The 69894-nt window shown below is 46.8% G+C and overlaps 1 long non-coding RNA gene across 1 annotated transcript; it reads right to left on the bottom strand.

Moving 5' to 3' along the window:
• Positions 1-9732: 9732 nt before the first annotated feature.
• On the bottom strand, positions 9733-45430 carry LOC115831546. The gene is made up of 4 exons (XR_004027061.1): positions 45180-45430; positions 23203-23341; positions 14358-14550; positions 9733-10138 (listed from the first exon to the last, which is right to left on the bottom strand). It is a non-coding gene; the product is annotated as an uncharacterized LOC115831546 (long non-coding RNA).
• Between the last annotated feature and the right edge of the window lie 24464 nt (positions 45431-69894).

The following is a 69894-nucleotide window of genomic DNA, read 5'->3' as shown; positions in this document are numbered from 1 at the left end:
AGAGATCGGGTTTCCACCATGTTAGCCAGCTGGTCTCAACCTCCTGGCCTCAAGTGATCTGCCTGCCTCAGCTTCCCAAAGTGCTGGGATTACAGGCGTGAGCCACTGTGCCCAGCCTATTTATTTGATCCTTTGTGTATACCTGCATTTCTAAAATTTCTGTAGGAAACACATATTACTTTAAAAAAATAGTTGTTTCTAAATTCCATTTTGTATTTCCATCTTCTCAAAGCATCACCAGGCTTTGGCTGAGATCTACATGGAATTCCAACAACCTGACTCTTTGCATAATTCAACAAAATAACTGTTTGCCTCAGAACCCTGACAAGCTTCTACTGGCAGGCAGATGCCAGGAGCCACTGCACACCTCAGTTGAGCTCAGAGGATCCAATGCTCAGATTTACCCATAATTAGAACCACCAGCCCAGCTGCCCCAGCCATGGAGCAAGCTTTCCTGAGCCCTAATGTCTGCTTTTCTACCACTGGAGAGTGAAATCTTGCATTTGTTCATTTCTTCCTTTGTTCGTTCATCAAATATTCATTGAGCCTTATGTGTGCCAGGCACAATACTAGGTGCTAGGGACACATGTGAGGGCCCATGAGAGGTCTCTGTCTTCGTGCAATGAAAAGTACAAATGAAGCCGTGACCTGAGAGTGGCATAAGCACTGTGGGAGGGGTGTTCCAAGAGCAGTGAGCAGATAGAGTGGAGGCACCCAGTCCAGAAGAGAGATTCAAGACACTTTGCAGATAACAGGATATGCTAGCTCAAGCGTGAAGGGGCGAAGCCTCATGCAGCCACAGGAGAAGAGGAGCTTTCAGGAAGAAGGGACAGCATGGGCCCAGGTGTTTCTCCAGAACCCAGAGGCTCTCCACTCTTCAGCACTGTTAGTGGTAACTCCAGGACGGCTTCCAAGCACTGGATGAAAATATCTAACTCATTGTCCCTGTTTCATTCCCAGCCATTTGGTCCTCAGACCCCAGAATCAGCCCAGGATGCATTCAAGGTGCCCTACCTTAGGGGGCCCTGCCCTCCTGGCATCAGGACTCAGGAGGACACTGGTGGGGAAGGAGACTCTGCCCACCAGCTCACACTACACGAAGCTCTGAGACGCCTCCATATCTAGTCAATTCGAGAGAGCACTGAAGTTAGAATCAGACTTTGGGTAAGTCCCTGCCCCTCCCTGGAACCTACAGGGTTTCCTTTTCTGTAAAATGGGGATAACGAGGAATCCCAGAGTCACAGGGTATTGTGAGGTCAAATGAGATCACACACACATGCACACTTAGCAACATGCAAATGCAAGATGTGGAGCTGCCCCGGCCCCGGCTCCAGCTCTGGCCCTGTGTGGCCTCCAACTGCTTATGTAAACCAGCCGCGATGCTGATGTAGCGTGAGGCTTCTGTTTTCCACATTAGTGAGCACAGAAAACCTCGAACCATGACCCTGACACAGGTCTTTGGTTGCCATAGAGTCTCTTGTACTCCTGTACATTGTTCACTAAACAGGCAGGGCAGAGAGAGCTTTTCGTGCTCTGAGGCCAATGGCCAAGGTCCAAGATGCTGCTGGTGACACATTTCCCCTGCCAGCCGGCCCCACGACGCTGCCGGCCAGGTGGGGCTTGTGAAACAAGTGCCCTTAATTTGTTCTGACGTCCAGCCAGGGGGAGCACCAAGCCTCCAGGGAGCACGAAGAGCTTGTCATGTCGCCCTATTATCCCACTGGAGCCGAGGGCCGAGGCTCTGCCGTGAGCCCCAAAGCTGCTGCCCTGGGTGGGTTCTCGTCTCTGTGGATCACAGTTTCAGCCTGCGGCTGGCATGCATCCTTCTACGCCACAGTCCGTCATCACCAGGAGGCTCTAACAGGAAAGCCCTGCCATGCCCCCCGGAGGTCCCTCGATGCCTTTCCTCAGGACCCTGGACAGGAAGCTCACCCTGGCTCCTGCGGGGCTGGCTTCCTCCTGCTCCCCAGCCTCACCCTCTGCCCCACCATTTGTTCTACCCAGAGTCAATTCTGACCATTTGTTCCATCCAGGCCTCAAATGCAACCCCACACCTCCTCTTCCATATAGCTTGTGTCAAACCTTTAAATCTCTGTTAAAGTGTCAACTCCTCCAGGAAGCCTGCTTACCTGGAAACACAGGGCTCTGTTTCTCCCAAGAGCCCAGAGATATCTGTATTTATCATGCTGTAATGTAATTGCCTGGTACCCGTGCAGTGGGACTACCCACCCCCATCCCAGAGCCCTTGGGTGCACTGGGAAGTCTTTGGTAAAATAGAATAAAAATTCGTTGGCATAGGTACTATGCAATGAGAGGGGATAAATATTAGAAATGAAAGATCCATTCATCTTGTGGGTGCTCGGTTTGGAAGGCTGTGCAAAGACCCCGAGGTCTTGCTCTGTCTCTCCAGGGTGCAGGTGCCCCAGATTAGAGCCCAGCTGGCTTCTAGCATTCTGGCTGAGTGGAGTCCAGCCCCTGAGGGAGGCAGAGGGTGGAAAATGGCAAGGGAGTCTTAGGTGCACCACCATAACTCTCCCAAAGGGATAGAACCTGTTTGGTATGTGTGTGTGGAAATTGGAACCAGAAAGAACGTGCCGCATTTCCCAGATAGCGCCCTGGGAAAACCAGTTTTGCCACATGAATTTAGAGATTTCTCCAAATTCTGGCTCTGTGATCAAAAGAGTTTGGAAAATGATTGTTTGAACAAAATTAAACAGGTATTTTTTTCTGCAGACTTCTCAGAGTCCTCAGTAGACTACATTGCAAATGTCGGAGAGGGGACTAGAGTGTCAGACTTGCCATGCATATCTGGCAACAGTGTCTGCTTTTGAGAAATACCTTTTAGTGTCTCACAGAATCAATGTTTCAGAAGACACAATTTAGAAAATGTTGTTTGGTCAGGCGCACTGGCTCACGCCTGTAATCCCAGCACTTTGGGAGGCCGATGCGGGCGGATCACTTGAGGTCAGGAGTTTGAGATCAGCCTGACCAACATGGAGCAACCCCATCTCTACTAAAAATACAAAAAATTAGCCAGGCATGGTGGTGCATGCCTGTAATTTCAGCTACTCGGGAGGCTGAGGCAGGAGAATCGCTTGAACTCAGGAGGCAGAGGTTATGGTGAGCTGAGATCATGCCATTGCACTCCAGCCTGGGCAACAAGAGCAAAACTCCGTCTTAAAAAAAAAAAAGAAAAAGAAAAAGAAAATGTTGTTCTAGGCCTGGCATGGTGGCTCACACCTGTAATCCCTGAACTTTGGGGGGCCAAGGTGAGCAACTGCTTGAGGTCAGGAGTTCGAGACCAGCCTGGCCAACATGGTGAAACTCCATCTCTACTAAAAATACAAAAAATTGGCCAGGCATGGAGGCAGGCACCTGTAATCCCAGCTACTCAGGAGAATCATTTGAACCCAGAAGGTGGAGGTTGCAGTGAGCTGAGATCACACCAATGCACTCCAGCCTGTGCGACAGAGACAGAGCAAGACTGTCTCAAAAAAAAAAAAAACAGAAAATGCTATTCTAGAGGTAGCTAGGAGTTCCCAAAGGGCCATACCTTCTAATATTCAAATCTATAGAGGGATTTATTGATAAGACATATTTTTGATACATCACACAGTGCTGTCTTTTACTGACACAGCTTGCTTCTTGCTGATGCTGTGAACCATGTGAGTGTTTCCCTCATTAATGTGGCTGCTGGGAAGCTCAGAACTGAGTCCTCGTCCACATCTGGTCATTCCCCAGGCCCTCAGAGGGGAAATGTTAACTTCTAACTTTTTACCTGTTATCATCTTAGTTCTTCTATCCTTATTTTCTCTTGACCATCATTCCTTTATTTAATCATTGTAAACCTGTTTTACTGGCATGTTAAAATCCTTTTGAAAAAGAGGTAGGAAGTCCATAAATAAATGTAAACAAGTATGATCATATTAGTAGCAATAATGATAACAAAATCACTTTCTTTCCAAAGAATAGGTGAATTTCCTGTAGGTCTGAGCATAAATTCTTTTCTGACAAGGTAGAGAGGATCCCAGATGCATCTTTTTCTGGGGCTTAATTTTCCTGCTTAACCCTTTCATTCTGCTCTTCAAAGTCAGAAGAAATGCCACCCTCTGTCCCCCTCACCCCTTGAAAGACTGAAACAAAACCACCCTCAAGATCAAATAGATTACGTTAATGACAAAGAGAAGAGAGGATGGCCTGTGTCCGCTCTCTGCACTCAGCCACACAAGAGGCTTTTGTGCTCAGGAGAGAGATGGGGGTCGGGCACTTGATAAGCCGTATCCACTGGGCGTGGCCTACCCCGCTGCTGCTTCAGCCCTTGAAGGCCCAAAAGGCTGGGTGGAGAGAAGGCCCCCGAATCCTGGCCACAGCCCCCACGGCTCACCTTGGTGGGGCCAGGACTGGCTGAGGACCCTGTCTGCCCAATACCTAGGTAGCCACTTCCGGGTTCCTCTAAAGACCCAAAGGAGGGGTTGAGGGTTCACCAGCACTAACCTGTTGGAACCTCCTTTCTGTATACAAACCCAGCTGAATGCTCTTCCCTTCGGATGCCTTGACCATGAAGTGACCCACACATCATAAGAACTCTCCTGCCTGCCTTTCTTCCCTGCACTGGAGTCCTGTGTTGTCACCACAAATGGCTCTTGACCTGCTCTCCGGACAACTGTCATGTGCTTCCAGGAGTGAAAGGACAGTGGCTGCCATGTCCTATTCCATTTCTCTTTGGAGCCCTGGGTGGTCAGGGAACAGAGGATTAGTGTCTCTCTCTCTCTCTCTCTTTCTCTCTCTCTCTCCGTCTCTTTGTGTACACACCCATTTTCCCCCAAACGCCTGCAGGATATTCCTTGCAAGACGGACAATAGGTATGAATAAAACTGTAGACACGAAGCTAGGAAAGGAGTCACTTAGGCCCAGAAGGACAGTGGGAACTACCAGGTTAGTTGGTCCTCCTCTGAGCTTGCGGACAGCCTGTGTACCCCATCCTTCCATTCACTTGTGCGTTTGCCCCAGGAGATGTTCTCCTTGAGGACTGGAACCTCATGGAATTCAACATGGTCCCCTCGTGTCTAGGGCTTTCCTCTGAGTGTGACTTCAATGAATTAAGAAGAAAGAAAAAGGCAGGAAAGATAATTAAAAAGAGGAAAAGGGGGTGAGGGATGAGGTCATCAGTGTTTGGGGGTAAGAGACATTTTATTCATTATCTCTTTTAATCTTCACAATAACTTTTAAGAGTTTGGATGTTAGCATTGGCCCCATCTCAGATATCAAGACCTTGAGCCTCCAGGAAGTGGGGCAACCTTCCTGGCTCACTGTTAGGGTGTACCTGGTCAAGGTTGGGACCAAATTCCAGCCACTTCCACAGCCTGGCTCTTCTGCCTATGGCCACGCTACGCTGCTGTCACTCAGACCTAGCCTAGGAGTTTCCATCTCATCCCAGAGGCAGCAGACCTTGAAATCTTTCCAAAAACGTGTGAGTTGAGTTTGCAAAGTAGTGTTAAAATTAAAATACAAGGCCAGGCATGGTGGCTCACGCCTGTAATCCCAGCACTTTGGGAGGCTGAGGGGGGCAGATCACCTGAGGTCAGTAGTTCAAGACCAGCCTGACCAACATGGAGAAACTCCGTCTCTACTAAAAACACAAAATTAGCCAGGCTTAGTGGTGCATGCCTGTAATCTCAGCTACTCAGGAGCCTGAGGCAGGAGAATCAATTGAACCTGGGAGGCGGAGGTTGTGGTGAGCCAAGATCACGCCATTGCACTCCAGCCTGGGCAACAAAAGTGAAACTCTGTCTCAAAAAAAAAAAAAAAAAAAAAAAATTAAAATAGAGGCCGGGCGCAGTGACGAACACCCGTAATCCAGCACTTTGGGAGGCTAAGGCAGGTGGATTGCTTGAGGCCAGGAGTTCAAGACCAGCCTGGGCAACATGGCAAAACCCCATCTCTACAAAAAATACAAAAAAAAAAAAAAAAAAAAATAGCCAGACCTGGTGGTGCACGCCCACTCTGGAGGCTGAGGTAAGAGGATCACCTAATCCTGCAAGGTGGAGGCTACAGTGAGCTGAGATTGCACCACAGCACTCCAGCCTGGGTGACAGGGCAAGACCTTGTCTTTTTTTTTTTTTTTTTTGAGACGGAGTCTTGCTCTGCCACCCAGGCTGGAGTGCAGTGGCAAGATCTTGGCTCATTACAACCTCTGCCTCCCCGGCTCAAGCGATTCTCCTGCCTCAGCCTCCTGAGTAGCTGGGATTACAGGTGCATGCCACCACACCCAGCTAATTTTTGTATTTTTAGTAAAGACGGAGTTTCACTGTGTTGGTCAGGCTGGGACTTTGTCTCTAAATAAAAAATAAAAATAAAAATAAATCGAATAGAGATTTTCTGCCAAGGAATTCCCAGTTTTCCGCTGCAGTCCAAGCTGGTGTAAAGACCTTTTTCCTTAAAAAGATCATATGTTGGCCACTTAAATTAGAAAAATCACAGGCCTAGAAAACAAAGATCTTCCCCCATCCTTCTCTGTGGACTATGTTTAGCTAAGCATCCTTCCAGCAAATCTAGACTCCACACTTGAGGAGTCTAACTTCTCCTGGGGAAAAAGGAAAGGGAACTTAGGCCTATCGGCCAGCTTGATTCACTTCATTGTAACAAACGAGGCCTTATTTGGCAGCCGCAGAGCATGGGGGGCCCTGCAGCCACAAACCCCTTCTCAGGCCCCCTGAATGCCAACATCCAGACAGGAAGTTATGAGCAGAAATGAAGTGTTCATAGGTTTCCCACGTGCAATGAAGAGCTTATGTGAGGTCTACAAAAGTGTGGCAAATCCTTGGCTTTTAAAATTGCAAGGAAACTTACTTGTGGCTGTCGGCTTGGTGGGTGTCTGCTCCAGAGGAAGAAGCAATATTTGTGAGGATCCTCTTGGTTCCTGTGTGTGGCTTGCTTTGCTTAAAGTATTTTTTATTTTGTTACATTTATTTTATATTATTTTTACTAATTTCTGCTTTTATTGTAGATTCTTAGGGTATACGTGCAGGTTTCTTACCTGGGTATATCGTGTGATGCTGAGGTTTGGGATACAATTGATCCTGCCACCCAGGTACTAAGCATAGTCTCCAATAGTTTCCCAGCCCTTGCCCCCTCCACCCCTCCTTTTCTTGCCGCTGTAGCAGTCCCCAGTGTCTACTGTTCCCATCTTTACGTCCATGAGTATCCAATGTTTAGCTCCCACTTATAAGTGAGAACATGTGGTATTTGGTTTTCTGTTCAAAAAGATTTCATTTTAAGATTTAAGATATTTGATTGAACTAATTTGTGTTGTTAAAAATGAAACTTAGGCCAGATGCGGTGGCTCACGCCTGTAATCCCACCACTTTGGGAGGCTGGGGCAGGCAGATCACTTGAGTTCAAGAGTTTGAGACCAGCCTGGGCAACATGGTGAAACCCCATCTCTACTAAAAGTACAAAACTTAGCTGAGCATGGTGGCGGGCACCTGTAATCCCAGCTACTCAGGGGGCTGAGGCGGGAAAATCACTTGAACCTGGGAGTCAGAGGTTGCAGTGAGCTGAGATCGTGCCACTACACTCCAGCCTGGGTGACAGAATGAGACTCTGTCTCAAAAAAAAAAAAAAAAAGAAAACAAAAGAAAAGAAAAGAAAATTTAAAAAAATACGATTTTATGGGTTGTGTTATGTTTTCAATGGACAAGTATCTCAGCTCCATACTTCTAACTGAAAAATGTCAAACGTCTCATTGTTCCAGGCTTCAAAATATAAGTAATACCTAGCATTTGCATGAGGTTCGTGATTTACAAAGTATTTTCTATCAGAGACTTACCTGCTGCTGTGTAAATCAAGGCTCATTTTGAGGTATTATCTTCTCCATACTTTGTTCAAAAACAGATTTGAGATAGCTAGTAGGTATGTTACCAGAAGACACAGGTGTAGAGCCTCTTAGAAACTGAGTTCTACTACAGATGAAACTGCTAAAAACTTGGAGCATTTCAATTTCTAAAGTAGCACTTGTGTATTCATCCTGCAGTTATCTTTTATTTTTTATTTTATTTTATTTTTTGAGATGGACTCTCGCTCTGTTGCCCAGGCTGGAGTGCAATGGCACGATCTTGGCTCTCTGCAACCTCCGCCTCCCGGGTTCAAGTGATTCTCCTGCCTCAGCCTCCTGAGTAGCTGGGATTACAGGCGCCCATCACCACACCTGGCTAATTTTTGTATTTTTAGTAGAGATGGGGTTTCACCATGTTGGTCAGGCTAGTCTCAAACTCCCGACCTCGTGATCCACCCTCCTCGGCCTCCCAAAGTGCTGGGATTACAGGCGTGAGCCACCACGCCTGGCCCATCCTGCAGTTATCTTTAACAAGACCTGGACATTCAGTATGTACCTACACCTCTCAGGCCATTGCTGGAGCATGTAGGACTGAAATAGTGAGCTCAGCTGAAGACTAATGTGTTGGAACAAGCTCTGAACGTGGGCAGGGCTGGGATATCCTAACGTCCTCTTTTCACTACTTCCCCACTCTATGCATTTGGACGGATCTTTAGAGTCTCTGAGCCTGTTTCCTCGTGGAGAGACTAATGCCTGCCATGCCCAGTTCTCAGCACTACTTTGTAGATGCAGTGTGATAAGGGGTGTGAAATTTACACGCATTGACACTGGTGGTGTTTTATTATGATTATAGATCCAGTGTTGTCAGGCCCTGGTACCAACTGCAGCTCTATTGCTTGCTGTGTAATCATGGACAAGTTACCTCTCTATCAGCCTCAAAGCCCACATCTGTCAAATGAAGAGGGTGAGGCTCTATGTTTTATTTCTGTTTTCTTTTTTAATTTTTTTGAGACAGAGTCTTGCTCTGTCACCCAGGCTGGAGTGCAGTGGTGCCATCTTGGCTCACTGCAATCTCCACCTTTCGGGTTCAAGCGATTCTCCTGCCTCAGCCTCCCGAGTACCTGGGACTACAGGCATGCATCACCAGGCCAGGCTAATTTTTGTATTTTTAGTAAAGACGGGGTTTCACCATGTTGGCCAAGCTGGTCTCAAACTCCTGACCTCAAGCGATCCACCTGCCTCAGCCTCCAAAAGTGCTGGGATTACAGAAGTGAGCCACGGCGCTGGCCTAGATGTTTCATTTCACTGCAGCTCCAAGTGTAACTACCAGTATGTCGTGAAATAAGGAGCCTGCATTAGAATATTAAACAATGCCCTGCTTCTTTCATAGAGACAGGCGTGTTATCAAAACAAAACCAAAAACCGCTGAGCTAAACAGTATGCTTAGTGAGTAGTAGTACACTGACTGTATTAGCCCTTCCATGACTACATGATAGGATTTCAATGACATTCTTATCCTACTTGCAAGATAAACAAGGATCCAGGAAATTGATTAAATTCAGGATTCACCCAGATGGGGCCACTCTCTCTTCTAATTACTCAACAGGTCTTTACAGGGGACCTACTATAGCCCAGCCCAGTGGTCCCTGCCCAGGACCCTCCAAATCAAATGGGGAGACAAGACATAAGCAAGGAACATCACAAGAAGGCTGGGCACTAGGCAGTCGTACACAGAACAGAACTGCAGAGAAGCCCATGGAGTCAAGTGTCTCTGAGACAGGGCAAATGGGGAAGGCTTCCTAGAGGAGGTGGCATTTTCACCAGGGCTGATGAAGTCAACCTGCATTAAGTAAAATTCAGAAAGGTCTAGGAACACAGTGCCTTATACACAGTGTTCTTGTGCTCATTTCTTAGTAATCTAGAAATGGGTTCTGGTGCTCACGGGTGAGATACTGGCCAGTTCTCTCAGGCAGATAATCCAGACTTCTTACATATAGCTAGATTCCTATGAACAGTTTGATGCATTTGTATTAGAAAGAAAACATCCAAGTCACAAATAGCATCTATGCAGGGAGAACTCTTACACCTTTTCCTTCCCCCGCAGAGACCAGTGACCTATTGAAGTGGCGCCTCTGGCTCAGTCGGCCTCACCTCAGTCTTCTGCTGGCACTCAGATCTGCTCTGGAAGTAAAGAATGTTCCTGGTATGTCATCAACTCTGTCCTCTTTGTGCTTAATGTGCGTTGACAACTGAAAAGTTAAGCAGTTGCATCATCGGGCCTCTTTGTTCATTTTTTGCACTTCACTGTAAAAAACAAGAAATGATTATTGAAAAATATATATACCTGCTGGAAAACTCCTTTCTCCCCTCTAGTTCAGAATCTTGCAATTGGGAATGTTCGTCATATTTTAAATCAGCAGATGATAGTTGGCTGCATCTGCCCGTGTGGTATTTTTTTTTTCTTCTGGGTTCACGCATAAACTTTCTTTCCTTCCCTCTAAATTTCTGTCTTGCTTTTTACCTCTCTGTCTTTTGGTAGATTGTCTTTCTTTTTTTCTTCCCATCTTTGTGGTTTTTCTACACAATCCTTTAGCCATGTTATTGTTCAGATTTAACTTCCAATTCTCAAGTTACTGTGTGTGTGGTTTTTTGTCTACAAAGGAAATATTCCCATGGGAAAAGATAAGTGTGAAACAAGGCCAGCTAGGGTCCTATCTTTGGGGTGTCCAGACTTATACAAAGAACTTTTTAATGAATTGGGTTTTTTTTTGTTTTTTTTTTTTGTTTTTCTCAAAAAAGGAAGACATGTGTAGCCTCTGCCCCAGAAGGGGAGAATTCTTGGCTGAGGAGGATAGATGGAGAGTGTTTCCAAACTCTCCACCTTCAAGTCCTAAGTCTTTGAAAGCTATCCTAAGATAAAGCAACATTCTCTTGTGAATTTTGTAATAAGAATTCTAGACTTGTTGGGTATGAGGCACATCTGAGCATGAATTGCCTTGGGTTTCCACAGGCCATCCTAGAATCCCTGGGAAGGGCTCCCTTTATTCCTGGACCGCCTTTGATGACACACAACCTTTGACCCTGATCAATGCATCCTCCTCCCAAGCAGTGCAGACAGGAGCAGCTCTCTCAGCACCCAGAGGAAGCGCAGGCATTCGGCCCTGACCTCTCACCCTGCCCCTAACCTCACTGATAATTGAGTTTTCCATTCGTACTCACCAGCAGCCTCTCTACACAAAGAAACAAGCCCCCCTTACTCTGTCTTTACCGAGATGAAACCATGAGCAGGGTCTGTTCAGCCAACACCAGCATCCGGTACCGGAACACACAAGAGGATCGGATCTAGGTCCCAGCTCCCCCATTCCATCCTGGGCCTCCCAGCACCTCCCATGCCCCTAGGACAGAGTACTTGACTCAGACAGCATTTGTTTCTCCTAGTGTGACACTTGAAGAGAGAACTGTGTCTCTTTGAAAAATGTTCATGTGGCAGAGCAATTTAAAACACACACCTCCTTCCAAGTGCCTTCCATAAAAGCCTGATTTTCAGAAGCTCCTGGAATCCTAAAAACTGAATCAAAGACAATTTAAAATGAACTTTCTCTACCTCCCTTTGAATCTTTGTAAAATCTCTTATTGTAGAATAAAGTAAGCTATCAACAAGCCCTTTCAAAACATTTCCACCCTAAGTTTGCCCTATGCGTGGAAAAAATGGATGGCTAGAATCACCCCCTCAACCTCCTGCTGAAGAGGACAAGGTGCTGGTTTGGGAGGCAAGTCCCCAGCCAGTGAGTTGGGGCTCACAGAACTGCCGTCCACGAGGAGGGGAAGATGGAGTCCTGAGATGCCCGCCCTGCCCTCGGCAAATGCTTGCGGGCCTCTAACTTAGGAATGGTAGTGACCTCATTGGCATCATGCACTTCCCCCTGCAAGTGACACCATCTCCTCCGGCTCTCACCCCCCCCCCCCCCCACTGAGGTAGCTAGATCTTGTGCCAAGAAACCAAAGGGCAGAGGATGTGTCCAAGGTCACCAGAAGAGGTGGAGCCAAGACTTCGAGCCGAGTTTTCAGAATCTGCAGCCACGAAATTTGGGGAGCGCCCTGCTGCTTCTAGAGGAGCACCCCTGGAAGGCAGAAGAACCAGAGGAAGCTTCGAGGGTAGGACAAAGACACAAGAACATGTGAAAGCAGAGACAGAACTGTTCTTGCCAGAGGGAGAGGTGGAGACTTCAGAAGACAGAACAGTCGCCATGGCAGTGCCATTCTGGGGGGTGGAGGGGCTTCCTGGGGAGGAAGGGCCCAGCTGAGCCTTAAGGACGGAGCAGCATTGATAGTGGTAGAGGGGAGATGGCGAGGTGCTTTAGCAGGGGGAACTGCCTGGGAAGAGGCTTCAAGCAGGAAGCCCTGATGGAGACAATGATGAGGCTCCTGGGCCGATAGCCTGTTGGAGAGAGAGGGAGGGCCACACGTGTAAGGCCTTGAAAGTTGGGCCAGGAGTTGGGGCTTTCTGTATCAGCAGTCTCTTAGAATACCTACTGTAGGGGTGTAGTGTGCAGTCTTTAACAACCGGGACATTTTCCCATTTGGAAATTGAAAAGTGGGAAAACTCAGCCACAATGGCACCCGTATCTGGGCCAACCAAAGCAAGACCCATTGGCCTAAAAGCCTCCTCTTCATTCCCCACTGCCTGCCCCATTGCCCAGACAGCGTGAAGCTCCCTAGGCTCGTGCTCAATCTCCAGCCTTCTGGGCTGCTTTACGGCAGATTCGGATGCAAAAGGTCCGGGAGCGACTCAAGAATCTCTGTTTTTTACTGAATGCCCACAGGTGGTTGTTAACCACGAACCAGTTTAGAAAGAAGAAACACTACCATGAGGATCACCCGGGGAAATAACAGGGCCTCTCCTCTGCAAAGCCTGAGTCAGCAGGTCCACGGGGAGAACCAGGAATCTGGGTCTTTAACAAAAGCAGGGCCAGGTTTAGGTTGAGATGACCAAGGTGAGTCATCCAAGTGCAGGGTCAACTCCTGTCCTCATTTCAAAGTTTCTTCGCTCCATTGCTCATCATGGACATTTTTGCACTGATTTCTGATATCATTTATCTTGATAACTGAGTTTTTTTGGCTTCTCCTTAAAATTTGCACCTAAAATGAGTGTCTCACTCGCCTCACCCTTATCTTGGCCCACAACAAAAGCCCCAGGTGATCCCTAGGATGATGGCTGAGTCCAGGACACTCAGCATAGCCTTCCAGCTCTCTCCTTTGCCTGCATTTCCAGCTTCATCCACCTCATCCCTGAGCACAGGCCCTGCACACCCACCCCAGCCCAGTGACCAGCTCTCCAAACAGCCTCTGCACATACTCTTCCCTCTTCTTGCAATGTCCTTGCTGCCTCTGGGGTCCCCACTCCACCTGGGCAGCCCCTCCTCCAATGCCACCAATGGCCCCCTGTATACATATAGGGCCGGGAGCTCTGCCACACTCTCCTGCTGAAACTACCAGCCTCCCGCAACAACCCCAGGAAAGAATAGTGTCTTCACTTCTACACTCATTTTGCCCACACCCCCAAGTCAGGACTGTTTCACCATCCCATTATTGTTCAATGTGCCTGTGAGCCTCTTGAAGAAAAAGGAAATACCTTATTCCAGATCCTCCCACTCCTAGAACATACCCTGGCACTGAAGAGAGAATGGATGGATGGGGTGGATGGATGGATGGATGAATGGATGATGGATGGACAGATGGCAGGTGGGTGGGGGTGGGTGGGTGGATAGATGGATGGATGAATGAATAAAAGTCAAGGCACAATGGGCTGATCACAGGCCTCACAACCCAAACCTGGGCTTGAATCCGCCTTCACTACCCACCTCTGAATGCTCCAAACAAGTGACTTAACAACACCGGCTCCATCTCCTCATCTATAAAATGGAACTAAGGGGGCTGCCTTTGCAAGGTTGTTGTGAAAATTAAAAGCAGTTTACTGAGTGCCTGGGACCCAGTAATAGGTGTCGCATAAATTGAAAAAATAACAGGGATCAGATGGCAGACTGCCTTTCCCCTTGGAACCATTGCATGGTGCTGTGGGCTCTGAGAGGCCATGCAATAAAGCACTATGTGGCTTGCTGCTGTGATCCTTGTAGGATGGCTAAGCTGAGTCTGACAAGTGGTTCATAATGATCAAGGCTTAAGTGAGGCTTGCTCCCTGAATCCATTGGAGGGATTTTACATTCTAAAGTCAGATGGAGGAAAGAAATGATGTGGGTCTTCATTGAGTTTAAAGCCCACTGATTCAACTCAGATTTGAGGAACATCAGCTGGGACTTCCCACGTCTGTGTAGGGTGGCACCTGCTGGGAGTCACTCCTAGATGCTGTCACAGACAGAGTCTCCTGATGTCCCTTTCAAGTCTTAAATATCATGAGAAAGATCTTACCCTGGAGTAGACTTATCTTGACCCTTCATGTATTAGTCAGGATTCTCCAGAGAAACCCAACCTATACATATCCAGAAAGAAACAGAGAAATATTCACTTTAAGGAATTGCTCATGACTATGGATACTGGCAAATCTGAGATTTGTGGGAGAGGTGGGCAGGCTGGAGACCCTGGGAAGTGTTGATGTTGCAGTCTTGAGTCCAAAGACAGCTGGAATTGAATCCACCTTTGGATTCATCTTCATGAGGATTTCTTCATCTTCGAGGGACCTCAGTCTTTTCTCTTAAGACCTGGAGGATAATATGTTTATTCAGAATCTACTGACTTCAATGTTAATCTAAAAAAAAAAAAAAAGCCTTACAGTGACGTCTAGACTGGCATTTGACCAAACAAATGGGCACCTTAGCCTAGCCACACTGACATACAAAATTAGCCATCATGCTCCCCAAGTTTGCAATATGAAAAAGAATCAGCCCACCTAACAGTCAGTTACTACATAAGAAGCAATAATGGGAAAGCGCCTTGCCAGGGAAAAGACGCCCCACAGAACAGGTGCTGCCACGGTGGGGGCTAAATCTGCTGTTTGGAGACAACCAGGACATACCAAGTGTTCTACTAGACTGTTTGACAGACAAAAAGGAAACTGGCAGAGTCCTTTCCAGGAAAACTAATTCATTCACCCGATACTATTGACTCTACTGAGCACCAGGCTTACCAGATCCTGTCCAGTGGACAAATGTTACAACCAGGAAGCATGCCAAGGGGGAAAGCCAGGGGTGTGCAGCATCCACACAGGAAACTCAGGAGGATGCTTGTAGTGAGCAGGAGTTGGGGGGAACTAGCAGCAAACTCAGTGGCCATCACCAGAGAAATGAGTAAGGAAAACTTAGTGATGTACGATGTGAAATGTTTTGCAGCATTTGGAAACAATTAACTAGATGTACACACAGCTTAGATTTTTAAAACACAATGCTGAATGGGAAAAAGTAAGAAACAGAACAGTTGATAGCACAATATCATTTATATAAGTTTAGAATACATCACACAAGGCAACGTGCTTTAGAGAGATGCATGTAATTTCAAGGATACAAAGCAGATGCGTTGGAGCAGTTGCCTGTGAGAAGAGGGGGATGGGATGGGAATTTAAACTAAGTGGATAAATGAGAAGAGGAGCCTGGCATGAATCAATGAGGTAATGTTTCATGAACTGCAGAGTAACTCAACCCTCTGCACTGTGGTCCAGAAAGTGGAAGAAAAATCATTGCTGAGAGCTGCCACCAGGTTATCAAGATTTGTTCAAGGTCTGTCTTTTCTTCTAGATCAGAAGTCATAGCCCAGGAGCCAAATCCAACCCACCACCAGGTTCTGTAAATAAAGTTTTACTGGCACACAGCTGCACTTATTCATTTACATATTGCCTGTGGCTGTTTTTACAGGACAATGGGAGAGTTGAGGAGTTGCAACAGAGACTATATGGCCTGCGAAGCTTAAGACTGTTATGACCTGGCCCTTTACAAAAAAGGTTTGCCAACCCCTGCTCCAGACTAAAAGCTCCCTCATGGTAAGGGCCATAGGTAAAGAGAAAAGAGAGAGCTCCATGGATAGTGATGTATCAACACTAGCCGAACACAAAACAAGCCCACGGGCTTCCCACAGCTCTAGGGTATGACTCAGACTGCAAGTGGTGGCCACTCAGTTCTTCAACTGCACCAAGGGCCCTCTGACCCTTGGCCTTTGTGTGTGCTGATCTTCTCTGTGGAATGTTCTCTCTCTACTTCTTCCTCTGATCAACTCCACCATATGTCTTCCAGGAGTCTTCTCTGGTGCCCTGCCTCTAGCCTGGGAAGCCATTTAGACCCTTTCATAGCCTCAGCACTTTCTGATAAAACACAGCACCCTAGTATTGTGTGCTCAACAGGGTGAACACACAGATCTGCCTTCCTTTCTAGAACAAAACCTACACAAGGGCATGGGTCAAGTCCTGCTCGATTCTGAGTTCCCAGCTCCTCTAGCACAGCACATAGTAGGTGCTCAATAAAAGAAATTTTTTAAATAAATCAATGAATTCAAGAATGAGTAAATGAAAAGGTGTGATGGAGGGATGGTAAGCAGGACAATGTGGCAGGAGCAGAGGACATGCAGGGAAAGGGGAAAGAGTAAGATTAGGAAAGATTAGGGGAAATGACAAAAGGCCTGAAATGCCAAGTAGATGCTTTCTTCCAAAGGGCATGTGCTGAAGCCTGACTTCCCAACACAGAGACTGTCTACTGCATGAATAACTGACTTGGAGCTGGAAGGAGTCAGAATCCAGGTCATCCCCCGTTCCCCCATGGAGATGGTGCAGCCCCATTTCCATCCTGGTTCCTCAGCTGACCTGCTTGCTTCCAGCCTCTATTCATCCTCTGGTGGATGCAGGCATGACCTATTCCACACACAGTGAGGGCTCAGGATGGAGCCGCACACTGGGGTCTGCCCTGGCTTTGCCAAGACACAGCATGTGCAGCTTCTCCCTGGTCCTGGAAGACAGGAGTGCCAGATGGAGTCTTTAGGTTCTATTCTCTGCAGTCCTCTGAGCCCATGGCCTTCTGGCTTGTGAGCATATGATAAACAAAGCACCTTTCCCCTTTGCTGTGGGCTGGAAGAGTAGATGGCATCGCAGAGTCCTGAAGACCCCCACAGAGCACTGACCCCACATCGCAGCTCCTCTCACTGCCTCCAGTCCCCTCGGTCCCTGTGCCCACCTGGGAAGGCTTTCTATGGGACTTTCTCACACACTCACCTATTCTGTGTGTACTAGAAGTTCATACCCAAGTCAAGACAGAAGGTGGTGCGTGGTCCAGATGTGCTAAGCTTCCAACGCAGGGGAGCCCTGTGTCATCTTAAATCTGAGATGGTAGATCCGGGCCTTGAAGTACCAGTGCAGCGTGCCACTTACTGTCTAAGACCTGGAATTGCTGGGAGGCAATGTAATAGGGTGGCATGTTGGCTTTCCAGGGCTTCCATCACAAAGACCCACGGACAGAATGACTGAAACAGCAAAACTTTATTTATTTTTTTTTTTTATTATACTTTAGGGTTTTAGGGTACATGTGCACAATGTGCAGGTTTGTTACATATGTATCCATGTGCCATGTTGATTTCCTGCACCCATTAACTCGTCATTTAGCATTAGGTGTATCTCCTAATGCTGTCCCTCCCCCCTCCCCCCACCCCACAACAGTCCCTGGAGTGTGATGTTCCCCTTCCTGTGTCCATGAGTTCTCATTGTTCAATTCCCACCTATGAGAGAGAACATGCGGTGTTTGGTTTTTTGTCCTTGCGATAGTTTACTGAGAATGATGTTTTCCATTTTCATCCATGTCCCTACAAAGGACACGAACTCATCATTTTTTATGGCTGCATAGTATTCCATGGTGTATATGTGCCACATTTTCTTAATCCAGTCTATCGTTGTTGGACATTTGGGTTGGTTCCAACTCTTTGCTATTGTGAATAGTGCTGCAATAAACATACGTGTGCATGTGTCTTTATAGCAGCATGATTTATAGTCCTTTGGGTATATACCCAGTAATGGGATGGCTGGGTCAAATGGTATTTCTAGTTCGAGATCCCTGAGGAATCGCCACACTGACTTCCACAATGGTTGAACTAGTTTACAGTCCCACCAACAGTGTAAAAGTGTTCCTATTTCTCCACATCCTCTCCAGCACCTGTGGTTTCCTGATTTTTTAATGATGGCCATTCTAACTGGTGTGAGATGATATCTCATTGTGGTTTTGATTTGCATTTCTCTGATGGCCAGTGATGATGAGCATTTCTTCATGTGTTTTCTGGCTGCATAAATGTCTTCTTTTGAGAAGTGTCTGTTCATGTCCTGTGCCCACTTTTTGATGGGGTTGTGAAACAGCAAAACTTTATTTCCTTGCAGTTCTGCCAGCAAGAAGTCCAAGATCAAGGCATCTGCAGAATCAGTTTCTTTTGAGGCCTCTCTTCTCGGCCCGTAGATGGCCGTCTTCTCCCTGCCTTCACCTGTTCTTTCCTCTGTGCGTGTCTGTGTCCTAATCTCTTCTTCTTATAAGGATATCAGTCTATTGGATTAGGGTCCACTCTAATAATCTCATTTTAACTTAATTACCTCTTTTAAAACCCTATCTCCAAATACAGTTACATTCTGAGGCACCGGGAGGGGGGCGGGGCGGGGGCTTTAGGACTGCAACACATGAGCTGGGGAGAGAGATACAAATCAGCCCATGACAGCTGGAAAGGGCTTGGCATGGAGGCCAGATGGAAAGGAGTTCAAATCCTAGCCCCTCACCTCACTGAGCCTCAGTTTCCTCATCAACAAACGGAGGGGATTATTTCTCCCTCGGGGGCACCTCTGAGGATGGAGTGAGATAAGACACATGACTGCACCCAGCGTAGTCCTGGGTACCTGGTAAATGGAGTTTATATGAACACCATTCCTGGACTCTGGCTCTCACATATTCCAGCTCCTGGTCATTCTCCGTTAACTCCATCTGTACGAACCACAGCTACATGCCAAAGGGCCATATCATGTGTTATATTTGTTCTTTCCCAATTCACCCAAACACCTCACTTTAGTGTCTCAGCTCACATTGTTTTGGACATTTTTCTTGCTAAAATCATCTACATTTATTGTTCATGAATATAGTCAGATGACCCCATCCACAGAGGGACTGTCTGGTGGGATGGTAAAGAGTTTATCAAATTCTGTAGTCCAGAGCAAATATAAAAGGAATAGGGGAAAAGAAATTGAACAAAAGAGAAGAAAGAGTTTATCAAAGTCTTGGTTTGATCCTGGCTCTGCTACTTACATGCTGTGTGAACCTAGGAAATCATTGAAACACTCAGTGTCCTCCTCTGTAACGTGAGAATCATAAAAGTAGCTCTCTCATGGGGCTGTAGTGACATTTAACTGAGCTTAGATATGAGAAGCTCTTCCAACAGGGCAAAGCACAAAGTAAGCACTGCATGTGTGTTAGCCACGATTACGATGTTTCACGGTTCTGGAATGTCCTCCTGCTCTGTCTGTATTGACAAAGCCTGCAGGCCCCCTCCTGTGAGCAGCATTCCTACTACAGAGGTGCCTGATGAACTCTGGGCCCCCTCAGTTCTCATTTGGCCTAAATGCCCAACTGTGTCCTACACTTGGCACCAAGCACGCCCGGTTTCATTTCAGGAGTGAGAGTCATACTGTGTGTCTCTGAAGGGTGTGAGCACGCGTTCATCCCCTGCTGTTTCACAGCCCAAACACAATGCTAAGTACACAGTAGGTTCTTGGGCAGCAAACAGCTGTGGACTGACTGATTGACAAAACTACATGATGACAACTGAGCAACAACCCACCTACCTGGAGGACTGCACCATAGTCTGAAATCTGCAAAGATGTTGAGGGAAAAGTGCCATTATTCTGAAACGCACTTTTTTTTTTTTTTTTTTTTTTTTTTGAGATGAGGTTTCACTCTTGTGGTCCAGGCTGGAGTAGAGTGGCGCGATCTCGGCTCACTGCAACCTCTGCCTCCCGGGTTCAAGCAATTATCCTGCCTCAGCCTCCTCAGTAGCTGGGATTACAGGCACCCGCATTTACGCCTGGCTAATTTTTTTTTTTTTTTTTTTGAAACGGAGTCTCGCTCTGTCGCCCAGGCTGGAGTGCAGTGGCGCGATGTCGGCTCACTGCAAGCTCCGCCTCCCGGGTTCACGCCATTCTCCTGCCTCAGCCTCCAGAATAGCTGGGACTACAGGTGCCTGTCACCATGCCCGGCTAATTTTTTTTTTGTATTTTTAGTAGAGACGGGGTTTCACTGTGTTAGCCAGGATGGTCTCGATATCCTGACCTCGTGATCCGCCCGCCTCGGCCTCCCAAAGTGCTGGGATTACAGGCGTGAGCCACCGCGCCCAGCCACGCCTGGCTAATTTTTCTATTTTTAGTAGAGACAGGGTTTCACTATGTTGGCCACGCTGGTCTTGGACTCCTGACCTCAGGTGATCTGCCTGCCTCGGCCTCCCAAAGTGCTGGGATTACAGGCATGAGCCACTGTGCCAGGTCCTGAAATGGAATTTTTGACCTAAATAAAATGTTTTCAAAAATAAATTAGGCCTGGCATGGTGGCTCATGCCTGTAATCCCAGCACTTTGGGAGGCCAAGGCGGGCGGATCACGAGGTCAGGAGATCGAGACCATCCTGGCTAACACGGTGAAACCCTGTGTCTACTAAAAATACAAAAAAATTAGCCGGGCACGGTGGCGGGCACCTGTAGTCCCAGCTACTCGGGAGGCTGAGGCAGGAGAATGGTGTGAACCCGGGAGGCAGAGGTTGCAGTGAGCCGAGATCGCGCCACTGCACTCCAGCCTGGGTGACAGAGGGAGACTCTGTCTCAAAAGAAAAAGAAACAAAACAAACAAATAAAAAATAAACTAGAGCTTGGGATTTTTTGTGTGTGTTGTTTTGTCTTTGTTTGTTTTGTTTTGCCTTAAGCTCCTGAGTGACTTTACTCTGATGATGGGCAAATCCTACTAACTAACCAGACTCATTTGTAAAGTTTCTGCAAATGGACCACAGCATGTCCCATTCCTGAGTCCCACAAGGAATGCCGTTGGTGGGATGGGGCAGGACTGCCCTTCAAAGTCAGTATTATGTTTTATATGAAAAAATATTCAACATCATTAATCATCAGAGAAATGAAAATCAAAACCATCTCACACCAGTCAGAATGGCTATAACTAAAAAATCAAAAAATAGCAGATGCTGGAGAGGCTGCGGAGAAAAGGCCACGCATTCTTGGTGGGAATGTAAATTAGTGCAGCCACTGTGGAAAGCAGTCTGACGATTTCTCACATAACTTAAAACAGAGCTACCATTCAACCCAGCAATCCCATAACTGGATATATTCTCAAAGGACTATAGATCATTCTACCAAAAAGACATATGCGTTCGTATGTTCATCACAGCACAATTTCCAATAGCAAAGACATCGAATCAACCTAGGTACCCATCAACAATGGATTGGATGCAGAAAATGTGGTCTATATACACCATGGAATACTACACAGTCACACAAAAAGAATAAAATCATGTCCTTTGTAGCAACACAGATGCAGCTGAATGTCATAATCTTGAGAGAATTAACACAGGAACAAAAAACCAAATACCGTATATTCTCACTTATAAGTGGGAGCTAAACACTGGGTACTCACGGACATAAAGATGGCAACAATCAACACTGGGCATTACTAGAGAAGGGAGGGGGCAAAGGCTGAAAAACTACCTATTGGGCACTGTGCTCACTACCTGGGTGCTGGGGCCATTTGTACCTCCAACCTCAGCATCACACAATACAGCCATGTAACAAACCTGCATATGTAACCACTGGATCTAAAATAAAAGTTAGTTTTTTTAAGAAGTCAATGTTATGTTTTGTTTTGTTTTGTTTTTTGAGATGGAGTCTCGCTGTCGCCCAGGCTGGAGTGCAGTGGCGTGTTCTCGGCTCACTGCAGGCTCTGCCCCCAAGGGTTCATGCCATTCTCCTGCCTCAGCCTCCCGAGTAGCTGGGGCTACAGGCGCCCACCACCTCACCCAGCTAATTTTTTGTATTTTTGGTAGAGACAGGGTTTCACCGTGTTAGCCAGGATGGTCTCGATCTCCTGACCTCGTGATCCGCCCGCCTCGGCCTCCCAAAGTGCTGGGATTACAGGCGTGAGCCACCGTGTCCTGCCGTCAATATTATGTTTTAAAGACTGGTAACGTAAGAAATCTGGAATCAGGATAAGGGTCCCAAACTTTGGAGCACAGCACACTTCCCTGCCTGAGTGGTTTTATGTTAAGTAAGTTTATTTGTTTAATCCTCACAAGAGCCCCTGTGGCGGATAAGGAGTCTGAGGCATGAGGACTCAGTTACTGGCCCCAGACTGGACAACAATCAGCAGCAGAGCCAGCCTCACTCCTGGCAGCCTGGTGACAGGGTATAAAGCCCCGACCATCCCTCGACCCTGCCTTCCACCTGAGGTTGGTGTTGCACTTCTCATGGTGATGGGCAGGTTCCCACAGGCTCCTCACAGCACACCATGTGGGTGGCAGACAAGGAGAGGACTCTTCTGCCCATCTGCCCATCTTGCAGGCGGGAAGTCCAAGTCACGGGCTGTTATGAGTAGCATCCTGGGCTTCTCTGCTGTCTCTACCTCCACACCCCGAAGGTAGGCGCTCTTAGCAAGAGGCAAGTCAATGCATTTGCCCATTTGATTTAGGAAATGCCCACTGTGCTCCAGGGCAGGCCAGGTCCTCAGCTGGACACCCAGAGGACCACAGAAGGGACAAGACCAGCCCAGCCCTGTGGAAGGTACGAGGCCTGTGTGTGGTGGGGCAGAAACACACATGCCTGTCCTCGGAGGGGAAAGTACAAGTGCAGAGTGAATCCCAGGAGGGCAAGATCATCACCCTCTGGGGTTATCAGAGAGACTTCCTAGAGGGTAATATACCTGCCGACTTCCTGAACCAAGTCTCACAGTCCCATGTGTGTCCCTCACCTAGTAGCCAACAAAAGAATGGTTTGGGCTTCCTCAGCTATCGAAGGAGGCCATTCACCAGGCTCCCTGGCTTGGGCTTGACGTTGGCTCCCATTCCCAGTTCATCCCAGCGTCTACACAGAGTGTCCACCCAGCAGCTCCATCCCTTTTCCAGCCCTGTGATCTGCCTTAGACCTTTCTGAACTCGGCTCACTCAATTTGACCTTCAGGATGATGTACGGCCCCCTGGAATTCAGCATCTTCCCTCCCAGCCTCTTCGGGTGCCCATCCTGCCCAGCCCTCCTCACTGGCCCCAGCAACAGACAGATTTGAAAAGTCAGAACTGAAGAGAAGGACATTCAGGACATGCCCCAGAGAGTTCTGGCCTTCCTTCTCCTCCGGGAAGTGGACAACCTACTCACCCATCTTCAAAATCCTCATCGTCTCATCCTTGAGGCTATTTTCCAAAATGAACGTCGGAGATCACGTTTGTCATGAGTTGATGGTTTCTAGGGTAATTTTTCCCTTGAGAAAATCTTGACTTCCTTACACAGGAGCTGGCTGTGTGTGGTGCAAAGGGAAGAGGGAGATGCATTGCTAAAGAGTAGAATGGATATCTTTGACACAGAAAATGAATTCCCGGCCTGTGCAGGAAAATGAGAAAAGACAGGGAAATGGAAACCTTCCTCCCAAATATCCCAGGACCCCCAAGTATCTGCTAGCAGCCAAGCAGCCATGCGGCCTGTGTCTCCACTGAGCTCTAGGAGAGACCCTCAGGGCTGCTCTAGGGGAGAGATTCCAGCCAAGCTGCCAATAATAGCATTAGCATCAGCCCTCCCAGCTTTCTCCTCTTTTGTGCCCGGTAAAGGAATCACCCATCGTCTCTACCACCCTTCATTGAACCCTTTTCTTCCTTATCATGCCACCCTAGGGGTTTAAAATCTCTGCCATAAGAGTCAGAACCCCCTTCTGTTTGTCTCAGAGCCCCTCCCCATTGCCTGTTCCAGCCTGCTGTCCTTTGGTTCAAACCTTTGTGCCCACTGACCTCTGCTGTGCTCGCCAGCTTCCAGCACCTGCCCTACACTTGCTCTGTCTCTATTGCTTTTTTGTACCCATTTAACTGATTGACTGGCCTCTGCCCTTCCTCCAGGACAGGATGGCTTAGCTTTGCGAAGCCTCTGCAGGGAAGGAGCCCACATGAGCCAGATGCACACCTACTGCCTGGGCAGTGCATCCTGCCTCTGATGGGCCAGGCTTTCACTCTGCCAGGGCCCTGATCTTAGCTGTGACCAGCCACCCCACAACCCACACCATTGCAGACACACAGTGGCCAGCGTGGACTGCAGCAGCTGCTTAGCAGTTGTCTGGGCCCATTAGACTCCTCCCTCTTATCTGAGGCTCTCCAGACTTGTGTCCAGGGCCTGACAGTCTAACCACAGTCATCTGTTCTGCATGTAGCAGAACAAGCACCTTCTAGAAATGTAAAAATATCTTTACCTTCCATTTATTGGACTATTTTCTTGTCTCCAGCTACAACAAGGAAAGGAGCCAAAGAGGACCACTCGAGTGACACCCCTGGTGTATACACTGGAAACATGATAATAAGCAGAGCGTGGACCACTCCGGATCTCACTGTCAATGGCCCTCTCCCAGCCCTGCACTCCCACAGAACTTGGGTAAACCTCTGTCAAACACCCATCAGACCTTAATGTCACATTAATTTTGCATAATGATGATCTCTCCTTCTAGAATTTCAGTTTTTTAAGGGTAGGGAATGTATCTTCACCCATTCTTGTATTCCTTCAGGTATTAATGTTATCAGTCAACAGCATTTACTGAGCACCTGCTTTATGCCCAGGCCTTGCCCTAGACCCTGGGATGCAAAGATAAATAAGATACAGGCCAGGCTCATGCCTGTAATCCAAGCACTTTGGGAGGCTGAGGTGGGTGGATCACAAGGTCAAGAGATCGAGACTATCCTGGACAATGTGGTGAAACCCGTCTCCACTAAAAATACAAAAATTAGCTGGGCGTGGTGGTGCGCACCTGTAGTCCCAGCTACTCCAGCGGCTGAGGCAGGAGAATCACTTGAAGCCAGGAGGCGGAGGTTGCAGTGAACCAAGGTCACGCCACTGCGCTCCAGCCTGGCGACAGATAAATAACATACAGTCCCTGTCCTTGAGGCTCCCAGTCCAGTGATTGGTAAATAGATGTTTATACCTCAGCAGGACAAATTCAATAATAGAAAAATGCAGAGGACAATGTGAGTGAAAAGGAAGAAGCATTTTCCCCATTTCAGGAGGTCATAAAACACATCACAGAGAAGGAGGTTTCTAAACTGGGCTTTGAAGGATGACTAGGAGTTCTTTGGGCCAGAAAGACATTGCAGAAGTGAACATGTACCAACATCATTGATAAAACCTCAGCAATTGTGGTTCCTGGCACATAGAAAATGCTCAGGAAAAGTTGCTAAGTTGCACTAAGTGAGAATATTGTGACTGATGGAAACCCAGTCCAAGGACTTGGGAAAGAGGGCCCCATCCTAACTCTTCTGCCTCAAACCTGGAGACACATTGGAGTCACTTGGAAAGTGTGAGAAAACACTGATGTTCCAGTGTCACTCCCTGCTGCCCCCACCCCAGAGATCCTCATATAATTGGCCAGAGAGGCTGCCTGGACTTCGAGACTCTTAAAACCTCCTCAGGTGATTCCAAGAGGCAGCCTTGTTTGAGAACCACTGATTTAGACCAGTGCTTCTCAAACTTAATGTGCAAATAGATGCGGGCAATCTTGTTAAAATGCAGATTCTGACACAGCAAGATGGGCCTGAGAATCTTCATTTCTAACTAGCCCCTGGTAACACCGCTGCTGCTGGTCCTGGGACCACTGTTTGAGTAGTGAGGCTCTCTGAGGCTTAATGCCCAAAGGCAATTTAGCTGGCCTCAGCAATGTGCCTGCATGCAGGGGTGATATTCCAAATCTGAAGGGAAGGGTACATGTGGGGGCACCAAGTGCTCAGAATGGACGTAGCGGCCACAGCTCTGAAGCCTCTGCTGCCCCTGGTGTGAGTTAACTCCTAGTTGTGGGTGGGGAAGATGCTAGGGGGAGGGCTGGGCGGTCAAGGCCACAGGGGGTGCCTGGGAGAAGTGGGGACAGCAGCCTGTTTACCCACCTCCCTGTTGTAAGAGCTGGCATCGAATACCGGTGTCTGCCAGCTGGCTGTCCCCCCACCCACGGCCTGCACCCAAGGCCGAGGAACAGCCAAGAAGGCCTGGCGAGCAGCATCCTACGGAGAGGACAGCGAGGAGGCCGCCTTGGCAGGAGCTGCCTGCTGGATAAACATTGTTCTGTTTTTTTCTTTTTTCTCTTCAAACAAGCCCTTCTCAGCACTGGCCACATCATCTTAAACAAGGCCTCTCAGTGCTGTTGACACAAAGGCAGGGATGGTCATTCCAGTCCAGGGATAAAACTCGGATCCTCCCATAATGGTGGGCACTTCCTCTCGGGAAGAACACCAGTGAATCAGGAAATTCAGCAAGCCGGGTCTAAGCCCTGCCCTCGGGCTAGGCTCAGGTTTTTTGTTGGTTTGGGTGGATTTCTTTCTCCCCAAAGCTCTGCTTGTTTCATGTGCCTGGTCAGCAGATATGTCAGCCCCAGACAATGGCCTCTTTCTGCAGACAATGGTCAGCGTGAGGAATGTCGCAGGAGGGCAGGGCTTGGGGAGGGACAATCCTGCTTTCAGAAGCCAGTGGCCGAGTGGGTGCTGCAGGGAGGGTCCTGCTGTCACCAGGGCAGCCTCCTCAAAGGCACCATTTATAGGACCTGCAGCCCCAGAAAAGTGGAAGCTCTGGGCAGCAGCGGAATCAGAGAGCAGCCCCCTCGCCCGCTGCTCCCGGCAGACTCGCCCTGCCTGCTTTATCGGCGAGGCTCCTGCAACCACAATTCCTACCATGCAGACTTTGTTTAATGAAAAAACAAATAGTTACCCCCAAATTAGACCGAGGCCTGCTGTTCCCTCAGCCACTCCTCCTGCAGTACCCAGCCTGTGCCTCACTGGCCAGCTCTCCAGAAAAGAAAGGGCTTATTCATCCTCAAAGGTGGAAACTCGCCTTCTCCCAGGGAAATTGTGTAACCGTTTTGTAGTGGAACCGACTACAGGCCTCAAGGTCTTTTGCAAAAAGAAAAACAGATAAGAAGGCGGTGGCGGGAGCCAATGCTGGCTGTCTTCGATTTGCTCATTGCAGAATGATTTTCTGACAGAGATCATAGGCCCACAAGTCACATCGGCTGGTCCCTGGATTTCAAGGATCCTCACTGTGATTGGAAAATTAAGTGATAGCCATGCATGCATGCATTTATTCATTCATTCCTCCAGCACAATGCATGGCACATAATAGATGCTTAGTAAACATTTGTTGAATGAATGAAATGTTTTGTAATATCTGATTCTATCTCTCCATGCTCAGAAAACCTTCAACAGCTCCCTATTGCCTATATTATCAACTTCATCTCTCTTAGCATAGCTTACCACTTGTAACTGGCCCCTCAAATACCTCTCCAACCCTCCAACCTCCACATGCTCCCAATCCCAACCCTCCAACATACACATATGCTGCCTGCTGTTTCTTGAACCAGACCATTGTTGTGTGAGCCTCTAGACCTTTGTCCCAGCTGTCTCTTAACCTCAAGGCCCTTTCCAAGCTTCTTCTAGGGATCTGGTGATTTCCTCTCCCATGAGACTCAAGCCAGTGTTTGCTCCTCTTCTTAAAAGCCATCGCCAAATACAAAAAATTAGCCGGGCGTGGTGCGGGGGGTGGGGGGCGCCTGTAGTCCCAGCTACTCAGGCGGCTGAGGCAGAAGAATGGCGTGAACCCGGGAGGCAGAGCTTGCAGTGAGCTGAGATCGGGCCACTGCACTCCAGCCTGGGGGACAGAACGAGACTCCATCTCAAAAAAAAAAAAAAAAAAGCCATCGCCAAAGTGTCAGGCTCCACAGCCTCGCTCTTGTTCATGGCCCTATCATGGCACTTGCCACTCTGCCTTCTATCTGCCTGTTGCAACCATGCTGCGTACTTCTTGAGAGCGGGAACTGAGTCTGACTTACCTCCATACACCCAGTGGGGGCCCAGGATCCAGTCCATCATAGATCCTCAGTAACTACAGAGACCAACTAGTCCTGGTTTGCCTAGGACATTCCTTGTCTTAGCACTGAAAGTCCCATATCCCGGGACACCCCTTAGTCCTAGACAAACTGGAACTGTTTGTCCTCATATCAGTAAATGAGTAGTGAATGAATAAATGCCTAGGTCTCTATTCTTTCTTTCATTCACTTAACACACGTAGTAAAAATCTGTGAGCCGGGTCCCATGCTCATCCAGTTAGAGGGTGTTTCTAAACAGCTTCACGGCCCAGCATTGCAAAAGGACAGCTCTTTGGGGTTGAGTTAGCCTTAAGTCCATGGGGCATCTTTCCTAGATCCCTGTTTATCTCCTCCGCTATCTCTTCCGGCATCCACACCACGTTGTTTACAATGCATCTGTTGACATCTGCCTTATCTCTCCCTGGATTTGCTCTGGGCCTCCCTGGGTCTGCTGCCCTCAGAAAGGACGAGCCCTCTAGCCTGACAGAGGAATTCCTAGCTAAGGCTTTATAAGTCAAAAGACCCACACTGGAGCTTGGGTCCCAGAGCAGCCCCCAGCCCTGGGCCCTCAGAACGAGAGCGATTGCAGCCAGGACGCATGTGTCTGCCCAGCCGTCCTCAGACCCTGGGGCTGCTTGGACCCATCTGTTTCCCAGTTCTAGGTCAAATCAAGCTGAGAAAGGATCAGGCTTCATTTGACCTGAGATGGCTGGAGCATCTGGCTGCTCCCTCTACCTCCCCCACCCTGGCGAGATGAGCCTAAGTCCCCCATCCCCCTCGGTGGGCTCTCAGAGATGCCATCTTTTCCATGGTGATTTCAGGGCTTCTGGGAAGTGTGACCCAATAGAGGCCACAAAGACAGACACATGTGGCTTGAATCCCAGCTCAACTACTTAGCTGAGTGGCTCTAGGTAAGTTACTTAACCTCTCCATGCTGCCTCATTTAAGCAGGGATATTGATAATGCTCACTTTGCAACATTGTTATAAAGACTATAGAAGATTTGTCCAGCTCCCTGTCCAGCGCACAGTAGGCGCTCCAACAAGCAAACAGAATCAACAACCGTTTGCAGTTAATTCATTCAGCACCTTAGAACCAGGCTTGTACCTTTTGGCATCTCGCTCTGCTGACTAGAGAAGGGCTAGTATCACTCATCAAGTCCTTCCTTATTTAAGATGTGCTCCCCTCTAAGAGGAAGGCCCAAGTTGCAGAAGCTGCTTCTAACCAAGATGATGAATAAAAGTTGTTCCTTTAAATTGGAAAGTTCCTAAGAATCTTTGGTTAACAAAGGACAAGAAAAACAAATATTAACAGATGGATTTCTTTTTAATCCTTGTGCTAAAACTGCACAATAGAAATGTTGAAAGTTGCCAACTGTTGATTTGAAAGCCCAGCATGAAGGTAAATACGAGGCACCTTGATATGTGACCATTTGGAGGTCACACTTCGAAGAAGCTATAGTAGAAAAGCTCTCTCCTTCCGCATGTTGAAATGATTTTCTTTCATCAAAAAAGCAACTGCCTGGCTCTCCAGGAAGCAGAGCCTGTGAGTTGTGCGCATAATGGACAGTCACCCTTTTAAAATACACATGAGTTTCACCAACCTGCTCCATCCACGTTGCCTCTACTGCCTTTGCCTGTCATCTGGACAATCCCTAGCTCACCTTTCAGGTTCCACCTTTCCACATAATCTTAATGTCCCTATTTATTTCTTGCTTGTTTCTATGAACACTTTTTTATTACATCAAAATTAATAGATTTGCACCACAAGAAGTCAGGACTACTGAACGGCAAAACCATGATATTTTTGGAAAGCCCCTCTAAGTTTTGCCTTGTTTCTCAGCAGTAGCCCTGAATTAATTACTTTAGGGAAATCTTTTGATCACAACTTTGCATGTGTATGTCTGGACTCACATACATTTAAGAATGTGCTGTGCATGAGGGCGCCCAGGCACATAAAAAGGATGAATATCCTAATGATGAAGTCATTGTACAGCAGATGTGACATAGGCAACTCTGCACATCAATAGCAGGTTGCTTTCTATTATATTCTATCTTTTTAAAAGTCAAGTTGGAGAAACACTGGAAATTAATTGGGATAGCCATAAAGACAACATTTGAAACATTACTGCACATGCCGTACCCATTTTTCCCAATTAGTCTTTTGAAATATGTGCTTTTATTCCTAATTTCTGAGTAATTGTCCACTTTGGAACTCTTACAAAATGGGTAGGTATTTAAGAACCATAATGACCTATGATCTTTGACCCAAGGTGATCTTTACTGGGGGGACCCGTGAAAGATTGATTTGAGCAGAGCTGAGTTAGACAAATAAGCCATTCACATAACTTCAAATCTGGAGGCAAATCAGGTAAAAATGTGAGCAACCTTTGTGGCCTGGAATTTCCTGTCCCCATAGTCAGGAATTAGGACAATACTCCTAGCTTCAGCAAGTATTGATGAAGAAGTTTCTATATCTTCTTCAAATAGCCCCGTAGAATGATCCAATAGGGCATCTACGTCCCGTCAATGACTGAGCTGGTTTCCTGCCAAATACCTTTGAAAAGGAACTCAAAAGGGTGCCTTTCACATAACTTAGAGCAACAACTCTTAATATTTCAATCACAAGCACTCCTTTAAAAAAAAATATTTTCTCCAAAGAGCCCAGTTTTGGGGAGACTCTGTTAAACAAACTACACTAACTTGTTTTCCAAATTTTCTATCATCAAAACACAGGAAATTGCATGAAAGCTTCTGATAGAGTTGAGGTCACTGGAGCTGCCACACGGTGAGGACATGATTACAACCAGAGAAAAACTGGTCAGTGCTTTGTGCCCTGGCGAGCCTGAGTAAAGGCATTTTTTTTTTTTTTTAGATGGAGTCTCTCTCTGTCGCCCAGGCTGGAGTGCAGTGGCACAATCTTGGCTCACTGCAACTTCTGCCTCCTGGGTTCAAGCAATTCTCCTGCCTCAGCCTCCTGAGTAGCTGGGACTACAGGTGCACACCACCACACCCAGCTAATTTTTTGTGTTTTAGTAGAGACAGGTTTTCAACATGTTGCCCAGGCTGGTCTCAAACTCCTGAGCTCAGGCAATCTGCCCGTCTCAGCCTCCCAAAGTGCTAGGATTACAGGTGTGAGCCACTGCGCCCAGCCTAAGGCATGATTTTAGCTACCTTGGGGCAAAATGTTTAACTGTCAATGATCATTCCAGAAGCCTTGGCATGGAGGAGCCCAGGCTGGGAACCCCTAACCCTGAAGCTTCATTCCCTCCATTTCTAAGCCCACTGCCCATGTCATGAGAGCAAGTCGGCAGAGAAGGAGGGTGTAAGAGCCAGATGGAGGCTTTGTTTGTTTTCCCTAAAGTGTTATTTATTGTAAAACAAAGGAAAAAATTTGACATTAATGAAAATTTTAAAACAGAGAAGCATCAATAGTAATCCTGTGATCAACGTTTTAATTTTCTTCTACAGTGTCTCCAGGCTTTATCCACATGTACACCCTCACTATCTGTGGATTCCATACTTGTGAATTCACCTACTTGTTAAAATGTATTTGTAACTCCAAAATCAGTACTTGTGGCACTTCTTGGTTGTCCATAGACATGCACAAAGTGGTGGAAATTTTGAGTAGTTCCACACACATGTTGCCAGCAGAGTTTGAACAGGACAAGTTCTGCCTCCTTGTTTCAGCTCACATACTGTAAATGAGCATCCCTTTCACAGACTATTTAGTGCCCACGTTTTTTGCATTTTTGTGCTTTCTGTTGGAAATCTGTCTGTTTTAAATGGCTCCTAAGCATAGTGCTGAAGTGTTGTCTAGTGTTTCTGAGTGCAGGGAGGCTGGGATGTGCCTTACAGAGAGAATAGTGTTAGATGAGCTTCATTTCAACATGACTTCAAGGGCTATTGGCCATGAGTTTCATTTTAGTGAATCAACAAGATTCTGTCTTTGGATAGAAGCCTGCATAAAATAAAGTTATGAATTAATCAACTAACAAAACATTATAACCAGAGGCTCTCAGGACTCTGTGTTCCTCCTAGAGGCAATGGTTCAGCATTCACTAATTCAGTGTTCATGGCAATATGGTTTGGCTGTGTCCCCACTGAATTTCATCTTGAGTTGTAGGTCCCATAATCCCCATGTGTTGTGGGAGGGACAAGGTGGAGATAATTGAATCATGGGTGCAGTTTATCCCATCCTGTTCTCGTGATAGTGTGTTAGTTCTCATGAGATCTGATGGTTTAATAAGGGGCTTCCTCCTTCACTGGGCACTCATTCTTCTCCTTCCTGCTGCCATGTGAATAAGAACATGTTTGCTTCCCCTTCTGCCATAATTGTACATTTCTTGAGGCCTCCCCAGCCCTGCAGAACTGTGAGTTGATTAAACCTCTTTTCTTTATAAACTACTCAGTCTAAGGTATGTCTTTATTAGCAGAATGAAAACAGACTAATATAGTAAATTGGTACTCAGAATGGGGCACTGCTGTAAAGATACCCAAAAATGTGGATAACGGGCTGAAGTTGGAACAATTTGGAGGGCTCAGAAGACAGAAAAATGTGGAAAAGTTTGGAACTCTCCAGAGACTTGGAGGGCTCAGAAGACAGGAAGATGTGGGAAAGTTTAGAACTTCCTACAGACTTGAATGGCTTTGACCAAAAGGCTGATAGTGATATGAACAATGACGTCCAGACTGAGGTGGTCTCAGACGGAGATGAGGAACTTGTTGGGAACCGGAGTAAAGGTCACTTTTGCTATGCAAATGGACTGGCTGCATTTTGCCCCTGCCCTAGAGATCTGTGGAACTTTGAACTTGAATTTAGAGTATCTGGCAGAAGAAATTTCTAAGTGGAAAAGTGTTCAAGAAGCAGAGCATAGAAGTTTGGAAAATTTGCAGCCTGATGATGTGACAGAAAAGGAAAATCCATTTACTGGGGAGAAATTCAAGCTGGCTGCAGAAATTTGCATAAGTAATGAGAAACCAAATGTTAATCACTAAGACAATGCGGAAAATGTCTCCAGGGCATGTCAGAGATCTTCAATGCAGCCCCTCCCATCACAAGCCTGGAGGCCTAGGAGGAAAAAATGGTTTTCTGGGCTAGGCCCAGGGCCCCACTGCTCTATGCAGCCTCGGGACATGATGCCCTAAGTCCCAGCTGCTTCAGCTCCAGCCATGGCTAAAAGGGGCCAACATACAACACAGGCCATTGACTCAGAGGGTGCAGGCCCCAAGCATTGGCAGCTTACATGTGGTGTAGAGCCTGTGGGTACACAGAAGTCAAGAATGGAGGTTTCAGAACCTTCACCTAGATTTCTGAAGATGCATGGAACTGCCTTTCATGTCTGGGCAGAAGTTTGTTGCAGGGGCAGGGCCCTCATGTAGAACCTCTGCTAGTAGGGCAGTGCAGAAGGAAAATGTGGGGTTGTAGCCCCCACACAGACTCCCCACTAGAGCAACTGCCTAGTGGGGCTGTGAGAAGACAGCTACTGTCCTCCAGACCCCAGAATGGTAGATCCACCAACAACTTTCACTATGCTCCTGAAAAAGCCACAGGCACTGAACACCAACCCATGAAAGCAGCTGGGAGCGGGGGATGTACCCTGCAAAGCCACAGGGGCAGAGCTGCCCAAGGCCATGGGAGCGCACCCCTTGCATCAGCATGACCTGGAGGTGAGACATCCAGGAGATCATTTTAGAACTTTAAGTTTAATGACTGCACTATTGGATTTTGTATTTGCAAGGGGCCTGTAACTCCTTTGTTTGGGCCAATTTCTCCCACTTGAAATGGGTGTATTTACCCAACGCCTGTACTCCCATTATATCTAGTAAGTAACTAACTTGCTTTTGATTTTACAGGCTCACAGGAAGAAGGGACTTGCCTCGTCCCAGATGAGACTTTGGGCTTGGATTTTTGAGTTAATGCTGGAATTAGTTAAGCTTTGGGGGATGGTTGTAAGGGGATAATTGTGTTTTGAATCATGAGGACAAGAGATTTGGGAGGGGCCAGGGGCAAAATCATATGGTTTGGCTGTTTCCTCACCCAATCTCACCTTAATTATAGTTCCCATAATCCCTACATGTCCTGGGAGGGACCAGGTGGAGATAATTAAATCATAGGGGCAGTTTCCCCCATCTTGTTCTTGTGATAGTGAGTTAGTTCTCACAAGAGCTGATGTTTTTATAAGGGGCTTCCCCCTTTGCTGGGCACTCATTCTTCTCCTTCCTGCTGCCATGTGAAGAGGGGTGTGTTTGCTTCTCCTTCGGCCATGATTGTAAGTTTCCTGAGGCATTCCCAGCCCTGCAGAACTGTGAGTCAATTAAACCTCTTTCCTTTATAAGTTACTTAGTCTCAGGTATGTCTTTGTTAGTAAAGTAAGAACAGACTAATAAACTTATAAAACATAACTATTGTGAATAACGAAGCTTAATTGTACTTAGAATATCTTTTCCTGCTTATTTCAGTTCATATATGATAAGCAATTGTCAGTGTTGCCATACATGAATACTCCTTTGAGTGGACCAGCCATCGTCTACTTTACTATTCCCTTATTGATGGGCCTCTAGGTTTTTTCCATTGTTTCAATTTTATAGATGAGGCTGCAAAAGGAATCTTCATGGATATAGTGTGTGGGCTCCACAAAGACACCTATTATCTACAAGTCTGCAGCCTCAGAGCATATTTCAGTGCTTGACATATAGTTTAATCTCAATAAATGTTTATCAAGTGAGTGAATGACATAAGTTTGGACAATGATGATCAGGGACAGTCAGTCCAACAGGTAAGACTCTTGGTAGGTGTTCAATAAATGTCTGTTCCTTGATGCCTGAACATCTACTGATTACCACCTGCTATGTCTCTGTAGCTAGCACTGTGCCTGCATCTTTACTTTCATTATATTGTTTAATCCCCACTACCTTTGGAGGTAAATTTTATTAGCCTCATTTTACCAGTAAAGAAATTGAGATTTATATAAGTCATCTGTGAACAGTCACGCAGCTGACTAGAGCCCCTGCTGTGACTCTAGCTCAGGTCTTGGTGATTTCAAATACTCTGCTTTTTCTACTGCACCAGGCTGGAGCCATCTGTGGTCCTGAGCCTTGCTGGCACAACTCCTGTGGTCACCAGATCAGAGGGAGCAGGATCAGCCAGCCTCCTACAAAGGCCACTGGGACACATAATCCCTAAGGCTCTGCTTTCTCCTCCCCTCCCCATAATTCTCCCACCTGAATTCCTCCTTTCTCCTGTAATCACACATGCCTGACATGATGGCTGTTTCTATTCTCTGGTCCTGGGCTCTGCCTCTATGGAGGTAATTGGCAGGCACTCAGCCTTCAATACCTTGTCCCAGGTTAACTGAAACTCACACCTGACTTGACTATGATGTGGGGATGGATGCAATGATGCAAGGAGGGCAGAGGCTATTGGATTCCAGAAGCTTTTCAAGGTGGGGGATTTGATCTCCTCTTTTGATTTGAATGGATCTGAGTTGGCAGTGGGGATGTGAGCAATGTTGGGCCTTTCTTGACATTTATAAAAAACGAGGTAAAGATGGAAATGAGGTTTATTTCTTCTACATTTCAGAAACACAGGGATCATCTTGGCTGGTATCCCCTCAGGGAGGGGATGTCTGATATTAGGCATAAACCCTCAGCTTTGAGATCATTAACAGCAGACCTCAGACATGCTGGTGGCTCCCAAAACCAGGGCCAGCAGCTTCTTGCAAAGTCAGAGGCACACTTGTTGGCTTGTCGATAACCCTTCTCATCTGCTATTTTGTAAAGCACTTAAACTGCCATCATGGTCTCCGTCTCACAACGCCATCAGGCAGGAAGAGAGAAGATGGTGTTTCCTCCTCTGGGAATGTCCTTCTCCTCTTACCTGCCTGGGGCACTCCCACTTCTCTTTTGGAACCCAGGACTAGTGGTTTTCTTTCTCGGAAGACTTCTCGGTCAGAATTCCCCAGAAGTAGTCACAGAACACCCTTTGCCCACACTGCACCTGATAGGTTCGTTGTACCCAATATCATATCCTAAAAACATAGGCTTGTATGTCTGTCTCTCTTGAGGGCAAAAGTTGCATCTCATCTAACTCTGGTCCCAAGTGCCTATATAGTGTCTGTCACATAGAAGGTATTCTGAAAGCATTGAATGACCAAGTGGGAGAAGATAAAGATCAACTTCTTTAAAAGGAGATGCAATGCCTTCTTGCCCTTTATATATATATATATATATATATATATATATATATAAAGAGCTAGGGTCTCACTCTGTAGCCTAGGCTGGAGTGCAGTGATACAGTCATAGCTCACAGTAACCTCAAATTCCTAGGCTCAAGTGATCCTTACACCCCAGCCTCCTGAGTAGCTAGGACTACAGGCACCTAACACCATGCCCAGCTAATTTTTTTTTTAATTTTTTGTAGAGATGAGGGTCTTGCTATGTTGCCCAAGCTGGTCTCAAACTCCTGGCCCCAAGCATTGGGATTATAGGCATGAGCCACTGTGCCCAGCCCCTTACCCATTTGTTTAAGTACCTGAAAAATTCAGTGTTGTTTTTGAAACATAGAGTCTTTGAAGGGGAAATTAGCTCTAAGTTATCCTTTCATGCAAGAGTCCTTTTGTTAGCATCTCAGAAAAAATAATTGTTCAATATCTCCCTGGACATCCCCATTAATGGTGAGCTGGGGGGATTTTTCATCAATCCTAACTTTCTTTAGGAATCTGCCTTCATCATCACTTAGAGCCCCTGAGACTCTGGAAGATGGAACAACAGTTAAAATAATAACACTCATGGTTTGCCCATAATAATGTTTATCATAGCAGCTCACATTTATTGAGAACTTATGTGCCAGGCACTGTTCTTGGTGGTTTACTTATTTGATCCTCATACTGACCCTCTGAGATGATATGATTATTATCCTCATTTTATAGACAAGACATTTGAGGACCAGAGAGGGAAAATAACTCACCTCAGGTCACACAGCTAGTAAAGTGCAGAGCTAGGATTAGAACCCAGATGGTGTAGCTCCAGAACCCACATCCTAACTACCATGTCTGCTACCCTTTGGAAATGAATGAATGGTGTGCCTTAATGCACCAGGTCCAATCATAGCCCTTTTCCATACACCAGCTCACTTACCACTGGGGAGAGTCCTGCGACATAGACAAGCGAATACCCCCATTTTATAGAAGAACAACCTGGGAGATAAGTCACACACCACATCCCTCACATGGTACAGGCTCCATGTACCATAACTGGACCAGGACAGCACCAAGGACATTGCCTCCTACATAAGGATGCTGTGACTCAGAAAATGCTTATTTCTCTCTATGCCGACATTCAATTTCTACAAATTCATTTTGGATCTATCAGTGCACACCTAGAATGCCCAAGAGGCCTCTTGCCTCTTTCCCCACTCTGGGCCTCAGTTTCCTCAACTATAAAATACAAAGATCCTCTCTTACCCTGGCATAGCATTGTATTTTTAGCTGAGGTCTAGGGAAGAGGAGGAGGGAAGAGGGGGAGCAAAAGGAGGAAGAGGATGGAGGTCATCGCGTCCTGGGGGAGTCATTCAGCAGCAGGATCCTGTATTTTAGAAATGGGCCAAATGAGGAGAACCTAGAAAGAGTAGCAAAGGCAAAACCAAGAGAAAGCTACCAGTCTCCTAGTGATGTCCTTAAGACTCTGTTTTCTGTTTCTAACTTAGAAGGTAAAAAACACTCTGTAGAACATCCCCCTTCTTAGATATTCTAATAGTAACCTGGCCTAGCTTCATTTTCAGGCAGTGGAAGGGTCTGGTGCAGACATACATATCTTAAAATCCCTCAAATGGGCTGGGCGCCATGGCTCACACCTGAATCCCAGCACTTTGGAAGGCCAAGGCAGGCAGATTGCCTGAGGTCAGGAGTTTGAAACCAGCCTGACCAACATGGTGAAACCCTGTTTCTACTAAAAATACAAAAATTAGCTGGGCATCTTGGCATCTGCCTGTAATCCCAGCTACTAGGGAGACTGAGGCAGGAGAATTGCTTGAACCCAGGAGGCGGAGGTTGCAGTGAGCCAAGATCGCACCATTGCACTCCAGCCTGGGCAACAAGAGCGAAACTCCATCTCAAACAAAACAGAACAAAACAAAAAAAACTCTCAAATGAGCGATTCTAACATTCTCCTCCCACCCTCACCTCACCCCACCCCGTGCTCCCACTCTCCAAGGCTCCTTCGCCAGCTGCCCTAAGATTAATTGTCCAAAAGAACACCAGGTGGGGACCCAGTGGGCGTGTCCCATTGACAAGCCATTTTGCAAGAGTTGAGGCTTGAAAGTCCACCTGGAGAGCAGGTGGGGCCAGCTGCTCTCGGGACAAACTGCTGCACCTGCTGGGTGGGTTCCCCAATGCCACAGCCCTGGACAGCAGTGAAGAATCAGCTCTTTGTGAGTTGACTTGTGGTTTGGGCTTCTTCCACCACAGCTCAAGTCAGCACCATGGGCTATGCAGTCTACACTGCTGGGGCACCCCGTGTGCACAGGTCACATGGCATGAGGCCCCTCAGCTTAGGGTAAACTAAAGGCAAAATCAGAGGCTGCCCCCTACTTGGTGGCCATTGGGGGAACCTGTGCATTCTCTCCCAAAAGGGAACAATGAGGAGGTGAGACACTGGGGCCCTCTGCCACTCGCCACTCATGCTAAGGAAGGAGCCAGGCTTACCTGACTGTGAGGCAGGCTGAGTGGCTTGGCCCTCCGGGGGTCTGCCTGGCCAGCTGGGGTGGTCTATCTACCCATGCACCTGTAGGATGAGCATTCAAAGGTCAGGGCCTGGCCCACCTGCTGCACATAGAACGGGAGCTTCATCTCTCATGTTTCCAACAAATGGGCTAGACAGGGTGAGGCAGAAACAAGGGAAAACAGGACAGCTCGGTGGCCCCTGGCACTTCCTCGGGCAGGTTGTCTCAAAGTATAAACTTGGAAGGTGGGGGATGAGGAAGCCAGGCTCCAGCCACGGAGCTCTGAACGCCACCGTCATCAGCAGCAAGGCTGAGACCGAACCTCCATCTGCTGGCTTCTGTGTCTGCTGTTCAGTTGGCCTCAACTCAGAGGGAATCATAGGGTATAAGCAGAACCATGGCTTCTGTGATAACGTCAGGGGGAACAGCCTGGCCCAAATGTGCCTGCCCATCCCAAACTCAGCACTCTCTGCAGGGGAAGCCCAGGCTTAGGACACACATCCTCTTCCTATACCATCGAAGGAAGGGATCTGGTACAAAGGACAGATCACCCACCCCGACAGGAAAGGGTCCTAGTGCAGTCTGACTACTTCTCCTCTCAGGGCCTTGTTTATCTGTAAAACAAAGATGAGACGACAGCAAAGACATGGAATCAACCCAGGTGCCCATCAATGGTAAATTGGATAAAGAAAATGTGATACATATACACCATGGAATAGTATGCATCTGTAAAAAGGAATGAAATCATATCCTTTGCAGCAATATGGATACAGCTGGAGGCCATTATCCTAAGAGAATTAATACAGGAACAGAAAACCAAGTACCCCGTATTCTCACTTATAAGTGGGAGATAAACATTGGGTACACATGGACACAAAAATAGGAACAATAGATACTGGAGGATACAAGGGGTGAGAGGGAGGAAGGAGGGCAAGGGTGGAAAAAAACTACTAGAGGCCGGGTACAGTGGCTCATGCCTGTAATCCCAGCACTTTGGGAGGCCAAGGCGGGCGGATCACGAGGTCAGGAGATTGAGACCATCCTGGCTAACACGGTGAAACCCCGTCTCTACTAAAAATACAAAAAAATTAGTCAGGCGTGGTGGCGGGTGCCTGCAGTCCCAGCTACTCGGGAGGCTGAGGCAGGAGAATGGCATGAACCCAGGAGGCAGAGCTTGCAGTGAGCCGAGATCCTGCCACTGCACTCCAGCCTAGGCGACAGAGCAAGACTCCATCTCAAAAAAAAAAAACTACCAGAGTGACGGATTCATTTGTACTCCAAACTTCAGCCTCACACAATATACCTTTGCAACAAATCTGCACATGTACCACCTGATTCTAAAATAAAAATTGAAAGTGGAAGAAAAAAAAAGTGGGGAGGAGGTGAGAATACCTGGTTAAATGAAACAATTTGCAAACCCTAATGTGAAGAATATTGACCACCATCAGAGGGAATCAGGTCTGGGAGTTCTGGGTCTGGCCTGGCCTTCCTCGGACCCTCTGTCCTGGGAACCCTGCAAGGCCTGCAAGTGTATAACATCGTGCTTTCTAGATCTGGGGCCCCAGGCATTGCTGGACCCATGGTGGGTGCTCACTCTGAGCTGGTGAGGGGAGGACTCAGTTCCATTTATGAAACTGGCAGGCCTCAGTGTGGCCTCTCTCCTTTCCCACCTGCCAGCTGCTATGCAGGCAAGGCTTGTTAAGACCTTCAGAACTCTACAAGGGCAAAAATACAGACACTATGTTGCATACGTGAGGCTGGAGACCTTCGTTTCCCATTTAGAAAAGCTGACGTTGAGCACTCCCATTGGGAGGAAAGAGGAGCCAGCTAGAGTTTTATCCCAACTAAAACTGCTGCCAACCAGAGAAGAGAGTTCCCTGAGGACCAAGAGAGAGTGCACAGGGCTCAGGTGAGCTCCTGGGCATTGCTGCTCAGCCAGGCCAGGAAACAGAACGAGGTGGGTGGGGGGGCTCCAGCCCTCAGAATCTGCAATTGTCTCTTGCCCCACTCCCTCACAGATGTGGCAGGCAGAGATAAATGAACAGCAATCAACAATGAAACTTCCACTTTCTAATGAACTTGGTGAAGTGCACCTTCTATTTTTAACTGGCCCAATTTCTCAGTCACATCACATGATTCCTATTGTCTTGTCTGAGAATTATGAACAAGAAAGAGAGAAATTGGGCCATATTTTCTAGTGCAGTAAGGTGATGAACTCTCTAGTCACATGTATATTTCCTCTTTCATTTGTAATTTGCTAAGTAACCTTAGAGAAAAAATACGCCTTTTTACAACTTTGGTGCTCTATTTAAAGAAACTAAGAGCCATAAAATGACCTTATTGAGGTCACATATAAAGTTCTGAGCTAAATAAGAAATTGCTTTGGAAAATATGTCAGTGTTCTAGGTTCACTTAACTTTGGGAGTTGCAGAAACTATTTTGGTGTGGTGGTTGGGTGGGTTCATTCTAATTGTTTCCAGTTCATGTAAAATATCATCTTACATTGGGTAGCACTCTAGGATACTAGGAAGGTTTTTTTTTTTTTTTGAGACAGAGTCTTACTCTGTCACCCAGGCTGGAGTGCAATGGTGCAATCTCAGCTCACTGCAACCTCCACCTCCCGGGTTCAAGCGATTCTCCTGCCTCAGCCTCCCAAGCAGCTGGGATACAGGTAAGGACCACCATGCCCAGCTAATTTTGTATTTTTAGTAGAGATGGGGTTCACCATGTTGGTCAGGCTGGTCTTGAACTCCTGACCTCGGGTGATCCACTCACCTCAGACTCCCAAAGTGCTGGGATTACAGGCGTGAGCCACCATGCCCAGCCTGAAGAGTATTTTAAATGTAGAAGCCATGCCCAACACCCAAAGGGCAACATACAGCTCTGAGCTCCAGGCTGCTCACCGTTTCAGCATTAGATTGTGCTGCATCCCTTTTAAGGACATCATATCCTTGCAAAGCTGAGTTTGAGGTGGTTGCGGGGATAACAGGCACGTGCAGTGTGAAAACCAATGTGGAACGGGAGGTGAAGGTGGTAGCGGCCCATCAGATTCCAAGATCTGAGAAGGTGCATAGTGCCCGACTGGCTCACACATCCTGTGAGCTGTAGTTATTTGTGAAAGAAATAAAAACAGTACTTTTCTTCCCATTTATTGGTATTATTTCAAATAGCTACTAATTCATTAGGAGATATTTGGGTTTTTTTTATATATAACCTCTTAAACAGAATGGTTATGTATTTTTTTGGCCTAGGAGAACCATGATCCAAAAAGTCTGGGAAACCTGTGGCTTAAGCCTACAACCCTAGGAGGTAGTCTTTCAGCCTCTTACGTATTAGAACACAAGCTTAAGGATTTTGAACATTGTTTTAGGTTGTATTTTCCCAAAAAGCCCTCAGCAATACTTCTGGTTCCATGTGTGTTTCTAGAACCTTGCCACTCCTCTCATCAAAAGATTGAGTTTAGAGCTATTTATATTCTTTATTGCCCTTGTAATCTGGATTCTGCCTCTGCCATTTCACTGGCATCAAGGATGCTCAGTCAACCATGACTGCTCGCCTCTATATGCTCATCACCTTTCCCAAGCCTTACTCTCTTTGAAATGTCTATGGCACCTGGCACCGTAGCCACCCTCTCTGAATCTCTTCCCCTTTGCTCTGGGTCTGCATGCTCTTGCTTCTGTCTTCCCAAACCTGGCTGTTCTTTGCCTATTGCTTTGAGTGGCTTCTCTGCTTAGCTCCTAAACGTAGTGGTTTCTGACAGCTCAGTCCAAATACATCTTGTTCATCTCTCCCCAAAACTGAGCTTCCATCCCTGACTTGCCTCGAGCTGATAATGGATGATTCTCTCAAAGACTCATATTTGAAATCCCGAGGCACCTTTTGCCCCTCTTTCTCCTTTGCCCCAATCACAATCCAGTCACTAAACCTAATGAAGCTGCCTTGAAAGTATCTCTTGAATTCATCCATTGCTCTTTAATTTTTTTTCTGTTCGCCTAAAGCAGTCTCCTATTATCTTCAGATTTGACTATGGTAAGCCAACATTGAAGGTATTCATATATTTGTTAAATAATGATGCTAATCCCTTGGTAGTCTCCTGGACTTCAGTTTCTCTCCCTCTAATTACTGCTGCCACCAAAGTGATCTTTCCAAAATACCACTTTAATCATGTCATACGACTACTTAGAATAGTGTGATGGTTAATATTGAGTGTCAACTTGATTGGATTGAAGGATGCAAAGTATTGTTCCTGGGTGTGTCTGTGAGGGTGTTACCAAAGGAGATTAACATTTCAGTCAGTGGACTGGGAGAGGCAGTCCCACCCTCGATCTGGGTGGGCATCATCTAATCAGCTGCCAGCACAGCTAGAATAAAGCAGGCAGGAGAAGATGGAAAGAGCAGACTTGCTGAGTCTTCCGGCCTTCATCTTTCTCCTGTGCTGGATGCTTCCTGCCCTTGAACATCAGACTCCAAGTTCTTCAGCTTTTGGACTCTTGGACTTTACACCAGTGGTTTTCCAGGGGCTCTCAGGCCTTCGCCACAGACTGAAGGTTGCACTGTTGGCTTCCCTCCTTTTGAGGTTTTGGGACTTGGACTGACTTCCTTGTTCCTCAGGTTCCAGATGGCCTATTGTGGGACTTCACCTTGTGATCGTGTGAGTCAACACTCTTTAACAAACTCCTCTTCATATATACTTCAATCCTATTCGTTCTGTCCCTCTAGAGAACCCTAATACAAATAGTAATATTCAAAAAGCAATAGTAATATACAAAAAGCAATAAGAAAACAACACATATGATTCTTTTGTTTGGGAATTTAGCATAAGGGTGTCATACGCTTACATCATAATGTTTGGAGTTTTTGCCTTACTCATGCATTACTTTTATAATCAGAAAATTTTTTTAAAGGTATTATCATAAACACACACACACAAAAGATTGAGTTTAATTTCCCTCCCCTTGGAACATGAGGCAGGTTTAGTGACTTGCTTCTAATGAATGCTATCTAATACCAATTTGCAGAAGTGACACTGTGTGACTTTCAAGAATAGACTGAAAAAAGTGCTCCAACTTTATGTTCTCTCTTGGGACGCTCACCCTTGGAACCCAGCCACCATGCTGTGGGGAAGCCCAAGCAACTCACATGGAGAGTCCACACACTGAAGTCCATGTAGAGAGGAACCGAGACCCCCAGCCAACAGCCAGCATTCACCATCAGGCATGTGATGCAGCAAGCCTTCAGTGATCTCAGCCCTCAACCTTTGAGTCTCAGAGCTAAGGCCTCAGACATCATGCAGCAAAAATAAGCCATCCCCCATGTGTCCTGAACAAGAGGTGGGGGCAGAGGGAGCGGTGGAAGAAGCATGGACATAGAAAGGTCTCGGTTCAAATCCTGTATCTGCCTCATATTAGTTTTGGTACCTTACATAAGTAACTTACTTCTAAACCTCGGTTTTCTCATCTCTTGTGAACTGAGATGTAGCAGAGCTCAGAGCAAGGTCCCCAGCATAAGGTCTGAGACATAGTAGTTGCTTAATAAAGTATAAGTGAGCTCATTTGACAGCCCATCCAATCTTCAGACAGCTTTAATTGTTAGAAAGGCTTTCTTCTGTGTAGATGAAGTGAATTCTGCCTGCCTGGATGCCCACCACAGACTCAGTCTTTCCCTGGCAAGGAGGGATGAGGGAATACCACCTCTCCTCCCTCAGCAGCCTTCAGACACCACTTCTTCCTGCCTCCACCCTCTGCCTGGTCCCTTTCCTACTCCCCACCGGGAGCCTTCTGAAGATGCAGAGGGCCTGTGTGTTGCTGGTGAGCCTGGACACATTGAAAGCCTTGTTTGCATGATAACTCCTCTTTGAGTCAGTTCAGCTGCTTCCGTCAATACAGCCCTCAGATAAGATGCTGTAACTCAGAATATGTGGCTCAAAAGCAAACTGCTACAACTGAATCATACGTGCTGCATTAAAGTCCACCCCCTTCTCTCCCATGCCTGGCCTCGCCACTGCACAAACAGAAGCCGAAGGGAAAGGTCCAATTATTCCATGGAGATTTAGCTACTGTATTGACAAAACTCAGCGTTAATTCCCAGAAAGCATTCAAGACCCGAGGTGGGGGTGGGGGCGGAGGGAGGCAGGGAGAGAGGAAGAGCTGGCTATATAACTGGGTGAGAGTCATAGCCGCTTTTCAGCTGAGTCTGACCTAGTTTAATGAAATCAGGTCATCTGTGAGCTCTTCATTACCCTCAGACTAAACAGGACCCAACAGAGCAGCCAATGTCCCTGGCCTTTCAGAATTCTGCTCATTCGCATTATGACATTTTGATGTTGGGTCTTAATGCATGTTGACTTAGTGGCCTGGCCCCTCCAAAGGTAGTAAACAGCCTGGGTAAAGGCTGGGAAGTAAACAAGAGGGCTGATTTAAAAACCACACACACAAAGGCAGTGTAAATACCCCAGGTCCCTAGGCTGCATCCTCAGGGAAACCAGCAGACAAAAGGCGTGGAGTGTCTGCGACCATTACCGCTGATGGATGGATGGAACTCACCTATTATCCTCCTGCCTTCTCACATGGAACTCGCAGCTTCAGCAGATCTTCAGGGCAGGGGACGGGATTGGAAGGAAATGAAATTGTCAATTTAGGGACAGTATGGAGGATTCAAGGGCAAATTGCTCCCCAGCAACAATTGTAGAGGACAGGGACAGTTAACCCCCGTGAGACTGTCCTATGGGCTGGTGATGGCTTTATTTGATCTGCTGCCCAATCTGCATTGTCCTGAAACCAAAGCCTGTGGTCAGGGAGGCTGAAAATGATCCTTCTTCTCCCGGTGGATGCTCACTAATTGAACGAATTTTTCGGAAGTAGATGGTATCTGTGGGTTCCCTGCTATCAGACAGCCAGACTATCAGGCTCAGAAAGGGCAGAGTACTGTATCAGTGCTAAACACCACGTAGGTGCTTCAGTGCATAGGTGTCTCAAGGACGCTGTATTTGGCGTGTGCTGGTGGTAGTAGCGGTATTTTTAACTCAAGATAAATTTACCAATGGGCCCAGGCTTGTGAGGACTGAGAATCATAGGAGGCAGGAGGGAATTCTCATATACACTGACTGCTCTTTGCAGTCCTTAGACAGGTGTGGGGTCTAGAGTATCACAATCTGATGAATTTCGTCTGGGTTTAACTAATGGTGTGTTGGCTTCTGCCTCTCAAGCAATGGCACAAGGTCAAAAAATCCCCTCACCTTCCCTCCTCAAAAAAACCTCCTTGCCAGTTACTTAATTTAAGTACCCAGTCCCTGTTCAGAGATATGTGAGGACTGCACAAGTGTGGACTGGGAGGAATAAAACATTAATTGTGGGTGACCGCAGGCAAGAGGTGTCCCTTCTATAGGTTTTAGTTTTTCCATGTGTAAGATAAGGAGGTTTAATCACATAATCTCTACGGGCTTTCTAGGCAGGGCATTCTAATTTTAAGGCGAATGCGATTCATCTTGAAGTGAATCTCTGCCTCCCCCACCCCAGGTAGCAGATGTGCCCTGAACAAGCCATTTCTCTGGGCCTCCGAGGGATCCACTGCTGACCTTGACTTCCTTAATCCCAGGCTCCGACACTGATCTGCTCACTCTCAACCCCCTCATCTGATACCAGCATTTGGCCTACATCTATTGTTTCCTTTAATGATTAGTAAACATGGTTGAACAGAGCAGAAAACCAGTTTCCTTCCCAAGGGCAAGGGACTACAAGCTGGTCTATTCTGTCCCTCTCCAGAGCCAAGGGGACAAAAGGCGTTGAGCCTGTGTCTGCGCCTGGCCTGACATCCATACTTTGATTCTCCGTGGAGGGAAGCAGGATCCCGACAGCAGAATGACAGCTAAGACTCTACTTTAGCCTGTCTCTACTATCTAATCAGGAAAATGGCAGGATCCAGCCTGTCTCTACTATCTAATCAAGAAAATGGCAGGATCCAGTTTCCCATTGTGTTGGCGCTGATAATATGTATTGAGTGACAGTGTCTGCAGTGAGACAATTGATTTGAAAGACAGTTTAAGAATTGACTAGTATTCATAATCCGGGCACTTTGGGAGGCTGAGGTGAGCAGATCACTTTAGCTCAGTAGTTCAAGACCAGCCTGGGCAACATGGCAAAATGCCCATCTCTACAAAAAATACAAAAATTAGCCAGGCATGGTGGCATGTACCTGTAGTCTCAACTACTCAGGAGGCTGAGGTAGGAGGATCGCTTGAGCCCAGGAGGCAGAGGTTGCAGTGAGCAGAGATCATGCCACTACACTCCAGCCTTGGTTACAGAGCCAGACCCCATCTCAGAAAAGTAAATAAATAAAATAAAGTAAAATAATAAAAAAAGAATTCACCAGGATTCCAGGGCTTAGAATTCCAGAATGGTAATTATCTCTACATGCATCCTAATTTATAGGAATGCCAGAGAGCTTGATAGCTTATAAGTTTCAGCCAGTCAAAGTTGAGAGCCTGAAAGAACATCTCTAATCAGAGTACTGGAAAAGCACAATGCCAAAAGAAAACCTACAGAAGGTTGATCAAGTGATTCCCAAACATTTAGTCACAAAACCTTTTTTAGCAACAAAAGCCTACACAAAAACCAAATACATAAAACGGTACCAAGTGGAACTGTTCAGGTGAAGCTGAGCAAGGACCCAGAGCCCCACCTCCCTTTCCCTCGTTCCGCCCCCTCCACAAGCCCTTGAGGCCCTATGCACCCCATGGAACCTCAAGAGTTTGAAGAGCAATGACCTACTCCCACCTCCTCAATTTGTAGATGAAGAAACCAACGTCTACAAAAATGAAACAACTCAACAGATCCCATGTGAGTCACAGCCAGAGAGGCACCGGATTTTCATCTCAGCCCCAAGTTATGCTAGCTCACCACTACATAAGTGCCTGCTTTTCTTTTTTCTCTTTTTCTTTTTCTTTTTCTTTTTCTTGCTCTTTTGCCTGGCTGGAGTGCAGTGGTGCTATCTTGGCCCACTGCAACCTCCATCCCCCAGGTTCAAGCAATTCTCCTGCCTCAGCCTCCCAAGTAGCTGGGACTACAGGCACCCACCACCATGCCCAGCTAATTTTTTGTATTTTAGTAGAGACAGGGTTTCACCATGCTGGCCAAGATGATCTTGATCTCCTGACCTTGTGATCTGCTCACCTCGGCCTCCCAAAGTGCTGGGATTACAGGTGTGAGCCACCACACCCGGCCAAGTGCCTGCTTTTCAATGATGCCCTAACCAATCTTCATTGCTTCCTTCCATTCAGAAGCTAATTTTAAAGGTGTCCTTTATTAGAATTGAAATAAAGTTTCAGCTACAGTAAGATGAAAAGGCACAACATTGGGAGTGGAAAGAAGCTGACCTGGAATTAGGAGGACGTGCTATTACTTTAAGTCATTTTCTTTTCTGGAAATTATCATCCTCGTCTGTGAACTGCAGGTGATATTGCAAAGTAGAAGACACCAACGTCAGCAATTTCAAGGTTTATGCAAATTTTAAATCTAAATGTCATAAATTAAATCCCCAAAGTCATCTCCTCTGCATTCTCTTGTAAATTGCTGTGAATTAGACAACACAGCTAGAATAGAAAACTTAATAGAAAGACCAGAAAATAAGGGATCTTCACATATCCTTTTTTTAAATAACAAAGAGTTGGAACATGGGAAAGAAAAGATGAAATGTCAGGATCAATCCAGAATATCTAACGTCTGACTAATGCTAATTACAGAAAGATAAAACAGAGAGGAGAAATTATCAAAGACATAATCATTATTTTTGAAAAAATTTTCTAGAAGGAAAGAACATGAGTTCCAGGGTTGAAAGTATACAGGAAAAAAAAAGATGAGAAAACAGCCATAGAAAGTTATATCAGAGAAAAATTTCAACACATTGGGATAAGGAAAAAATTTAAAGCCTCTAGGGAAAAAAATTAAAATTCTCTTCCAAGGTTTGGATCAAAATGGCATCAGACTTCTCAACAGCAACACAGAATATTAGAAAACAAAGAAGCCACACCTTCAAAATTCTAAAAGTAATTTTAACATAGACCACTATACCCAACCAAACTAGCTAAATAACGTGAAGATAGAAGAAAGGAAATTTTAGTTAGGCAAGAACTCACAAGTTTTATGTTCTGTGCACCATTTGTTAGGAAGCTGGAATAGGTTATGCTCCATCAAAACAATAGATTAAACAATAAATAAACAAGCAAGCAAGCTAGGAACAGACCAGCTGTCGTAGTATGTTAGGGCCGCGATAACAAAATGCCTTAGACTGGGTAAGTTATAAACAATAGAAATCTGTTGCTCACAGTTCTGGAGGCTGAGAAGTCCAAGATCAAGGCACCAACAGACTCAATGGGTGGCGAGGTCCCATTCCTCATAGATGGTGCCTTCTATGTATACTCACATGGTGAAAGGTACTAACTAGCTCCTTTGGACCTTTTATAAGGGCACTAATCTCATTCCTGAGAGCTCTGCCCTCATGACCTAATCAACTGCCAAGGGCCCCACTTCTTAACCCCATTGCATTGGGAATTAGATTTCAACATACAAGTTATGGAGGGACACAAACATTCAGAACATAGCAACTGCCAAAGCAGAAAGGCTACAATCATCAGTTGTGTGGCCTAAACAAGATAGGCCAGGTCAGGCTGTAGCATACAACTACAGAGGCTCTCTTCTTGTTACATGTCTACTGTGGATTGGCTACAGCCCTGCTCCATGTCCTCTTTACCCCAGATCTGACTTGACGTAGCATTCTCTATCTGAAACATTGACAACTGTCATGGCAGAGAATAAAAAAGACCATGGTAAACCATTTCCTGGTTCTAAAGTTCCTTCTCCAGAGTGATACACACTGCTTACACTTCTACTTACATTTCATTGGCCAAAGCAAATTGCGTGACAAAGCCAGGTATCAATGGGACACAGAAATATAATCCCCATGCAAGAAGGTGCATTGAATATGTTTAACAAGCAGTCTACCACATCCCAGGACGACAGCTGCATATTAGGCTCAAAAAACAGTTATTCAGAACTGGAGCAGAAGATGGAGTGCTACGGGAGGGAGTTTTACAGGTGGGAAAATGCAACTGGCAGATTATCTGCTTTATAGAAGCACTGGCAAAAGAAAATGATTAACAAGCCTTAATTAAAAAGAAAAATATGTACATAGTACTATTCAAGTCAAAAGAGAAAAAAATGAAGAAATTATTAGCTCCAAAAGAAACAAAAATATTCTATTTAAAAAGGGAGGTACTCATACAGTACTTGGTTCTTTAGTGAGCAATATTTTCATAGTAAAAATGTAAATACTATCAATTTAACTTCAAATTGTAAAGTAAGCATTATGGGGAGAATAGAAAGAGAGGAAGTGAGGGGAATAGTTAGGAGAGATTGAACTCCTCAAGTCTACTCAAGTCGTGTGATGGTTAAGTATTCTTTCCTGGATTCTGGTTCTGTAATATCTCACTCTGCATTCTGGTGCTCCATCAGGAATCTGCAATACAGTCAGGCACAGTGGTGCATGCCTGTAATTCCAACACTGTAGGAGGCCAAGGTGGGAGGATTGCTCAAGACTAGGAGTTTGACATCAGCCTGGGCAACATAGCGAAACCCGTCCCTTCAAAAAATTTAAAAAATTAAAAACTTAGCTCTTCATGGTGGCGTGCACCTGTGGTCCCAGCTACTCCAGAGTCTGAGGCAGGAGGATCACTTGTGTCCAAGAGGTCAAGGCTGCAGTGAGCCATGATTGTACCACCACACTCCAGCCTGGGTGACAGAGCAAGACTCTGTCTCAAAAAACAAAAAGAATCAGTAATACATGTTAATCCACCAGAAGTGCACCTGCAGTCAATATACACAATGCCTGGTATTAATAAACCTAAAAATACCAATAGAAGCATGTAGAAAATGGAAAAACCAACTTAAAGTGCCAAAATGTGTTGCCTTTAAGGAGGTGGGGAGGGATAGAGCAGGGGAGTAGAGTATGGATCGTAAATAAATAATGTTTTTTCTTAAATGATTAATTTTCAAGACATCCAGACGTCATAAACAGAACCTGACATTATAACCACCCTGGCAGCAATGCAATTTTTCTCTGATGATTTGGAGGTGCTTTCAGGCCTGGCCATGACTGAGGGCATCTTTCTGAACACCATTCCTTATTCTTTCCCAATTTGTTAGTCTTGTAGGAATTGATTTTATGTTAGCCCTTCTAAATCCCAAAGAACCTACGTCCTCTTTGGTCAATGCCCAACTCTTTCGGAGATTCCACTGATGCTGGATAAGTCAGTGGCTTTCCCCTTGCTCCTCAGCTGAGTGAGGAAGCACTGAGTGCTTCCAGCCCAGACAGCAAGCCAAGCCGTGCTTGTGGAAACAAAGCTGTGGGAAGACACTGGCTGAAAGTATTGAAATAATGGAAGCTACTCCCTGGAATTCAGAAGCTACAGGTCATCGTCTCAAATATCACTATGTGGAAGGTGAACCGAGCTTTCAGAGTTGGAAAATTTTCCTGGGGTTGTTTTTCCCAGAAGGCTGGGCAGATGTGCATGCCTTTAAACAGATTTTACCTGGGGATAAAAGACAGCCAATCCTTCCAGTAGTTTATTATATAATATATCCGTATGATAATATCTTCTTTTTTTTTTTTGAGACAGAGTCTCTCTCTGTCTCCCAGGCTGGAGTGCAGTGGCACAATCTCGGCTCACTGCAACCTCTGCATCCCATGTTCAAGCAATTCTCCTGCCTCAGCCTCTCAAGGAGCTAGGACTACAGGTGCCCACCACCATGCCTGGCTAATTTTTGTATTTTTAGTAGAGACGGGGTTTCACCCTGTTGGCCAGGCTGGTCTCGAACTCCTAACCTCAAGTGATCCACCCGCCTCGGCCTCCCAAAGTGCTAGGATTACAGGCATGAGCCACTGCACCAAGCAATACCTGATATAAATATTAAAAATCACAGTCAAAGAAAAATGTGTAATAATATGAGAAACTATGATATAATGTTAAGTCAAGAAAAGCAAAAATAAATGGATATATAACCTATAAATTGTGTGTGTTTGTGTGTGTCTGAATGTTAATAGGACCTACCTCTGAATGATGAGATTGGCCAATGTTTAGTGGATTTAATAAGAATTAAACCTTAAATAATAGATTTTCTTGAAGACTCATAAAATGGCTATAGATAGAAAAGCAGGCAGAAGATTCAGAATTTAGTCCCAGTTCACCCACCAATTAACTGAATGACATGGAGCAAATGTATTCACCTCTTTGGCCTCAGTTACCCCATCTGTGAAATGAAGTGCCTAAATGAGAAAAGGGACTTACACTTTTTCGTGAAGCCCTATACCAGCATGGGGGCAGATGGGAGTGTTGAGGCCAGTGGGGCTCCTTTTCCTCCATACCAACCCTTTTGTCTAAATATACAATTATATAATCTCTAAAATCATTGCTGATTGTATTTATGTAATTTCGATATAGACAATTATACAACCAGCTCGTTTTCCTTCTTGCCTTGGGATCAAGAAGCTCAACAAAGGTAGTTCTCACCTGCAATTCTACCTTATCCCAACTACCTGTGATGCTTTTCTCTCTCCCACACAGGATATTCCCATGTCTCTTTTCTCTAGTCTTGAATGGTCCTGTTTCATTGACATGACAATTCAAACTTCTCCGATTTTTTTTAGAAGAGCAGAATTTTAATGAAAAGGTTTAAGCACCATTTGGGTCAAAGTCTGGCTCTCCAGCCACCCCACCATGGACACTCATAGGAAACTATTAAATGAGTAAAAATCTGGAAATAATCTGTGGAAAATACACATACCCTTTATCTGTCTGGTTCCTAAATGGCTTATTACATAAACTAGCAGAAATATGTATAGCATACCCCCCATGTCTATCCGGGGCCCATCTTTGCCATTTATTTTTCTCATCCAAAGAATAAATGCAAGGTCCTCATCTAACACAAGGTTTAGAGATCACACATACAAGATTTGCCAGTGGATTTACTCAAGAAAAGAAGAAATGAAACTGCTTAGCTCAGTCTTCCCATCAAGAAGGAGATCTTGTTAGAGAGTTAAACAATAATGGCTGGGTGCGGTGGCTCACGCCTGTAATCCCAGCACTTTGGGAGGCCGAGGTGGGAGGATCACAAGGTCAGGAGATTGAGACCATCCTGGCTAACACGGTGAAACCCCGTCTGTACTAAAAATACAAAAAATTGGCCGGGCGCGGTGGTGGGCGCCTGTAGTCCCAGCTACTCTGGAGGCTGAGGCCGGAGAATGGCGTGAACCCAGGAGGCAGAGCTTACAGTGAGCCCTAGATCGCGCCACAGCACTCCAGCCTGGGCAACAGAGCGAGACTCTGTCTCAAAAAAATTAATTAATTAATTAATTTTAAAAAAATTTAAAACTCTGTGGACTGTGGGCCTTACCTTTGAATCCTGGTTCTGCAATATCTCATTCTGGTGAATCTCCACCTAGAAAGGGCAGCAAACATCGTGCACTGGATGCTCATAAACGTGTACACCAGTCAGAGTGGGGAGAAAAGGGGAGAAAAAACATTCACCAGGGTATAGAGTTGTCAAGAAGAAGAAATGGACACGATTTCCTCATCAGTCAAACTGGCTTGGCCTCAGCTTGGGCTGGAATCCACCCCCCGGCTTGCTAGGTCAGCTCTTCCATGGGTCCCTAGGAGCGAGGCTTGCAGATTGGCATCCTCGGTTCATCCCAAGGCCAGAGAGAGTGTCTGTATGACATGCAAGTTGGCTCCCAAAGGTGCACTGCTCTACTGAATTCTGGTGTTCACTCTCCGCCACATTGCCTGACGCAATGGGCTTCACCAGTCTTTTCCATCCTAGACTTTCCCGCTGCATTAGACACATTGACCATCACCTCCTTCTTGAAATCAACTTTCTCTCCTTGAGAGCAGGTCCTCCTATGTCTCTGGGTTCTCCTTTGCAGACACCTTTACGCGTCCCCTCCTCACCACCCCTACATGTTGGTGCTCCTCGGGGTTCTGCCCTCAACCTTCTTGTCTTGTTGCACATGCCCCTGATGGATACCATTCCTTTTCTATGACTTCGACAACCTCCTACACCTCCAATTTCTCTCTTCTATATTTAAAAACCTTCAGTTCAACTGTTTGCTGAATATTTTTCTTAGATTTCTCACCCATGTCCACCTATGTCGAATGCTGGGAGCTGAAACCTGAACTTACCCTTTTTCACCAAAAACCTCTCTCATCATCTCTTGTGTCCTCCTTTCCAGTGAATGGCATCACCATCCAGGCAAATACCTGGATGGTCAGGACCCTGGGAGTCAGTCTAGGCCCTCCCTCTCCCACCCTCCTCCAGCCAACCACAGGGTGATGCAGCTCTTGGACCAAGGTATTTCTCAAATCTTCCCTTTCTTCACATTTCCCTGCCAGTGTCCTGCTGGTTCAAGCTGCTGTCTTCTCTCACCTGGAGAAGTACGAGAGCCTCCTCCCTGATCTCCCTGCCTCCAGACCCTTTCCTCCCAGCTGTCCCGGCATCTTCTGTCAACAGAGTGTATAACGGAAGTCTGGCCATATTCATTTGGGCTGAGTTGATTCATCCTTCACGATCAAATTCAATTATCACTTCCTCTGGGAGCCCCCCCGCCCGATTCCTAATCTAAATTAATTCCCCCTTCTCCATTTTCCCAAAGTCCTTTGCATAAGTTCGTCCCATCACAGCATTCCACACTTCTGTAATTATTTGTTTACTTCTGGCCTCCCAGCAAAACTCTCAGCTCCTCTGACACAGAGCCTGGTCTTCTGTCTTTTTATTTATTTATTAATTTATTTAGAGACAGAGTCTCACTCTGTCACCCAGGCTAGAGTGCAATGGCACGGTCTCAGCTCACTGCAACCTCCACCTCCCGGGTTCAAGCAATGCTCCTGCCTCAGCCTCCCAAGTAGCTGGGATTACAGGCATCTGCCACCACTCCCGGCTAATGATTGTATTTTTAGTAGAAATGGGGTTTCCCCATGTTAGCCAGGCTGGTCTCGAACTACTCATGTCAGATGGTCCGCCCACCTCAGCCTCCCAAAGTGCTGGGATTACAGGCGTGAGCCACCGCGCCCAGCCTCTTCTGTCTTTTTAATCCTCGGCATCTTACACAGTACCTGGCGCAGGTTTGTGCTGAATGAATCAATAGAAGAGGTGCAGGGAGTAGAGGAGTCAGGGAATCTGGGCTGCTCTACCAGCCCCACCATGAACCTGCTGCATGACCCGGGACATGCCAGTTTAATTCTTTGAGTTTCAGTTTACTCATTTGCAAAATGAGCTGTTTCATTTATTGAAGACAAATTTGGTTTGAGCACCCACTTTTGTGCCAAGCACAATGCTCCATCCAGGGCCTGTCATAAACGTAAACTGGTCCTTCCCTGTTCTGAGAGCTTGTGGTCGAATCACATTTTCACAGCTCAGTTCTGCAGCAGGGACAGATGGCTCACCTCTAATGCATTTGCCATATCTCCTCTATTATTTATGTGCCCCCTGACCACCTCTCCTATGTCTCTTGAGCCCTGAGAAAAGTGCATTTCTAACCTCAACTAGGTTTCTCTATCGCACAGTTTCTATATCGCAGGGATAGAAAGGTGGAGAAAGACACACTTTACCAACACACAGGTTTTCCAAGAATTCCCTGCCTTATGGAATACATCGCATTGCTTTGGGGTCTGCATGCACCAATCAGCCTTTTCGTGGGTAATTTTAGCTCCTAACTCCACATTTTCCACATTCACTGAGAAATAGTTTTATTCTCACTTGGCTGCGAGTGTCTAGGCTCCATTCTATTGCTTGAGCCCCTTTGCTTTTCCCTGCCCAAAGCTGTGATGTGAGGGCCATCGTCAGGAGGACTGCAATGTTTACATCAATAGAAATTTACTGTAATGAGCACATTTTTGTAATTAAAAAAAAAAATCATGCTCCCAAACCCAGAGTCCAGAGTTGAACAGAGTGAAAGCCCTTGCTTTCCTTACTTTAGAGTTAGCAAGAAAAGTAGGTGATTTGAGCACGACTAGGGGCCCCCTCCTCCCACTTTCATCTCCAGCTCTCTGGACACTTTTCTGAGTCATTTAGTTGTAGTAGGTGAACTGGGAATTCTATCAGTGGGAAAGCACTACAGGCAACAGAAAGGTGATTGGTGTCCACCAGTTAAACTGCTGGGCAGAGAAGGAGACTATCAGTAACCCCAACACCGACCTTCATGATGAAGCCGGGTCTGAGAAGTAGCAAAACTAGTTCAGGATCAGGCACTGGCACTGGCACCAGTGGTATTGAGACAGCGACCGATATAAAAGAAGCTAAATGTTCATCTTCCATGGTGCAAAGTGTACAGATCGTTCCTAAAGCTGTCACATCAAGAAACAATATGTTGCTGAAAGGGGAGGAGGAAAATAACAAGATTCAGCCAGGAGAGTTAAAAATCACTGCCTCTGGGGAAAAGGAAACAAGGAGAAAGAGGGTGGGGGAAACTGCTGCTTTTCACAAGAAGCCTTGGGGAAGTTTTAAATAGTGTGCATGTATAACTTCAATAGAAGTTTAAAAAGGAAGGAAGGAAGGAAGGAAGGAAGGAAGGAAGGAAGGAAGGAAGGAGGGAGGGAGGGAGGGAGGGAGGGAGGGAGGGAGGAGGGAGGAAGGGAGGAAGCAAGGAAGGAAGGAAGGAAGGAGACAGGGAGGAGGGAGGGAGACAGGGAGGAGGGAGGGTGGAGGAAGGAAGGAAGGAACGAAGGAAGGAAGGAAGGAAGGAAGGAAGGAAGGAAGGAAGGAAGGAAGGAAGAAAGGAAGGAAGGAAGAAGGCCTCCCTGGGCTTTAGTAATGGTCAGTGTGGCAATGTCATCACCCTGAGCCACTGGCTGTGGCAGGCAAGTGGAAATCCCTTCCATTCCCACCCTCCAGTCCTGTGAGAATGATCCCTGCCCTCTCACTCTGCTCTAGCCCCCTCCCAGATGCAGCACCTAGATTGGGATTCACCTTGAGAAACCCAGGTGACTTTGAACTTCAGCAACACTGTACACTGCAGATGGTATCAAGCTTGGGCCAGTTCACCCCCAGATAGAATACAGAGCAAAGCCCCATGTTCTTGCGAGAGTCCGTGGTGACTTTCTCATGGCTACAGCCCACTCCTCATCGACTTACAGGAATCTAAACAAGAGAGTGCCTCCCCTGTTGGAAGCAGCGAATCTTTCTTTATGGGTGAAATCAGCCATACCCAGCAGCAGAGAACAATTTCTCTCATTACACCAATTCCTGGAGCTCTTGCCGGTGGCAGCTGTTGCCCCATTAGGAAGGCATTTTCCACGGTGTAACCCACCCTGCCACCCGCCAGGCTGCTGACAGCTACCGCGCTACTGCCAGAAACAGCTGGAACGGGTCACTGAAATCCATGGGCTGTGGCACTTAGGGAAACATTAGTCCTCCAGATAGGGTGTCTCCTGCCTCCCATGGGAATAGCAGGAAGAGCAAAGCGGCCTGGGTATGGCAGTGGCCGAGCTGCACCTATTGGAATCCTTTGGAAGTCCATGTACTCACCCACTCTCCTGCTCTCACACACGTGTGCTCACATAAATACACCCGGCATCCGTGAAGAAGAGCTGGAGTGCTCAGTGGCACGGGGGCAGAGCCCAGCCTCTGGTCTTGATATGTCCAACAAGACGCACTGCACTTCGCCACAATATCCACGGACCCAAAGGAAACACCACTGAGCAGACCTTAGATTCCTCCAGCACTTTTGCTCACAAATAGAACAAAGAAATTTTTTTAATCTCGTGTCTAGGAAAAGGACGGAAATATGCTTCTTTTGGCTTAAACTGTGAGATTTGGGAGGCGCCATAGTCTTCTTTTACAAACGCTCACCCTCTCCCTCCCTCCTCCCCTGCCAGAGTCATTCCTGGAAACCCCACTGGCTCCTAAGAGTATCACTTAAATTTCGGTCAAAGATTACAAATATTTGATTTGAACATCCCAGTCTTGAACAGACGGCTTGTTCTTGCCCCAGCAGACTGCCCACCAGGCTTGGAGTGCTCGACTGCATTTTTAAAATCCCCCGGAAAGCTCCCTGCATTGTGAGCAGGTCCTGCTGACCAGGCTGAGTTTTACAGCCCAGCTCTCCAACAATGCCATTTACTGCACACGAAAGATCACAGCCAGCAGATGCGGCGGCCTCGCTCTGGCCTCTTGAAATTGCATCTGTTTTGAAATGTGACTCGACTTCAATCCAGAGCTGACCATAACATCCATGGCATGGACGGGAGGTGTTTACTAGATAAGCTTTTGATATTTGATGTTTGCTAATCATATTAAAGGCTTGAAACAAAATCCCAGCTACAATAAATCCTCACAATTGTACACATGAGGCAGGAAACGCCTAAGAGCCCTGCCTGGGGAGTGATCCAAGACTCAGGGCACAGAAAGGAGATGGAGGGTCTAGAAACCAATAAAACAGGGGCCTGGTGACTGGGGTGAATTATTTCTGTGACTCGCAGTGGGGAAGTCACTTCCCCTCTGGACCTCACTTTCTCCATCTGAAAAAGTGGGACCCAGACATGCTATGGTCCTTTTCCTACTTACAGTCCAGGCACAGGGAGGTTAGGAGTCTTCACACAACAGCATTGAATGTGAAGGTATGAATAGTCACATGGGCATGAATCCGATTTTCTGGCAGCTCCCAATTCACTTTCCTCAGTCGATCCTGACTCCGTGACAACCCCAATGCTTGGGTATCAACCAGAGATCAACAAATCAGAAGGAACTTCTCTGCTGCATTAAGAGTGGAAGGCAAATATTTGGACTTGAAAGTGACTCTGGAGGGTCATCTCAGCCACCCCTCAGGTCCTAGTTGAATACCCAAGCCCTCGATGTCCCCTGCCCATGCATCATGCACCAATGTCACTCATTATCTCCCTGACACCATCCCATACCCACCCCACCCCCCATGCAAGATGATTCCCTAGATTCTCTCCTACGTTAATCATTATCATGCTTTAGGCTTAACTTCAAACTACACTTAAAAGCAGATGGAATCTAAATCCCAGGGGATCAGAGAGGGCTGGTCTGTGTTGTCTCCACTGCTATTCTCCTGTCTGATTTGACTTTTGCCTGGCCCTACTTCTCGGAACCTAGCCAGCACTCTATCCTTACTAATTCCCATTAACCTGACCTAATGACGGCTACCAGTAACGGTATAGGATGTGACCTTCCCAAGACGGTCTACCTTTGAAAAAGAGACCTGAGACCTAAGTGCCTTCAAGGCTCTGCAGAGTTGGGGCTGGCATGGTGGAATAGCAGGCATCAATTAGCAGGCCTTTCTAGACAACGTAGTCTCCCCTGCAACCCCAAAATCCTAGCCATCTAAGCCCCTAGCTTATTCGGTCATCTTGGGGCTCTCAGGGTTTCCCTGAACCATCTGGTCAGAAAATATGTATCATCAACCTTTGTGAAATCTCCATTTAGCAACAATGGGAAGATTTTGCTCATAGCCATGGAACCTAAAAGTGTTCACTAAACTGGTGCCAAGCAGGTGGAAGACAAGTCAGAAGGGCACACAAGCTCACCTCCCCAGGAGCCAAGCCAGTCCCTGTAAAAGCCAGCTTTGCCTCCAGGTCTCAGACATGTAAAACCCCTCCGCAGCGTGCAGCAATTGGCCACCTGCTTTATCCTGGGGAGAGAAGAAGATTCTCGTTGGTACCAGTACAGGACATCAGTGAAGTAATTTCCTTTGTGGGACTAATTTAGTGCTCATCACACAATGAGGACTGCCTGCTAGGCCGTGTCATTAACCAAACTGGCCAATTTAAAATTGGATGGTCACAGCCACTGCTCACAACCAGGAAAACGCCTCTCACCAACAAAGAAAGAAGCAGCGAAGTCAGGTTACCCGTTAGCTAAGAAGAGTACTGCAAACATGAGCTACCGGGTGCTGAGCCCTCCTCTGTTTCAGGCACTTTGCAGACAAGACCTCCTTTAAATTCCTGTGCCTACTTCTTTGGAGTCTGGGTTATAATTCCCTCTTTGACAGACAAAACCCAAGAATTTAGAAGGAATAGGAAGTAGAAGCAGGATTTGGGCCTGATTCTCTGACCTTACAGTCTAAACTCGACCGTCAAACCACTTGGCCTCCCACTGTGTCCTAAGAAGTTTAAACATAGAAATTAGGCCATTTTAACGTTTTGCAAAACCCTATATAGACTCACAACTTTCTCCACGTCAGCTGGGGCACTGCAGGTGCTGACAGACTCCTGAGATTCAGTGCGAACTGACGGCTCCAGTCAGAGCCTCAGGAGAGTTGAACTCACTAAGAAACCTGCCCTTTGGTCTGAGGTCCACCATCACCCCCACCTCCAAAGCTTCCTTACATGGTTGTCTGTTTCCAAGGTCTCTTCTATGGCCTGGGGCTGCCTCCTGCCAAGGCATGGACCAGCCACAGTCCGCAGCTGCCAGAGAGGAGTGAGAATTGTCTGGCCCTTGTCCTAGAGTTTTTGTCATTTTTTTGTTGCTCCTATTTTGTGTTTTAACTTCTTTTTAACATATTAATAAAGTTTATCTTTTCTTTTTTTCTTTTGAGACGGGGTCTCACTCCGTCACCCAGGCTGGAGTGCAGTGGCACAATCATGGCTCACTGCAGCCTCTGCCTCCTGGGCTCAAGCGATCCTCCCACCTCAGCCTCTCGAGTAGCTGGGACTGCAAGTGCACATCACCACACCCGACTAATTTTTGTATTTTTTGTAGACACAGGGTTTCACCATGTTGCCCAGGCTGGTCTTGAACTCTTCGATCCACTCTCTTTGGCCTCCTGAAGTGCTGAGATTATGAGTGTGAGCCACCCGGCAAGCCAAGTTTGTCCTTTTATTAGCAAAGTAAAATTGTTTTTAAATTCCCTGTAGTTTCACCAACCGAAGACAGCCACCATTAATACTTCTTTCTAGCTTTTCCCTATGCATAGTTGCATGTCTGCTGCTCTATGAGACTGTGTGTGTTCACCACTGTGACTAAATGCATCATTTGACCTCTTGGTGTCTCTCCCCCATAGTATTATAACATAACCATTTCCATTTGTTTTTATAAAGTCTTCACAAACATCCTTTCAACTACTGTCTGAAAACCTATTTTCAGGATGTAATAGAGTTTACACAGTGAATCCCCTTGTGTTGGATCTTTAGGTTATTCCCAATTTTTCCCTGTTATAAACAATGCTGTAACAATCATCCTTGTTTACATGTCCATTTTCTTCAGAAAGATTTCCTGAAGTTGAATTACTAAGTCAAAGGGTATGAATAGTTTAACATCCTTGATCAATGTGTCCAAACAGCATTCTAACTATTTAAGTATATTTTAAATATTGACTTACAGAGTGTCAAATAGGAAGGAACCTTTGCAGTCAGCTCCACCCCTTCCAGATGAGGACTCACAGTGGTGCCATGTGATCCGGGCCAGTAGTCACCACTCACTCAACAAAACACTCCCCTCCACCCCACTTCCCCCCCAACCCTCCACCCCCACTCCACCCCCACCAGTTTGATTCATTTCTAGTATTTGGCCTTTGCTCAATTCTTTGCTCTTCTCTTTCCTCTGCCTGGAACATCCTCATGCTGTCTCCTGGCCCATCTCTCCTTGTGGAGAAAGCCACAGACTTTAAAGCCAGCTGGCCCTGCTCTGCAGAGCGCTGCCTCCCTGTCTGTGTTGGGACAGGGGTGGGCCCCCAGAGATGGACGTGCCCCTGGTGAGACACACTTACCCCCTCTGAGCTGGGCACTGCTGCCCTCCACCCCCCAGAAACACACCTGGGATCCCACCCTCCCTGCCAGGGCATGCCTGCCCCTACCCGAGGCTCACAGCAGGAGCTCAACCACACTGCAAATGTTCCCCCTACCTGGCCCTGGCCCACTGAGAGGCACATTCCTCATCCCTTCCCTGGCCGTCCACATGGGGCACTGTGACAGCTAAATCAAACATCCCATGGCAAGGCTGTCATGGAGAAAGGGGGAAGCTTTCCAGCCAGAGAGACCCAGGTTCCAATCCCAGCTTCGACTCCTACAGGGAGAGAAGAGACCCTGAGCGAGGGGCACAGCCTCCCTGAGCACCAGCTCTCCCCTCTGTGTGAGCGGCCTGGTAACTCCCCTACAAGGGACTGTGAGGAGCCGACGGCTGTAGGCGCTTCTCCCTGGTCCTGTTACCTGGGCACCTGACTCAGTTTACCCACCCCAAGGGATCGTCAGTGAGGGGCAGACAATGGGGTAGAGGAGCAGGAGGGAATCAGAAATGGCCACCCCCGCCTCCAACAAACGGATATAAGGTAACTGGACGTCTTTGCCAGGAAGCAATGTGTACCAAGACGCTAAGCCTAACTGTGTAATTATGCTGGGATTCCTTCTAGTAATTAGCTTTTCCTTATGAGAAAGGAAAATAATTATCTTTCTGCCTCAGATCCAGACAGCGCATTCGGCGGCATCTCTCCACATATCCGGGGAGTAGGGTGGGGGAGAAGACGCCGCCCAACTGAATGTAGGACTGTCCTGAGGCAGTGAGTGTTCTAGAAAGCTACTTGAGGCTGGGCGCGGTGGCTCATGCCTGTAATCCCAGCATTTTGGGAGGCCGAGGCGGCTGGATCACCTGAGGTCAGGCGTTCGAGACCAGCCTGGCCAACATGGTGAAACCCTGTCTCTGCTAAAGATACAAAAATTAGCTGGATGTGGTGGCTCGCGCCTGTAATCCAAGCTATTCAGGAGGCTGAAGCAGGAGAATCGCTTGAACCCGGGAGGTGGGAGTTGCAGTGAGCCGAGATGGCGCCATTGCACTCCAGCCTGGGCCACAGAGTGAAACTCCGTTTCCAAAAAATATAAAAAGAAAGAAAGCAAGCTACTTGCACAGACCAGGCAAACCATTCTGGAGGATGGTGGAGCTTACCCATGCTGCTAGGGAGTTTATGAGGGACAAAGGTAGGTCCTGCTGCAGAGTGGTATGTGCAAATCTGGTGTCCAGAGCTGCAGTCTGTCGGGAGGTCATGGTCAAACTGGGGCCCACGCCCAGGACACAGTGGGATGTTCCAGCAGAGGCCATGCTGATGGGGCTGGGCATGGAGGCTCACGCCTGTAACCCCAGCACTTTGGGAGACTGAGGCAGGTGGATCACCTGAGATCAGGAGTTCAAGACCAGCCTGGCCAATATGGTGAAACCCAGTCTCTATTAAAAATGCAAAAAATTAACTGGGCATGGAGGTGCACACCTGGAGTCCCAGCCACTTGGGAGGTTGAGGCAGGAGGATTGCAAGAACCCAGGAGGCGGAGGTTGCAGTGAGCCGAGATCAGGCCACTGCACTCCAGCCTGGGTGACAGAGCGAGACTTCGTCTCCAAAAAAAAAAGAAACCACACTGATGGGATGCACAATCCCCACCCTGAAGGGGCGCTGCAGAAACGAGGGCCAGGGCCTACTCGGGGTCCAGCCTGGATTTCTATGCCAACCTCCTCCCTGTTTCCAAGGTCTCTCCGATTAATCCACCTGCCTTCTGACCTTAAACACAACTCTCCACCCCTCCCCTTTTCCTCACCTGATAGTTCTTTAACTTTTAAGACACATTCAAGGAGCCAGCCATGGTGGCGTATGCCTGTAATCCCAGCACTTTGGGAGGGCAAGGCAGGAGGATCACTGGAGCCGAGTTCAAGACCAGCCTGGGCAACATAGCAAGAGTCCATCTCTTAAAACACTTCTCAAAAAATACAAAGGGAAACTTTCAGTGTAATCTTGTCCAGCAAAGCTTTTGCCTTCTTGACTGTCCCCAAATAGGGTTAAGGCCCCTCCCAAAGGTTTCCCTAATGTGTTTTTTCTCCCTCATCACAGCACTTCCAGGTGGCCTCATCAGAGACCCTCACTAAAATAATTTTTTTTTTCAGAGCAGAGACCACCCTGTATTCATTTTTATAACTCCTAAACCTAGCATGGTGCCAAGCACTTAGCAAAGCACTTGTGTAATGAAGAAATGAAAATAACTAATTAACCGAGAAAGAATTAATATTAGATTGGAAATGAACGAATGAAGGAGAATGTACTAATGAGAAAACGTAAGTTTACCTTTTGGACAGTGTTAAAAGGAGCAGCTAATCGACCCATAATAGACTCCACCCTGCTGGAGAGAGGACTCTAGGTAGATTCCTGAAGGGCTGGCACGGAGCACAGGCAGTGCTGGCTGGCTGCCGATGGGCGAGCCCAAATTTCCTGAAGAGGCACAGAGACAAATGTCAATAAAGTGCATCCGGCTGTCGAGAGGCAAACAGAAAAGGCTGTATTTAATTTGCTGTTTGATGCTTCAGTGTAGTTTCCTCAAAGCCATTAATTGGAATTTGAATTGAAATTATTCACTTTGGAGGAAATAGATTAAATCTCCCAGGCTATACAATATTGCCTAATAAATTTGGTGTGGTGGACATTTTATATCTGTCTCAGTAAGTTTAATCTTTTCTTTAAGGTCCAGCTCCTTCTCCCTCTGTGTAGAATTAAACATGCATAAGGGCTGAGCTGTCAGGACACCTCTTGGTGAGTCGTGAGTTCCTATCTGTGTACCTGTCACCACTACCAGACTACGAATCCAGCACGGGCAGGACTAGAATCTTTTACCATCTGCTTTCCCAGTGCTAAGAGCAATTTAACAGTCATCCAGAGGAGGGGTTCCATTCCTGTTTGTACAAACAAGTGAGCAAATAAATCGATCCTTTCATGTTTTAAAAACTCGCCAAGCCCTTTCCAGTACCTCTACCTCCTCTCAACACCTTAGACGCCTATCAGAAGAATTTGGGTAATAAACCTTATTCATTCCTGTCTAGTCTATAAAGCTCCTTCTAAAAACATCCGAAGTCACCCTATTCCTGGCTCAAAGTGACTGAACACTACCCTTCATTGTTCCAGGCTGTGGGCGGGGGAGGGAGGCTCCAACAATACAGAAAGCAAGGCGTCTGTCCCCAGGAGCTGGTGGTCACAGTGGACCCCAAGGTAAGAGGAAGTAGCTGGGCTGTCGGCAGCTGGCTACCGAAGTGTTGTCATAGACCCCGTACTACAGGGATAGGGAAGTGTTACATTCATGTGGAGTCTGGGGAGAACTTGTGGAAGACGGAGTGAGGGGGGCAGGGCTGAACATCCCAGGAACAACAAGACTGTCCTGCAAGCAAACAGAAAGTCCTAGGAAATGCACTGGGGCCAAGAGTGGGAGACAGACAGGCCCGGTTCGCTGGGCAGCTATGGAGGGCTGGAGGCCTTAGAGAGAGCTCCTCCTGGCTCTTCCCCGAGGGAAGAAGGCCCCAGGCCCTGGGCCTTTGATTTCCAGGAGGAGAGGGGATTCTGATGGAGAGAAAGACTGAAATGCCTCCCACTGGGGCCCACCCCACCCTGGTCTCCAATCCCCGCAACACCGCCCCCGCTTAGGTAACCCCTCCCCATGCCCGGGGCCCAATCCTGCCCATAGGCTCACCCTCTGGGTGGCGGGTCCGCAGGGCAGCTGGGAAGCTGGGCTGAAGGTAGGCGAGATCAAAAGGCCTGAATAACCTCTGGGGTCACAGTGACAAAATGCTTATGGGCTGGAAGAGGATGGAGCCATTAGAGTAAGGAAATGAACGCAGGCTTTTTCCCCCTGAGTAGGCACAATGGGAGCCAATGGGGAGGGAACAAAGCTGGCCCACTTGGGCGGGAGGCAGGGCTGTGGGGAGCAGGCCCTGTTCTTTGGCCCGGGAGTTAATGTCGACCGGTCACACAATGGGAGCACTGACCCAGCTGCGGCTTCGGAGTGAGAACTCTGCGAGGTCAGCGCGGCCTGACCCCCAGTGAGGTTAACCAGATCAAAGCCTCGGCTGATTGCCCAGCCCACGGGTGCCCCTAATTGCCGTAAAATTGAAGTTTCCCCCAGCATTTGCCCAGCTACCTTTTCAGGTAGCCCTGGAGCAGGGGTGGGAACCACCAAGGTGGGGACCCCCCAGCCCTTCATCATGCCAACTCTGTGACCTCATTCCTCTGTCTGGATGGCTCACTGGGACCTTTACCCACCCACCCTTCCCAGTGCACCCATATCACCCTTCATGGCTTTCACGTTGGGTTTTAGGTCGCAAAAATAACATTCTACTTTTAACTCGTGAAAATGTTGAGTCAGGATCTAAAGAAGCGCAATAGCCACCCTTTCCGTGACTTTTGCTCTGCCTATTATAAAAGTCAGGCATACCCGTTTTAGAAAGCAAAGAAAAGCAAAAGGAAGAAAATAACAAGCATCTCACAGACAAGCACTTACTGACATTTGTGGTGTATTTCTTGCCAGGCTTTTTATATGCATTTGTTTTTGCATAGTTGGGGTCATTTTGTGTTTATAATTTCACACCCTGAATGTTTTGAGTTAACAGTATGTCCTAAGAATATCTCATATGATTAAAAACTGTGTGCCTCATGCCTATAATCCCAGCGCTTTGGGAGGCCAAGGTGGGAGGATTGCTTGAGCCCAGGAGTTTGAGACCAGCCTGGGCAACATGATAAAACCCCATCCTTACAAAAAAAAACAAAATTAGCAGGACATGATGGTGTATTCCTGTAGTCCCAGCTACCTGGGAGGCCGAGGTGAGAGGAACGTTTGAGCCCAGGAGGCAGAGGTTAAAGTGAGCCGGGATTGTACCACTGCACTCAAGCCTGGACAACAGAGTGAGACTCGTTCTTAAAAACAAACAACAACAACAACAAAAACCTCTCTGTAAACATGCTATTTAATATCTACATCAGGTTTAGTTTCCACTGCAATCGTACCTAGAATAGCATAGGATGGACCATAGTGTAATTAAGCACTCACCTTTAGGTTTTTTTTTTTTTTTCATACAAATACTTCTGTAATGAACATTTCTGGTATAAATGTTTGTCTGGGTCCTGATTATTTCTTTGCAACAGATTTTCTGGAACATAAAATGGGATTATCAATCATGATGTCTTAAAGGAATTTTTATTTCTATTTTTAAAAATTATTAAGAACCAACCTGTATGGTGATTATGGAGGACAAAATGACCAATAGATATGGCATCTACCTTGGGGAGATTCCATGACATACACACACACCACTCTAAACCCCATGCAAAATGGACTATCATTATCATTCTGCATGGGAACGTTCAATAAAAACTGCAGCACAATGTTGCAGACCATCTGGGGCAAATCTTCCCATAACCCATGACTTCCCCCACAATGGAGAACTTGAGTGTTCTTTTGACATTTAAGCATCATTTGCATAGCACACTTGATCCGTGAGCCTCCCCACTCTTGGGGTCAAACTTATGGAAAATGAAAGGGTTGAGGCAAGGTGGGTTTCTGCCACCTCCTCTGCCAGCCTGGTTCCTGCCTCTGAGCCTTTGCTCATGCCATCCTCTGCCTGAAATGCCTCTTCCCTGGCAAGCTCTTAATCAGGCCTCAAAGGCCATCTCCAATCCCATCCCGGGGGTCTCCCCAGGTTTTCCCAGCCCACAGTGAATGCCTCTCCTACTCGGTATCGTGAGCACCAATGTCCACAAGTGCACTTGCTGGAACGTGAGCTCCACAGAGACCCGGGAATTAGCATGTGATTGGAGCCAACAAATAGCCAATGAATTGATCAAAAGGAATACACCACTCCGTGCTGCTTACTAAATCCTTGTGTGTGTGTGTGTGTGTGGTGTGTGTGAATTTATCTCTTCAAATCGTTTATATGGCATAGTGGTGAAGATCAGATCCCAATGCTACGTTTAACGGCCTTGTGGTCTTGGGCAGTACTCCATTTCATCATCTGTAAAATGCAGATAATAATAGTATCTATCTCTTTGGGATTGTTGTAGGAATGAAGTAATGCACCAGGAAACGAGGAAACTGTGTCAAAAGACATAGGAGCCAATTTGAAGGATTGCCCCTGACCAAAAGGCAGGTGAATCACGAGGTCAGGAGTTCAAGACCAGCCTGGCCAAGATGGTGAAACCCCGTCTCTACTAAAAATACAAAAAAATCAGCCAGGCGCGTTGGCAGGTGCCTGTAATCCTAGCTACTCTGGAGGCTGAGGCAGGAGAATTGCTTGAACTCGGAGGGCAGAGGTTGCAGTGAGCCGAGATCGTGCCATTGCACTCCAGCCTGGGCAACAGAGTGAGACTCCGTCTCAAAAAAAAAAAAGGAAACCAAAGGATTAAAATGTGAAATAAAGGCTGGGTGCAGTGGCTCACGTCTGTAACCCCAGCATTTTGGGAGATGAGCATATACCTGAGGTCAGGAGTTTGAGAACAGCCTGGCCAACATGGTGAAAGCCTGTCTCTACTAAAAATACAAAAAGTAGCCTGACATGGTGGTGGGCACCTGTAGTCCCAGCTACTTGGGAGGCTGAGGCAGCAGAATCGCTTGAACCCAAGAGGCAAAGGTTGCAGTGAGCCGAGATCACGCACTGCACTCCAGCCTAGGCAACAGAGAAAGACTACATTTCAAAAAAAAAAAAAAAAGAAAGAAAGAAAGAAAGAAAGAAAGAAAGAAAGAAAGAAAGAAAGAAAGAAAAAAGTGAAATATATAAAAATCTTTGAGTTCATAATAAATTTTTAAATGTCATTGTTTATCTTAGAAGTTGCTTGAGCACAAAGCTATTCTGAAAATTGATAAAAAGGGAAGTATCTAGCATTTTAAAAGAGAATTAAATGATATACCACGTTTATCTAACACTCATTTCTTAGAACATAGTAAGGGTTCGATAATGTTATGCTTTACTGAGCAATTAGAATATGAGTTTCTTAAGAGCAGGAAATGAATTGTCTCTTTATGATTATTGTTATTCCTTTCTTCTTTCTTTTGACTAATCCTCTCTAGTTCCCCAAAGAGGAGCTTATGCTTAGGCTCTGAGTAGGTGATCAGGTATTGATCAAGTCCCACCCCAGAATCCACAAAGGTCTTCAATTGTCACATTTCTCTTCCTTTTAGTTTTTAAGAGGCAGGATGAGAAAATCCCACAGGCTGAAGGCAAGGGCTCTGGGAGGCAACACTTTGATCCGAGCAGGCAACCCCTCCCCACCTCTCTCTGCCTCACTTCTTTGATAGGAGCAGAGGAAGGAATTGACTTTAAGAAGCCAGATCATTAGTGCTAAAAGAGAGTGGAGCCAACACCCCATCTGACCTCCTCATTTTGCAGATGAAGGCACCGTGGCTCCTGGAGGTTAAGTGACTTGCCCAAGATCACAAAGCCAGTCAGCTGGGCTCCCAGCCGAGGGCTCTTTCAACCGTGCTGCTTCCAGGAAGTTGCTGGAAAAGAAATTCAAAGCTCAGTTTTAAGATGACTGAGATGAGTTTGCCGAGGCAACCAACTCAACTCTGCTTCCAGGGAAAGACAGAGAGAGAAGAAAAGAATGCTTGAAATCCCTCTGGACTATGCCTATTCCCAGCAGCATGGCCATGTCATTTGTAGAAATTTCACAGCTGATTCAAGGTGAGATCACAGCTTCTCCCAAATGCTCCTGAGCCAGATTCTGAATAGGCCTGGCATTCCCAGGAAAAACAGGAGCTTTTAGTCTCTCCACCTCATCCCCAGCCTGGCCACGGGTACCAACCCAAGACATCCAGAAACCCCACTACGAACCTGCGACCAGTGGGAAGGGGGCCTGAAGAATGTTGGGGAACGACAGCTGAGTCTGAGCCTCAGGGAGGTGGATCTCAAGCGGCACACAGCTTAAACGTCCTCTAAACATGACGCTGCCTGCATTGAGATCTCAGTCTGACCTCTCCCTGGGACTCAGACGTTTCCACCTGAATGTCACATGGCACCTTAACCTGTCTGCTGCAGAGTTGTTGGTTTCCTGTCTCATCACTCTTGCTCTTGTTCTCACCCTCTCGATATCCATTCTTCCCTCAGTCCTCCCCCTCTAAAAATGGCACCATCCATTCACTTGTTCAGGCCAAACATCTGGGAGTCATTTTCACTCTGCGCCTTCCTGAACCCACTAGGTCCTGTCCATCAGCAAGTCCTATAGTGAGTGATAAGCTTTGCCTCTGTGTCCCCACCCAAACCTCAACTTGTAGCTCTCATAATTCCCACATGTTGTGGGAGGGACCTGGTGGGAGATGACTGAATCATGGGGCCAGGTCTTTCCCATGCCGTTCTCATGATAATGAATGGGGCTCACGAGATCTGATGGTTTTAAAAAACACGAGTTTCTTTGCACAAGCTCTTATTTTTTTTTTGCCTGCTGCCATCCACGTAAGATGTGACTTGCTCCTCC

This window comes from Nomascus leucogenys, chromosome 19, assembly GCF_006542625.1.
Source record: "Nomascus leucogenys isolate Asia chromosome 19, Asia_NLE_v1, whole genome shotgun sequence".
NCBI lineage: Eukaryota > Metazoa > Chordata > Mammalia > Primates > Hylobatidae > Nomascus > Nomascus leucogenys.
Note: the sequence above shows the minus strand (reverse complement) of the source record. Positions and strands in the feature narration are given on the sequence as shown.